General features: G+C 41.3%; 1 protein-coding gene, 1 long non-coding RNA gene and 1 other non-coding gene across 3 annotated transcripts; all 3 read left to right on the forward strand.

The window, feature by feature from the left end:
- The first annotated feature begins 10204 nt into the window (after nucleotides 1-10204).
- Nucleotides 10205-43423, forward strand: LOC127697848 (uncharacterized). The gene is made up of 3 exons (XR_007980544.1): nucleotides 10205-10515; nucleotides 12011-12124; nucleotides 43328-43423. It is a non-coding gene; the product is annotated as an uncharacterized LOC127697848 (long non-coding RNA).
- A 4036-nt stretch (nucleotides 43424-47459) lies between these two features.
- Nucleotides 47460-59312, forward strand: Eif4g2 (eukaryotic translation initiation factor 4 gamma 2). The gene is made up of 22 exons (XM_052176623.1): nucleotides 47460-47994; nucleotides 48576-48702; nucleotides 49040-49105; nucleotides 49694-49834; nucleotides 50592-50694; nucleotides 51277-51408; nucleotides 51494-51560; nucleotides 51725-51876; nucleotides 52181-52291; nucleotides 52441-52524; nucleotides 52756-52854; nucleotides 53023-53161; nucleotides 53242-53402; nucleotides 53707-53820; nucleotides 54380-54505; nucleotides 54647-54751; nucleotides 54843-55058; nucleotides 55148-55406; nucleotides 55520-55724; nucleotides 55819-56030; nucleotides 56121-56242; nucleotides 57301-59312. The coding sequence occupies exons 1-22, from the start codon at nucleotides 47460-47462 to the stop codon at nucleotides 57364-57366; spliced, it is 3342 nt and encodes a 1113-aa protein (XP_052032583.1). The 3' UTR covers nucleotides 57367-59312.
- LOC127676607 (small nucleolar RNA SNORD97) lies at nucleotides 53873-54041 on the forward strand. The gene has a single exon (XR_007976062.1). It is a non-coding gene; the product is annotated as a small nucleolar RNA SNORD97 (small nucleolar RNA).
- Nucleotides 59313-72089: the final 12777 nt, after the last annotated feature.

Raw genomic sequence — 72089 nt, forward strand, 5'->3', positions numbered from 1 at the left:
CTTGGTTCCCAGATGGTGGTTCTGTTCAGAGGAGACTGTGGATCTTTTAGGAAGTGGAATCTGTCTAGCTGGTGGGAATGGATTGCTAAAGGGTGGGCCATGGGGGCTATAGCATGGCCCCACACTGGACTGATAGCTCTTCCTGCTTCATGATCCACTGAGATATAAAAGGCTCCTCAAGGAGCTGTGGACAGAATCCCACTCTATGCCTTCTCTGCCATAATGTACTCTATCCTTTTGAAGTATGAACTAAAATAAATCCTTCCTTTCTTAACTTGTTAACTAAGATAGAAAATGGGCACTAGGAATGTGGCTGCAGCTCTAATAAACCTCTGTAGTTTATAGGCTTCAAAATTGCGAAAGGAATGCAGAGAAGTTTAGAGCTGTTGGCTAGAGAAAGAAGCCCCACAGTGCTACAGGCTGCACTGGCTAAACCATTCTACGAAGAGCTTGGAAGACCAACATGCCAACACAGACAGGGAAGACTGAACTTGTGAGGTTTCAGAGAAGAATAGCTTTACCAGGAACTAGATCCAAAGCCTTTGGCATTATATTCTGGAAAAGCATCTTGGCTATGTCCTGAAAACCTGAGTGAGGCTGAATTCAGAAGTAGTGGACTAATTTGTTTGGTAGAGGAAATGTCAAGCTAGCTTTGCTTTCAGGTTGTAGCATGGTTACTACTAACTGCTCTTAGTAGGTTAATGAGAATAGAGGGCAAAAAGTGATGTTATTTCTCTACCAGTGAAAAGCCAGATTAGATTATATTAAATGCAGGAAGCTGCTCTTGGGAGAGTTCACTGGCCCCAAGGACTGAAGCCAGGGAGGGAAGTTTCCAAAATGAGAGAGAAGGGTGTGTGGGGGGGGGGGTACATGCAGATAGAGAGGAGAAGGGGAGGGAAGGAGAGAGGAGGGGAGGAGAGGGAAGGGGAGGGGAAGGGAGAAGAGGGGAGGGAAGGGGAGAGGAGTGGGAGAGGAGAGGGGAGGAGAGAGGAGAGGAGGGGGGAGAGGAAGGGGAGGGGAGAGGGGAAGGGAGAGGAGAGAAGAGGGGAAGAGAGGAGGAAGGGGGAGAGAGAAGAGGGGAGGGGAGGGGAGAGAAGAGAGGAGGAGAGGGGAGAGAAGAGGGAAGGAGAGGAGGAGAGGGGAGGGGAGAGGAGGAGAGACCCTCTGGGGGAAGGATAGCCCAGCCCCTGGACTGGAAAGTTCAGGTTGGGGACAAGGTATGCCAGCTAAGGACTGAAGGATGCTGAGAGAACCTGGAGTCTAGGTCTGCTGTGGTATGTAAAATATTGTCCGAGGTCTGAAACCAAACACAAATTAGAGCAGAAAGACTTTTTTTTAAATATGCACTTTATCAAGGTAAAGCTAAGATATATATTCAAAATGGCCAAGAGGGCAGATAAGGCAGATGGATGCAAACCAAATGACCATAAAGAAAGCTTGGGACCATGAAGAAGAAACCTCAGATCATGCACTGAGACAAAAGGGAAGGTGCTTTGAGAGAAAGACTACAGTCATCCCAGGCTCCAGGGTATAAAGTGCATGTAAATATGAAATTCTTTCATTTAAAAAGAGAGTACCTGAGAAGTTGCAGCCTCTAAGGTAACCTGCTGAAGCAAGGCAACCTACCAAAATTATTTTCCATGTTCTGCCAGCTGCAGCTGTGGTTCAATGGGTCTGCCCCTCAAGCTGATGTCACCTGGCATCATACATACAATGCTGACTTTCCAGGCACACATAATGCAAGAGTTACAGCATCATGGAGATCTATGCCAAATTCCCCCAAAACCCAGTGGCCAGGCAATGTGTGGCAGGATCAGATTCCCCCAGAAGAGAGGCCTGAGAGTCTGATACATGAAGCTTTGAAAGTGAAGATGAATTGCAATAAAGACTACAGGATACTGGAGAGGCTAAGAACGTGGGATGAGAAAAGGCTTCAAAGCCCTAAGTGGAGCCAGCCCGAGAGAATGCACACGCAGGAACAACAGGAAGTAAGCCTGGAGGGCTGGGTCTATCTAAGCCTATTGTTCAAAAGACGTCACCATAAGTTCCAGGTGCCAGACATGGAGCTGCGGGAATTTATTTACCCTGCTGGGTTCTGCTCTTGCTTTGCTCTGGTCTTTCCTTGCTATACTCCAGCTTCTCCTTTTCGAATGGGAATGTTTACTCTGTGCCATCACACACTGCAAGTGTGTAAATAGTTTCCTTTTTACTTTGCAGGAGTTTACAGTCAAGACATTGTGAGTGCCAGAAACGATTTCAAACTTTTTAAGTGTTGGAACGGTTAAGGGTATAGGGACTTAGGGAAGTGGATTTCATTTTGTGTTATGAGATAGCCAAGAGTCTATGAGAGCCAGGGCCAGCATGTTATGGTTTAAATATGAAATTTCCCAGTGGGCCCATGTACTTGAACACTTGGTCTCTAGCTGGTGGCACTATTCTAGGAAGCTGTGGATCTTTAAGAGATATGAGAAAGCTAGGGTGACTCTGTGACAGGCTTCAGACTGGCAGTAAAGGGGACTGGGCCTAAATCTCTGTTTCCAAGAACTGGAAAATTCCAGGCAAGTCCAGACCTCGGAAGCTGCCCTGCCACCTGACCTGAGGCAAGGACAATGGGTCCGCAGCAGTTTCGAGACTTCCTCAGTTACTTCCTTAGCAACATTTTCCAGACCTCCCCAGCAAGTCTCCAGATCCCATGCCCCAATAATGGAATGTCCATAGAGATGGAGCCAACAGATTAACATAGAGGCCACCTATCCCGGAATTCCCCAATGTGCTTTAAATCAGGCCCGCAAGCTCACTTGGTTGTCTCTCTGTCTTGGTAATGGGAGACCCCAGCATGCTCAACTTCTGCAGAATAAAACACGTTTTACATACTATTTGAGTCTGGGGTGTCATGACCCTTACAGATGGGGCCCAGCTAGCAGGAGCGGGTCTCTATGAAGTGTGTCTCTATGGGCTTTGAAGGTTGTAGCCTGGCCCTGCTTCTGGTCCAAGGGTTCTGCTTCCTAATCCTTTGAGATATAACACATTGTACCACAAGGTTCCACTGCTATGCGCAAAGTCCCAGCATCCATAATTTCCATCTCTGACAGACTATATCCTCCTGAATTGGGAATCAAATAAATTGTTCCTTCTTAAAATTGGTCTGTCAGGTTTGGGCCACTGCAATAAAAGAAGTAACTAATCTATCTGCCAAACATGTTTGTATCTTGCCTCATTATGCAGAAGGTCTTGGTGAAATTCATCAGGTAGACTAAAACTAAAACCATAGAATTATTCATGGCTCAGGCTGTTGACAAGGAACCAGTGACCTAGTTAAAACCTGTTAGTTAATACGTTTCAAAAAACATGTTCAGTTCAGAAAAACTGCAAAAGAGGGCACTACAGAAAAGCGTGAAATACATGTCAGAATGTTTCAAAATACTTATACTGCGTAGGGATGTGTGTAATTTAACTGATGGAAAATTAGTTTTTTACTGCCCCCATGAAATATGTATAAACATGTATTTAAAATTTCTTAAAGATGTACCAGGATTCAATGGCATGTAAAACAGATTTCACTCTACCTAGTTAAATATAAAGGGATTTACAAGGAGGAATTGGGAGTTTATAAAAGTACCAGAAGAGTTGGAAGAACAGGGTTGAGGCTGGACTTTCAGAGACAACTTCCTGAACCCCTCTTCAGAACTAGCCCAACCTGGGCGCATACTTACAGGACTCAGAATTGGGAGTTTGGAAGCTCTGCCATGATCTGAAGCAGCAAAATGGGTGCCCTACTTCCTATCTCCTCTCATCATCCTTGGAATGGTGGAGCTTGATGCTGGGGTATCTGCCCGAACTGTCTCAGAAAAAAAAAAAATAGACAAAAACATTCCGGGAACCACAGATGTGGCAAAAGTACAGTCTTCACTTGAACACTCATATTCAACTTCCATACAGTCCTAAGGCACACCTGTTTTACAGAAACTAGGGTTATAATCCAACCCGTAAGGTATTCTGGCAAAAGAAATCTCTGTGTTTCTAGCTTCAAACAGTAAGACCTGCTATTAGAATTAAATTCTTCAATCTATGATGTAATCAACAATCAGATGCCAAACTATTAATCAGACTAGTGTACCCACCCATCTTGCTCCAGGCCTGACGTAACCATCCTGGCAGGAGTGAAGACAGCCAGCCGTGCCCCTCCCTTTGGCTATCTATCAGACAGTTGAAATGGTGCTCTCCAAAGAGTGCTGGGAAAAGAAGAGGGCCGTAGCCTGGCGCCAGTCTGAGGAAGAACATGGTTCCCAGGAAAATATTCCACACAGTTCTGAGAACTTGTCAGACCACCTTGCAAGGGAGACAGGAGCCAGGACAATGATAGGACATCTTCACCAGAAACTTCATGGTTATGCATACAACTAGTGACCACTAGCTAAAGAGAGGGCTCTAAACAGGCTCTCCTTATTGTCTTACTTCCTATCAGTCCTGCTGCTATAAACTTGAAGAACATTAAAAAGTATTTTGAGGAAGTTGGACATGATGATACAAATCTGTAATCCCAATGCTAGAAAAGTAAAGACAGGAGGATTAGGATTTCCTGTTCATCCTCAAGTCCATACTAACTGTGTCTAAGATCAGCTTGAGCTTTATGACACCCGGTCTCAAAAAAAAAAGAAAGTAAACAAAAAAATTCATTATTATTTCTGAAAACCCTAAATGCCAAAGGAGCTCACTACCCAACAACAGTGAATGAAAAAAAAAATGACTTTAATATCTGTATAACTTGGTGGTGGTGGTGGCACGCACCTTTAATCCCAGCACTTGGGAGGCAGAGACAGGTGAATTTCTGAGTTCGAGGCCAGCCTGGTCTACAGAGTGAGTTCCAGGACAGCCAGGGCTATATAGAGAAATCCTGTCTCGAAAAACCAAATATATACATATATATATGTGTGTGTGTGTGTGTGTGTGTGTGTGTGTGTGTGTACACATATGTTTAGGTATTTTACAGAAAGTATATTGTTCCATTGCTGTGATTAAATATCTGACCAAAGGACCAAAGTAACTTCAGGAAAGGTTTATTTTAGCTCATAGTTCAAGAGTACCATCTATCATGCTGGGGAGATTATAGTGGGAGGAGCTAAGGCACCTGGTCGCATTGTATCCAGTAGGGAAGCACAGAGGAATGAACATTGTTCTTCAGTGTGCTTTCTTTTTATGAAGCACAGACCCCATCCCATAGCTAGATGCCATTTCATTCAGATTAATGCCTCAATTAATCTTATCTAATAATCCCTCATAGGCTTGCCTAGAGGCTTGTCTCTTGGACAATACTAGGTTTTGTCAAGTTGACAGTATTAATCATCATAGTACACACACACACACACACACACACAGAGAGAGAGAGAGAGAGAGAGAGAGAGAGAGAGAGAGAGAGAGAGAGACAGAGAGAGAGAGAGAGAGAGAGAGAGAGAGATCGAAATTTGAGATTGCCTAGGAGATAGACTAGAATTAAAATGGTGACAGTGGGGCTAGAGAAAAGGATGGACAGAGTGATCTATTAATGGAGGGCTTTTTGCCTGGTAAAGTGTGAGGAGCAAAAGTAAGTTTAGTGTCTTCCACTGTTCTGTACATTCCCTCTGAGACTGAAACACTCCATCAAGGAAGCTTACCAGTAAACAACACAAAATAGCTTCAGGAAGTCCCCGAAACTGACTAAATCCATCAAGCAGCTCCCTGACAGAGTGTAAAATAAAAGCTGAGAGTTCCCCCTCCAACAGAAGGAAACTGAGCTGCCCAGAAGACTTCAGACTCTGAAACCAGACAAGCAGTCCAGAAGAAACGGAAACCAACTGAGCTGCCTGGAAGAAGTTAAGGCCAACTGAGGCACCTGGAAAGGACACTCTCCAAGCTGTTCGGGTTCCTGCAGGCTGTGCAGCATGCTCCAGGCCCCCAGTTTTGTGAACTATCACCCATCCTGCGGTGAACTTTGGTGATGCAACTGTCTTTGAGTCATTTCTGCACCTATAAGTAACCCTCAGCCATATTCCAGTAACACCATGGTGACACCAGTAGAACTCACTGGTTCACCAAATTGGACTTTGGTGGTCTCTATACTTTGGTCTGCCATGGGCTCCCTATCTGGAGTAAACAGATGTATGTGTGTTGCATCTCCCTCCCCCCAAAATGTTTTTTCACATAGCACTTACTTTTTCTTTCTACAATTACTTCCTTTTAGACACAGCCCCTCATCTATCCCATGGGATTTGAGTGTTGATGAGAATAAACCTGCCCTCAAAACAGGAGAAGGGTTTAAGAGATGGCTCAGCAGTTAACACTTGCTGCTCCTTCAGAAGATCCAATTTTGGTTCCTAGCACTCATGTCAGGCAGCTCATAATTGCCCAGAAAGTCCAGTTCCAGGGGTTCTGAAGCCCTCTCCTGGCCTCTGCAAGCACTTGTGCACACCCCTCACCTCCACCACCACCCCCATTTCCCACCTTAGAGGAAAGGGGAAAAGGGAAGGAGACAGAATATGAATGGATTAAAAATAAATCTTTAAACACACACACACATGGGGAGGCATGTTCTAAAGTGAACACTACAACTATTTAGTTGTCTTTATAAGAGTTGCTTTGGTCATGGTGGAAACCCTAACTAAGACAGAAGTTGGTACCAGGGACTGGGGTATTGCTGTCATGGGTCTGACCATGTTTTTTGTTTGGAGGAATGTAGATTGTGGGACTTTGGATTTGCAAAGCAATGGAATGCTTTAAGTGGGGGCATAATGAGAAATTCTAGTAGGAATATGGAAGACAGTTGTGCTGAAGGTAATTTGAGCTGTGGGGTCATGGCTCAAAAGGTTTCAGAGGAAAAGAATTTTACTATGTTGCCTGGAAATAATTCTTATGTTTTGATGAAGAATGTGGTTGCTTTTTGCCCTTTTCTTGAGAATCTGTCCAAGACTAGGGTGAAGCGATTCAGATTGGTTGCACTGAGGAAGAAGGTCTCAAAAAAAAAAAAAAAGCCTACCATGGACTCTGCCCTGTGGTTCACTCTTATAAAGTGTTTTGGTCAAGCATAGCAAACTGAAAAAGGAAAAATACAAAATGTATGGTTCAGATATTAAAGGGGCACCAAGAAGTAGGTAGATTAGAGCTAAATCCTGTGTTCAAAGATACTAAATGGAATTAAGGAAATGGTGACTTCAGAGCGAAACCACACCTAGCTAAGCTTATTGTTTATGTGTTTGCAGTTGAACAAGGGATAGTTAGGGTTAGGGTTAACAACTGAGCCATCTCTCCAGCCCCCAGTGTAGGGCTTTAAAAGAATATAAAATCCTAAAATAATTTAAAATTATATATTTTATATAACTCACTGCTTATGTATATGGGTAAATACACATAAATGAATATGAAAGAAATAGTGAAAGTTTCAGGAGTAAATATAAGCTATTTAAAAACCTGACAATTTGACATGATTTGCTTGGCTATTAAGATAATCAAAATGTTAAATTATACAACAGTTACTTCCCAGGCCTTTAAGCTTAATGAATATTGTATGTTTTTAAATTTTATAATCATAAAATGTGGATAATTCAACTTTGCTATGAGCTAATTCACAAGCTTAACTAAGTATTTCTTAAATATTTAATGTTATTTATATATTTAACTAATTAACTTTTCTTAGACACTTGAAACTATTATTACAGATATAATAATATCATAGGCAGTGAGACCTTTAGGAGCATTTATATGACTTTTCCAAATCTAATATCAATAAACCAATCTTATACATGAAGTCACTAAATAAGTGACCTTCACGTACAAGTTTCATAGACATCAAAAGCTGAGAAAACATATACTATGAATTCACAGAAATAATAGTTGTTAAATATTATAGTTTCTGATAAGAAATGGAGGTGTATCACTACAGTCTTCCTTTAAGAAAGGACTTGCTGCATTGTTTGGGAAAGATGGTATCTAGCTATCAACTCTTTCAGGGTCTGCCTGGTGGCAATCATGCCCTTCCAGGGCATCTAGCAACTGAGAAAGATAGGGTGGACTATAAATCCCAGAGCAGGACACTGACTCACAATACACCATGTGTGTGCCTCTCGGATCCCCTGGAACTGAGCCACAATATGGGTGCTAGCAATCAACTCTGGGTCCTCTGCCGGAACAAGTGACCTCTGAGCTATCTCTTCAGCCCTCCTGCCTTGTTTCTTAAGACACTGAGCCCTGGAGCTCTGAGATTACAAATGTGTCACCATACCTTCTTTTTTGCATTGGTGCTGGAAAGTAAACTCAGGGCTTCATGCTGGCTCTTCCCTGCAAGCACTTTACTGAATTGTCTTCCTATCTCTCCCTCTGTTTTTTGGAGACAATGCCTTGCGCTTTGTAACCCAGTGGTCTGACGCTTCTCAGTCTGTGTGGTAATCTTCTCTCCTTGACCTTCCCAGTGCTGGGATCGCACTGTGTGCCAACACACCCAGCTTTCAGTTCTTTTTTAAAAGTGAGCCCCCCTCCCCCTTCTTCACCCCCACCCCTCTGCCCAGCTAGGCCCCACCTTCTTAATAGATATAATATTGTGATCTTCTAATATAAATTAACTTTGTCCACAAGCAAATACACAATCTGTGGTTCCCACAACTAGAAAGGAAGCCAACATAGACTATCCCTTGGTCATTTTTGCAAAATTTACTTCTCTATGCTCTATGCCCTTGCCTATAAATAAGATCTGATCTTAGACTGTTGATGAGCAAATGAGTTAATACATTAAAAAGTACATAAAACAGCCAGGTGGTGATGGTGGATACCTTTAATTCCAGCACTTGGAAGGCAGAGTCAGATGGATCTCTGTGAGTTCAAGGCCAGCCTAGTCTATAGAGATAGTTCTAGGACAGCCAAGGCTACACAAAGAAACCCTGTCTCAAAATCGAAACAAAAAGTATATAAAATAGCCCCTGGCTCTTACAGTGCACTCAACAAACAGTGCTATTATCATTATTTGCTGAGTCCTACACTGCCTGTATGTTTCTCTGAACCAACATATAATTATATAAATAAAAATATATAATAAATTATAATTTGACACAGCAATTACAGAAAAAAATCTGTATGTTTCAAGAACATTATAGACTCGTCAGAGTACAGGGCCTAAGTTAAATCCTAGTCTTTATTAAATATTAATATATTTAATTAATTATCTTTCCCATTGTCTTATTTTTGAATTGTTTCCAATTTACAAAGACACAGACCAGGTATGTGAAGTTTACATTCGGAACACACACACCTATATATGTTTTACTATATATATACATGTGTGTGTGTGTGTGTGTGTGTGTGTGTGTGTGTGTGTGTGTGTATGAAATCTTATTCCAAAATTATACTGAAACTAGACAACTGTCATCAGTCCTGATAACTACTATTAAGAGTTAGGCTTCGCTGGTCGGGCAGTGGTGGCGCACGCCCGTAATCCCAGCACTTGGGAGGCAGAGGCAGGCAGATTTCTGAGTTGGAGACCAGCCTGGTCTACAGAGTGAGTTTCAGGACAGCCAGGGCTACACAGAGAAACCCTGTCTCGAAAAAACCAAATCCAAAAAAAAAAAAGAGTTAAGCTTCGCTGGGCATGGTGGCACATGCTTTTTAATCCCTACACACAGGACCTCAAGCCTGGTCATGCCCTTTTGGAAAAGAGGGAGAACGGAGATGACTTAAAACACCCAAATGTTGCCAGCCCACCCAACAGAACTCTAAGGTAAACCTCAGAAAAAGAAAGGAGTTGTAAGATTTTCCCTTTCGTCCTGGGCCACCTGGGAGGCCTAACCGCAGGCTTGACCTTGGCAGGGCCTAAACCCCTGTCTGGTTAAGACTACACACGCGGAGGAAGGTGAGGGCTTTTTTCTCCCCGCTTCCGAGCACTGAGTGACCGGGCCACGGGGCAGCGCCTCGGAGAAGAAAAGTCGCTAAGACCCGTGAGCTAGGCTCGCGCGCTCCGGATCCACAGCTGTCACGGCAGCCCTTGCAGGGCGCCAGAGCTGAGGGAAATGCCGACTGGGCGTCCATCAGTCTGACAGCATCAGCCACATGGAACTGGAGGAGCCCCGGAAGCTGCTCTCTAAACCAGCGCCAGCCCACGACGGACCGGGAACCCAGAAAGCAATCGCTCCGCCCGCCAGCCCGCTATTCCCGAGCGGGCTCAGCCGCTCGCAGGCCTCACCGCGCCTCAACCAAACCGGGCCCTTAGTCCCGCCTCGCTGCTCAGCGCGGATTGGTGGTGCGGACAATCTCTGTCGCTGATTGGACAGCGGCGAAGTCGCTCCCGCAGACCGTAGCCTCTGGCCGCAGTGGAGCACTAAGTGTGCCTTCAGACACGGGGCCGCGCCGTCCCAGAGTCGGAGCCCTTTGAGGTGGCTTAGGCGGTGTCCTTGAGTTGACAGCATCACCCCGCCCCGCATCTTCCTCCCCTCTGTTTTGTTTTTCATCTCTCCCTCCTCCCTCCAGTCCCCGTCGACTGGCCCTAGACCCTCGCTGAAGGTGAGGAGCTGAGCCGCCGGCGAGTGGGCCACTCCGAAATGGCCGCTGGCTGCCTAGAGCTGTCTAAAATGGCGGTCTCGTGCTCGGCTGGGGACCGCGACGCTGCTCTGCAGCCCCGCCGCGGCCGAGACGGTAGGCCGATGGAGATGGAGTGGCAAGGTGTTGGGTGTTGACGCGACTTCAAGTCGACCGCACAATCGACTTCCTGGAGCGAGAGGCAAGGGCCTCGGGGAAGCGTGCCTCCGGGGCGTGGTGCGCCGCGGGCAGTGCACACCTGTCCCCGAGGGAGAGCCGTCGCTGGCCGCAGGGCGAAGTGACCGCGTCGAAATACTTAGCCCGGTTGGAGCTGCTCAGCCCCTCCTGCTTCCTGACCTTTATGAGTCGCTGCGCACCCTCTGCGAGGGTATTGTTCACACCTAGGACCGCCTGGCAGCAAGGGGCCCCAAAGGGGAGACCCTAGAGTTCCCTTTCAGGAGTGAACTGGAAACTTAGGAGAACAGATTCTTTGTCCTCCAAAGCTGGTGGGCAGTACCTCTGAAGAGAAGGGAATAAGCTGCTCTTTTTAAGAAAACGAAGCTACTTTTTTTTTTTTTTTTTTTTTTTTGGTGCCCACTTGACAACAGTGAGGTAATCAGAATTTTATGGTGAACCAGTGGCTCCATGAAGCTTCCTTTTGCTAAATTAAATCGAGGCTGGAAGGAGAGTTCACAGCTAAGGAATAGGTTTTCTAACTGCTGCCTAGTTAAAGATTGCTGCCTTTGGCTGTTACAACACACCAGCAATCGTTTCTACACACACACCAACCTCTAGTACCAGATGCTTGTAGTGCTTGATGACGTAGAGAAAACTCACACGTAATGTTGGGGCACATGGGCTACACAGTCAAACTTTTGGGAGCTCTGTTCATTCTTCACTAACAAAATGTCACCTAGCAGGTGACAATTTCTCTGTATCTTTCTCTGAAATGAAGTCATTGATAATCTCAGGTTCTTTGACAATTAGATGAATTAACCTATATGAGGAATTGGGCACAGGTACTAACAGGCCACAGAAAATAAGAGAGTTACTCAGTAAGCATTAATTGTTAGATGGGGACAGATTGGTTACAGTAACCGCATATGTCATGCAACACTTGCATATCTAATTCCACTTTAGATTGAGTTTTTAGTTTTAGAGATACTGAAATGGGGCTGTACTTAAAAAAAAAACAAACAAACAAACAAAAAACCTCAATTTGTTCCCCCCTCCCCAAATGTTTCTATGATGTCAATGGGTAAAAAAGCATTTCAAAGCAGGGAAATTACCAGAACAGTAAGTGGAATGGAAAATATTAGTATGTTTACTACATACTAGGCATTCTCTGTTTACATCCCAAGAGCTGCATTATAGTGAAGAATCATTTGTGTTGACTATATTTAAAATATGATAAATTGTCATAGTAGAAGTTTATAGTTCTACTTATTGCTATGTCTGATTTTAACTTTTCTTATTCTAGGCTTCTGGTTACTCCCATTCCCACCCTATCTCTTAATTTTATTCTTTTGAAGAATCTGCTGTTCCAGCTATCAAGGTGGAGAGTGATTACAGAAAGAAGTGTTCATTCTTTCAGGTATTACCTCCTAGCTGTTAACCTGAGAGCCATTCTGACTGAAGATCTAAAAGAATAGGATAGAGCTTAGTCCTTAACCAAGGTGATATTTAAATCAGCAGGAACAATCTGTATACCTTTACAAATTTAATTTAATTTAAAACTTAGGAAACAGTATTCATTAGACTTAAGTTTGCATTACCCTTGTTTTACTTTTATTACATGAGAGAAAAATCTATTAAAGTGAGTTTATATTTTCTTAAGATTCTGACTTTTGGCACAACAGTAGGCAGAGTAACTAGCAACAATGTCCATTATTTTAAATATATCTTAATTAAAATAATGTAAGTATCTATTATATGTACTTTTAAGTCTGGAGAAGTAGTGTCTACTTTTTGGTCTATAGTTTATTTTATATAGTTTTTTTTGTTGTTAACACATAATGCTTAGACAACACTAGAGTTCTCTGTCTTGGACAGTGTGTATTTTTAATGCGTGTGTGTAATTTTAATTTATTAGAATTCTTGCAGCTCTGAAAGGAGACTTGTGATATATACTATCAACATTGAGTGCATCTAATAGCAATAGTTTTCAGAAAGATAAAAGAAATCTAAGATATTATACACTATGAGATAAGGTTGGTAAATTACAGCCCACAAAATCTGTTTTGGTACATAAAGGTTTTATTGGAACACCCACCCCTTCTTTCATCTGTTGTTATGCTACAACTACAGAGTTGAATAGTTGCAACAGAGCCTGTATGGTCAACAAAGCAAGCATTTTTACTGTATGGTCTTAAATATTTACCAACCCTTGCCATGGAAAGGTTTATTTATTTATTTATTTATTTATTTATTTATTTATTTATTTTTGGTTTTTTGGATTTAGTTTTTTCTAGACAGGGTTTCCCTGTATAGCCCTGGCTGTCCTGGAACTCACTCTGTAGACCAGGCTGGCCTCGAACTCAGAAATCCGCCTGCCTCTGCCTCCCAGAGTATTGGGATTACAGGTGTGTGCCACCACCACCCGGCCTTGGAAAGTTTCTTAAAGATGTTTCTAAAGATCCCTTCCTTAAAAATGTACATACAAACTCATTCTTACCCTATTAGTTCCCAGATAATTTTATAAAATGTTAATATTCTCTGAGTGTTTTAAGAAAAAATTGATACTAGCAATAATAGTTTTTCTTTATAGTTTTAATATAAGATGATTTGAATAAGTTTAAAACTACTAAACACATTTCTATAGTTTTTATTTTTATGTGATAATCTATCTTTAAGAAAGATCTGCATACCAGATAGCATCAGGAAGTTGCATGAGAGATCATCTGTTAAAAGAACAAGAGATAGTCTATATTCATGAGGATGCTTAGATAGCATTACAAATTAACTTATGTGCTGCTATAGATGTCTCTCATCTTTGTTTCTTGTTTTACAATTTCAAAACATTTGTGATACTCAGTGTTAAATCTAAATTGACCATGTTTTGTGCCACAAATTCATTACCCTTGGATCTTTTGCTGAAACAAGGAAATCTTAAATAAGAAGTAGACTCATTTGGTACCAACTCATATCTTTGTCAGAATGTCAAAAGGTTGGTAGAGTACAAGCTAAAGATGAACACTGCAATCTTCATTTTCTAAAACACCAGAAAGTGAGCTTTCTAGAGTCAAATTTGTGTCCAATTCCAATAAAATAGCAACATTTTGTATGATGATTATGATGATTATCATGATGAAGAAGAAGAAGAAGAAGAAGAAGAAGAAGAAGAAGAAGAAGAAGAAGAAGAAGAAATATACTGAAAGTTATTTGTCCTTTGTATTTATTTACTCTATATACTATGTAAGAAAATTTTATACAATAGCTATTTAGCCCCTAATTAAGCTTCAAAGACATTTAGAAACTAAACAGGCTGCATATAAGGACAAAGACATCAGCTTTTTCAAGCAGCATCTTGATTTACCTGAAAGCAAAACCTCCAACACCCTCAATTGTCCATTCAGAGAGTAAAAGTGCTACAGAAGCATCATACAATGTAAGTTACAACTAGCCCTGAGTGGAGAGGTTCATACTGTTGGAGAATTGCATATTAAACCTTGTGCAAAAGATGTAGTGATGCGGATGTTTGATGAACAGTATTGTAAAAAAAGAGATGCAGTACAACTCTTGAATAGTACTGTGGCCCGTCAAATTAAAGATCTAGCTGCTGATATTGAAGAACTTGTTTGTAGACTGAACTTTTGTGATGGGTTTTCACTGCAACTAGATGACTCAGCTGATGTTTCAGGACTTGCTGTGCTGCTTGTGTTTATTCATTATAGGTTTAATAAATCTATCAAGGAGGACCTACTCTTATGTGTATCTTGACAGAGTAACACAACTGGTGAAGAAATATTCAACTGTATCAACAATTTTATGCAGAGACATGAAATTGAATAGAAGAAATGTGTTGATGTTTGCAGTGATACTTCTAGGATAATGGATGGAAAATTTGCTGAGGCTGTCACCTTAAAACATGTAGCTCTGGAAAGAACCAGTAGTCACTGACTATTATATTGGCATGCATTAGCAGTTAAATTAATGCCTCCATCTGTAAAAAAAAAAGTGCTAGATCAAACAGTACACATTACCAGTTACATTAAAGCTCGATCACATCAATCCCAGTTACTAAAAGTTTTATGTGAAGAAATGGCTGCTCAGCACACAGCTCTTCTTCTGAGTAGAGAAGTAAGGTGGCTTTCTCAAGGTAAAGTTCTTATAAGACTTTCTGAGCTTCAGCACAAACTCTTGGTTTTTATGGATTCTGCTTTTTGACTGATTTCTTAACAAATTCATCTTGGTTGCTAAGACTTGCACAGCTTGCTGATATTTTTACTAAATTAAATGATGTTGCTATATCAATGCAAAGAAAGAATGTTACAATGTTTACAGTGTTTGATAAATGTCTTCATTGTTAAGAAAATTGGAGTTTTGGGCCTCATCTGTAGAAGAAGAAAACGTTTTCCTACACAGTGAATTTTTGACTGAAATTAATTCTACAGTTGATAGAGATATCTGTAGTGCTATCATGCAGCTTATGCTCTACTCTTTTAAAATATTTTTCTGTGACAAGTGATAATACTTGAGTTAGAAATCCATTTATGTAACTGTTAAATTAGCCTCATTAGTAGCTCAGAACCATGAGAGCCTGATTGATTTAACATCTGAATCGCAAGTGAATCTTAATATCAGTGAACTGACACTGAATGATCTTTGGAGTAGCCTAATTCAAGAATACCCAAACATTGCAAGACGTGCTGTTCACATACTTCTTCCTTTTACAGCAATGCACCTGTGTGACATAGGGTTTCATACTATGCTGCAACAAAAACAAAGTACAGGAAAAGACTTAATGCTGCACCTCATATGCACGGATCTGACTTAGCAACATTACACCTAATATTAAACCAATATGCAGTTTTTTTGTTTTTGTTTTTTTAGGTTTTTCGAGACAGGGTTTCTCTGTATAGCCCTGGCTGTCCTGGAACTCACTTTGTAGACCAGGCTGGCCTCGAACTCAAGAAATCCGCCTGTCTCTGCCTCCCAAGTGCTGGGATTAAAGGCGTGCGCCACCACGGCCCAGCTCAATATGTAGTTTTTTTTTTTTTGAAAAAGCCATAAAAACACTGTTTTCATCGAAATTGAAGGGATTTGCATGTCTATTGTTAATGTAAGATGAACAGAAAAGATGAATTCATCTCTAGTACTGAGATTTTAAATAACTGAGTCAAAAATTCAAACATGTTATTGCTATTATTTCTTACACTGTAAATTTCAAAGGGTTCCATAGTTACAACTAGGAAATGATGATTTGTAAAACAAAGTTCTGGTTCCTTACTTAGTGTAGCACTTTAGGATATGCTCTCTACCTTTTTTCTATCCATCCTTGCCCTACAAACACCTGCTTCTATGAAATGTCTTTCCATTCCATAAAAATAATCATTTTCATGCTTTCAGATCTCAAAAGCCTCAGTCGTCCACATAGTCTCTGGTGACTCCTACTTTTCAATACTATGAATTAATTGTCACAGTGCTTTTTCTAGATATTTTAGGTTTTTACCCTATTTTATTCTGGTGTGTGTGTGTGTATGTGTTATGATTTCAAATGTTACTAGGCTGAACTTTTAGAGGATCTTACCTAGCTCTCTACTTTCATTATCTGACAAAGCCTTTATTAAAGTTCAGTAAAAAGGAGGGGAATGGAATGGTGAAGGAGAACCAACAAAAAAAATGGAAATGGAGATTTCCTGCTTCAGTGGTTGGTATGGTGGGATATGGACACATGTTACACTTGGGGTTTTTTGCTTATGGCTTAGATATTCTGCCAGGTAGAATTCAGTGTGAACCTTCTACAGAAATCATTAAGGAATGTCCTAACATTTTGATAGAGGCTGAACTACAGAAGGAAAGGAGCAGAAGTATGAAACATATTTTAGATATTTTCTCAATTTCTTTTAGATTATTGCAAATTCCATTGTACCGTGGCCTAAAATAATAAGATTGTTTTTGTGTGTAAAATACTTGGTTGGCTTATTTGTTTAATTTATAATACTATTAATCGGCACTATCTTCTAATACTTTTTAAAAATTCCTGTTGATTTGCTGTCTCTGGACTACTTTTTCCATGTCACGTCATATAACCTTGGTAACCAATTTTGTTAGATATTTTCTGTTGCTCCTGTATTCAAGAGCTACTCCAGGTAGTCATTATTTAATCTCATTTATGAAATATTTATTCTCCTGCTTTGGCAAATTGTGGTAAATGTCTTAGACTCAAATGTCCATTCTACTACTTAGCTAGATGTTTGACTACAGTATTCTGAACTTTCTTAAACTTATTTAATTAATTGATTAATTTTTAAAATTAGGGTTTGTTTTTTTTGGGGGGGGTGTTGAGACAGGGTTTCTCTGTGTAGCCCGGGAACTCACTCTGTAGATCAGGCTGGCCTCGAACTCAGAAATTTGCCTGCCTCTGCCTCCCAGAGTGCTAGGATTACAGGAATGCACCACCACCACCTGGCTTAAAATTAGCTTTTCAAGATGATTTTGAAAATTAAGTAAGAATGCATTTAAAGATTGATAGGTGTATGGCATATGTCCTCTATCATATCTAGCATCCCAGATAAATTTGATTCAACAATTCACGAAAACATTCAATAGAACACATATTTTGATCTTAGGCAAAATGAAGCACTTCTATCCAGGTTTTCCCCCTACTCCTGCCTATGTCAGCTTAGTAAAAATATATTTATATGTCAGTTGCCTTAGTACATATATTATGATTAATGTTTATAGCAATACTGGGAGACTTGGGCTTGAGTGAGGTTGTACACTGAATAGCAAAATTTAGTCTTTCTCAAAGATGGTACTTTTCTCTGTCATTGTCTTTCAGACTTTTCAAAGAAAAGACAGTGACTTTATAAGTTCAGCAAAACATTCCCTCCTAAAATCCGAATTTTTCTTTGAAATCTGTGTTTTCTTCTAAATTCATCCAAAGTGGATCATCTACTTTGTATCTTTATTTTTCTGTAAAAAAAAATATATATAAATTTCTATAATATAAAGTTAAATATTCAAAAATGCATCAGTTTCCTCTACATGTAATACATTTTATGTACAAATCCTGCTATTAAACATGCCCCAGTTTAAAAAGTATGCGCAGAGCTATTTTTGAATCTGTCTTACACTGAATTCTGACAACTAAAAGATTATTATGTGATTGAGCTTGATTAAATCTCTCTCCAGGATGTCTCACTCTTCAAGTGTATTATTTCCCTATCTTTCTGAACCGAATTTTTAGCCAGCCACTCTGTTCTATTTAAATCCAGTCATGTTTACTGGGAGCCTGTTACCTGCTATTAGACCTCTTGTCCACCTTGACACCAACTCAAGTGTTCTGAAACCTATCTGGCCTATTCTTTTATAAAGTACTACATAACTGGGGATCATGGACTTTGCATGTAAAGGTGGGTCTGATGCCTGCTGGATAATAGACTAATTCCATACCACACTTCTAAGTCGTTCTCATCTGTTAGTTACAGCTGAATCCCAAAAGAGAAGACTCTTTTCTGTGTTTAAAACACTTCTTGTCCTTCACAATTGGCTATTCTGTAAAACCCAAAGTTAGCAGTGCTGCCCGGCTCCCTTTCATGACTGTTTACAAGCCCTTTGCTTATTGTGCCAGACAGCATTTTTAAAAACAGAATAGGAACCTTTCTCTCCAGAGGAAAGCTTCTCTCTCTTCTATCTGATATATCTTACACACACACACACACACACACACACACACACACACAGGCACGCAAAAGAAATGTTAAAAAGGAGAAATAAGGCCGGGCAGTGGTGGCGCACGCCTGTAATCCCAGCACTTGGGAAGCAGAGGCAGGTGGATTTCTGAGTTCGAGGCCAGCCTGGTCTACAGAGTGAGTTCCAGGACAGCCAGAACTACACAGTGAAACCCTGACTCAAAAAAACCAAAAAAAAAAAAAGGAGAAATAAATATAATTTCACATAATAAAATAGCTATTTGGGGTCTAAATGATATTTTCAAGTTACCAGCAACGACAGCTACCTGACCTGACTATCTATAAAGCAGTGCCACTCTGATGTGTTCAACCCCAAAGGACTTTCTTATCTTTCATCTCAAATAGTTCAAATTGCTTAGATTTCTTAATGAGGATTTTTCCATTTTAGTGTTGATTTACATATGCATATAAACATAGTGATAGTCCAAGTCTGTTTCTTATTCTTCCTCTTCCTCCTCCTTTTTTTTTTTTAAAAAGACCTTGTTTCTCTATAGTCCTGGCTCTATAGAACAAGCTGTTACAAGGTAGCCTCAAATTCAGTATCTGCCTGCCTCTGTCTCCCAAGTGTTGAGATTAAGACATGTGTCAGCCAGCCTGGTCTACAGACCAAGTTCCAGGACAGCCAGGCCTATACAGAGAAAAACCTGTCTCAATACCACCCCCAACCCCAACCCTTGCAAAAGGCATGTGCTACTATCACCCAGCAAGATTTCTAATAGAAAAGTGCATTGAATTTTCTAGTTAAAAAGTAAAAGATAATTCATGAGTGAGTAGCTTTATGAAGCCTTCCTTAAACAGGATTTAAAATGAGCCTGTATTTCAAGGGCTTCAAAAGCAGCTTTTCTCTAGGGAAATTCCTTATTGCCTTAAGATTGTTTTATTCCCCAAAATGTAATTTACCTGTAATTTATAAAATGGTCTCTCAGCTTTGGAAATTTATCTGTGGAACTGCTGCATGTTTCATTTTAAGTTACTATAACTGACTACTGTTAATTAGCACAATGGAAAGAATTCTGGAGTATCAAGAGACTTGTGTTCTGTAACTAATTAACTGTCTTAAAGTTCATCCCTCTCTAGACTTTAGTTAATTTTTTAAATGAAAGGTATTGAACTAAAGTGAGCTCTAAAATTCTTACCAGATAAGATCAACTTTTGAATTCAAATAAGGATTAGGGTATAACTTTAATTTTTTTTTCAAAACCTACTTTTTTTTTATTTTATTATTATTTTTTTTTTTTTTTTGGTTTTTCGAGACAGGTTTTCTCTGTGTAGCCCTGGCTGTCCTGGAACTCACTCTGGAGACCAGGCTGGCCTCGAACTCAGAAATCCGCCTGCCTCTGCCTCCCAAGTGCTGGCGGCAGCAGCCTTTAATCCGACGCCGCCCGGCTCAAAACCTACTTTTAATGATGGTTCTTAAATGCTTTAATCTCCCTTTTAACTGACCATTCATCAGAGGTAGTAGGAAAGTAAGGATATGGGGGAAAGTGGACCTGTTTAGAAAGGTTCTTTGGAGCAACTCCCTTGTGTGTTGTCGGGAAATTAGCAATTCAGTTCACAAGCTAGCAGGAAGCAGTAGCATTATCTTGCAAACACCTCATGGATACAATAGCAGTCCAATTTGGTAGAGTCGGGTTAGCAACAGTGGTGACACTATCTAGCAGAAACAGCCAGGCCTCAGCCTCAACTCAAGTCAGCAAGTAGGACCAGGAGGAATGCCAGGAAAAGTTCTTGACTGTGCCTCTCTCAGTAAAGCCAAAGATCAGCGAAGACATGAGACCCACAAGCATTGCACACCTAGCTCTATAGGCAAGCCAAGCTCTGTCTCCTGCCCTGTTCAAAGAGTCCTATTTATACTCCCTCCAAACATTACATGTCCTCCATGGGTCTTACCTCAGCACGTGAGTCTGTATCAGCTGACATCACTCGGCTAATCAGCCCTCCATAGAAGCAGCAAGAAACTGCACCTGCAGAAGTTTTTTGGCTAGTTTCTCTCTATGGAGTTTCAACAATTGCAGCTCAACTACACAATGTAAAGCCAATACATGTGTGTCATTAGCAAAGAATCCTTTATCATGTGTCCTTTCACGTGCTTGTTTTAACAAAACATCCTTTCTTCTGTGTCTGCTTCAGCAAAATGTTTCTTCATGAGGCCACTTTAACGAAACGTTCCTTCACATGTTTGCCCCAGCAAAGCACTATCCAAACAACTTTCCAAAGAACCCTTGGTTTTTATTTCATTAGGGACTCAGTTATTTGAAATTTAAATTTGGGATATTTGTGGAAATATGGCTCAGTTGTTCAGAACACTTGTTGTTCCTGCTGAGAAGCCAGTTTGGTTGTCAGCACCCATATTGCAGCTCACAACTATCTGAAACTCTAGTTCCAGGGGATCCAACATTTTGGATCTCTGTGTACACCAGGCACATTCTTCAGGCAAAATGCCCAAACACATTAAAAAATATATTAAAAATTAAAAAATATTTTTAGAAGCTAACCTTTTTCAATTACTCTTTTACCATTTTACTTTCTATCAGTCAAATGAAAATTAACAAACTGCCCTTTCATGGATACTGACTGTAAAGAATGAAGTGTTTTGGAGAGGGGGAGACATGTTTTGGCATTTGGAAAACATGAAAGGCTAAAGTGTGAGGAGTTAGGTCCAGTTATCTTTTCTATTTTATAGATGAGGAGCTCAATCAGAACATGTGATGGTGATCAATATCATCAAATGGCTTTTCTCTCAGTGGAATAACTTAATAATTCATAGTTTTTAGGGTTTTTTTAAGCTTAGGCTAGGCTAATCCTGAATTGGCTATATAATTGAAATTAGAGATTAGGGCCTGTTCAATTTTCTTTAATTTGCTGACGATTAGTAAGATGATGAAATTTTAAAAACTAACAAACTAAAACACAAAGTCATGATTTGTAGAGGAAGTACCAGGCAGAAGTAGTTTGAATAGTTTTTTACCTTAAAATTTGTTTTCTGTCAAAAGCTTTAAATAAGCTTTTTAAAGGAGCCATTAATATAAGCTTAGTACCCATACACAAGATACTCTTGAAAAACTGAGTTTATATGGTAGCTGTACTTTGAAAGATTTCTGAGATCTTTCACTTTAAAGACCATGTTGAGAAATGTGCATAGTAGTTGAAAGAGACTCAATCTTGTGTAATCATTTCGAGAGATAGGAACTCTGTAACCCAGGATAGTACAAAATCATCCTTGTAGCTCAAGCTAGCCTAGAACTCTGTCTTACATCCACCCCTTCAAGTACTAAGAGTGCAGATAAACAACACTATTCCTGTCTTAAGACTCCATTTTTCAAAGAGTAGGGACTATACTTTGGGCTTCTTTTCATTCTATATAGAACCTTGTATACCAGGCTCTTTGTGTAACTTGAACAATTATTCTCATAGAATTAATTTTATCTTAGAGAAATAGAGTATACTAGTCAGGCCTGTAATCTATAAAAATCCCCAAATTTGCTGTCTTGGTTAGGGTTTCTATTGCTGTGATGAAACACCATGATCAAAAAGCAGTGTTCATCATGGAAGGAAGTCAGGTCAGGAATTCAAAATAGGGCAGGAACCTGGAGGCAGGCCAGGAGTGGCACCACCCACAGTGGACTGAGTCCTCCCATTGATCCCTAATTAAGAAAATGCCATACAGCCAGATCTTACCAGGCCATTTTCTCAACTAAGGCTGTCTCCTTGCAGATGACTCTAGCTTGTGTCAAGTTGACATAAAACTCACCAGTACATTTGCTTTTGATTTTATCAAGTGAAAGGGATGATTACCACATGAAGGTCCTTGGCTAGGACCCTTCAACTACACAGCTGCTGGGCCTTTGCTACTGTGCCTCTTCCCCACTATTCCTCTCAGTCAGGAATGAAATCTTGTTGGGTAGATTTCATTGTTGGAATTTTTAAGCTTAGTTTTTAAATTCTGTTCTCCTTGAATCATAATTTTTAAGACTTATATAAAGAAGTATCCTGGGCTGGAAGAGATGGCTCAGTGGTTAAGAGCACTGACTGCTCTTCCGAAGGTCCTGAGTTCAAATCCCAGCAACCACATGGTGACTCACAACCATCTGTAATGAGATCTGATACTCTCTTCTGGTGTGTCTGAAGACAGCTGGAGTGTACTTACATATAATAATAAATAAATCCTTTTAAAAAAAAAAGTATCCTGCCAGGCAGTGGTGACACACTCCTTTAATACCAGCACTTAGGAGACAGAGGCAGGTGGATTTCTGAGTTCAAGTCCAGCCTGGTCTATAGAGTAAGCTCCAGGACAGCTAGGGCTACACAGAGAAACCCTGTCTCAAAACAACAACAAAAAAATGTATCCTTTCCTCCCTGCCCAAAGTGTGTAAAGGAGGATGGTGATCCAAATAATAAAGTATGGAATAAGCTTGGACAACAGGACTTTATCCCAAGGCTTTCCTCTGCTGCCTGAAATAATGTTTAGAAATTAGTCCATCTTATCCAGAGTACTTCATAGGTGCTCATTCTTCATAAGCTATATAACCAAATCATATCTGTGTAAGAAGTCATTGTTTAACACTTAGGAAATACTTTTTTTACAGGAATCTTTAAAAGGCAAATGTTAGTTTTAACTATTCCAGGTGATAATGAAAAGACACTAGTTAGGCTAGTGAAAGGAAGTGCTGTAGTATTTTCAAAAATGCAAATGCTCTCTGGGAGTGCTTGAAGAAGCTTACCAATTTCACTTAGCAACTCTCATTCACCATTTCTTTTTTCAATGAAACCTCTGTTTCAAGAGATACAGGTGAATACTTCTTTCTGCCTAACAGCAACTCACTTGTGAATTGCATATCATTTAAATGTACACATATGATCTATCAAAACACCATAGTTTAATCAGACAGTTGCCATCATGAATTAAACCATCTTTTTCAGAAAATTGTGAGTGTGTGTGTGTGTGTGTGTTGGAAGAGTGTGTTCCAACAGGAAATTATATTTATTCTAGAAAACAGGTTACTCTAAAACTTGCAGTATCTAGACAAGTACAGTAAGACATTTTCATATTGTTCTTAGTTTCATCATCAGTCCAACACTAAATTCTGTAATACTACTAAGCAAGCTGTTGTACTTTTGATTGTTTTTATACTCAAGAGAAAAGACATTCTTATCAGCTAAACTGTGTGCCAAGACATGAGCTTATGAAGTAAAAGATCTGAAGTTGAGAACTCAAATTATGTTATTGCAATCATTGAATAATTGTTCACTGTATAGATGAAGCTCTATCTGGAATTTAGTCAGTGAAATAAACCAAGCCACTGCTCATTAAATAGCCTTAGAGAGGTCATGACAAAGCTAATGATAAACATTGCGTTTCCAAGTCAAAATATTTTAAAACACAAGCTTAACTATGCCTTAATAACAACCTAAATTGCCTTTTCCAATTTATTATAGTATGTAAAAAGAAATATAAGCTTCAAAAAAACACCAAATTCTTTGACTTTATCTTTGTGTTCTAAGCCTAAAATAATACCTGATGCTTAATAGTTAAAGATTAAATGTTACATAGTAGTGATGAAAAGAAATTAAGTGGGACTGTCAGGTCTAATAACTTTCTAATTGTAGAACCATGAACAAGTCTTCTGGCCCTAAAGTTCTTTATTTCTTAAAGGGAAATAATAATTGGCCAGGCATCATCATAATCATCATCATCATCATCATCATAATAACAATGTGCTACATTATTAATATTAATAGAGAAAACTCCTATAATTATACCATTTGAGAGGTAAGGACATGAAGTCAATACTGACTCTAGCTACGTGAGACCCCAGCTCAAAACAAAGAATGATATTCTGATCTATGCAAAGTCAAGTGATTAGATTATGTAAAACCACCATGAAAAATGCTGTAGCCTTAATTAAAGACAATATTTCTATCCCAACAGTTTTATAACACAATGTAGCCTGTGAGAGTAGACTTGAATTCATAGTAACATTTTCTTTTCAATAATATATTAGGTGTCAGTTGCTTTATGTAATCTTTTTTTGTTTTTGTTTTTTTGTTTTTTTGTTTTTTCCGAGACAGGGTTTCTCTGTGTTGTCCTGGCTGTCCTGGAACTCACTCTGTAGACCAGGTTGGCCTCAAACTCAGAAATCCGCCTGCCTCTGCCTCCCAAGTGCTGGGATTACAGGCGTGTGCCACCACACCCGGCATGTAATCTTATTTATTACACATGTGAAGTAGACTATTAACCCTGTTTTAAAGATAAGGAAACTAAATTTGAGGCATTAAAAAAACCTCAAAACTTACTAGTTTTCAGACATCAACTTTTATGCTTATATATTTATATACTAAAATGTTGAACCAAGGGCCTTTTCCATACTAGAAGCACTCTGCCACTGAACCACATCTCTGGCCACAGTGGTGTTCCTTAATTCAGTTCTTAACATGTCAGGAATTAGTTACAGCCTAGCTTCAAACTCTGCTTAAGAATCTCTCACAAGCTGGTAGTGCAAGTGTTGGCCAGGACTGTAGTCATTTTGAGACTCCACTAGAGAAAAATGCACTTCCAAGATTATTTGTGTCAGCAGGATGTGGTTTATCTCAATCTATTTGAAGTTCTTCGATACATGAACTTCTTCAGGGCAAATCACAGCACACCAGAGCTGGCTCTATTAATGAATTAGTGAAAGTGCCAGGAATACTAAAGTCAGTCTTTTTGTTGCTGTTATTTGGGAGACAGAGCCTTGTGCATGCTAGATAAATCCTACACTATCAAGCAACATCTTCCAGTCTGAAGTCCATCTATTATAATCTAGTTGTATTAGAATTGATACCCCTGGATTTCTGCTGTGTTTTACCATTCAAAACAAGTCACATGGATCCTGTTCCTATTCAAGGTGTAAGAGTATTACAGGAGGCACAGATGATTGTCAGCCATTTTAGGAGGCATCTCCCACAGCCTGGGAGAGTTGAACTTGCTTTTCCAGTTTCCCAGAGGGAATGGGTAGCAAACCTGAGACTCCAAATCCCATCTGCCTGGGAACAAGGCCAGTGCACCCAGTACCAGTGTACTCTTCTCCCAGTGAATGCATAATGATATTGGGCTAGCATTTATCCTGCTAGAAATTAATCATTCTTCACTTTTTAAAAATATATTTGTTCTCTAAGATAGAATAAGCTGCTTCCATTCTAATCGTCTTTCCTAGGAATGTTCATCTTAAACATTTTCTTCATAGATATAAAGAGGTAAACATTTTAATTTTGGTTTGAGACTTCCAAATTTTAGAAATAAAAAAGTATAAAAAGATACTTTCAGCAAGGTTAAAGAAAATAACTTAGTAAATATGCTGGTACAACACATAGACTTTTGGAGAACATATATTTTGGTTTTGATTTTTGGGTTTTTTTTTTTTGGTTTTGTTGTTTTTTTTTGTTTTGTTTTGTTTTGTTTTTGTTTTTGTTTTTTTGAGACAGGGTTTCTCTGTATAGCCCTGGCTGTCCTGGAACTCACTCTGTAGACCAGGCTGGCCTCGAACTCAGAAATCTGCCTCCCAGAATGCCAGGGTTACAGGCGTGTGCCACCACCACCCGGCAGAGACATATTTTTTATTTATTAATTTACTCGCAGTGTAGTCAGGGAAGGGCATAGACATTTGTAAATAAATAAAAGTATCTACAAGAAACAATGTAAGTCCAGACAAGAAATATAACCAAAGTTATATGAATCAAAGAACTTATACAAAGAAAAACAAACTTTGAGCCTTGCCACAAATCTGAGTTTTCCAGGTAAGTAATGATGACACTGAGTTTTGTTGTTGTTGTTGTAATTATTATTATTGTTATTGTTATTGTTGTTGTCGTTGTCATCATCATCATCATTATCATTATTATTATTATTAATTCCCAAGATTAGATAATGAGTGGATTTATAATTTTTTTTTTTTTTGGTTTTTTGAGACAGGGTTTCTCTGTGTAGCCCTGGCTGTCCTAGAACTCACTCTGTAGACCAGGCTGGCCTTGAACTCAGAAATCTGCCTGCCTCTGCCTCCCAAGTGCTGAGATTAAAAGTGTGCGACACCACTGCGTGGCAGATTTATAATTTTAAGGGCATTCTGAACCAGTTCTCAAAGCAACAACAACAACAACAACAACAACAAAAACTAGATCTTTGCTCTGGGACAAAGTTAAAAGCATTTGTTTCACATTCATTAAAAAAAAAAAAAAAAAAAAAAGGACAACATGTGTTCCAGAAGAGTTAACAAAACTGGAAGAGTAAGTTTCAGTAACATGTTTTGAAAAATTACTCCAAAGGAATAATTGAGGATTGAGGGTGTGGTTCAGTTGGTAAAGTGACTCAAGTCCATGGGTTCAATTCCTAACACTGTATAAAACTGGGTGTGATGGTACACACCTTTAGCCCAAGCACTTGGGAGGCAGACACTATGAGTTTGAGGCCAGCCTGATCTACATAGTGAGTTTCCTACTGAGCAAGCTATATAGCAAGACATTGTCTCAAAAAAAAACTTAACAAAAGCTATTATGAAATATATACCCATGTATACATGCCTATATACATAAATATACATATGTAAACATACACAGTCACTTTATTATGAAGTAAATTTAGACACAGAAATCTCAAAAATAACTCACAAAGAGTCCCCTAAAGTGAACATGGAATAATGATTAAAATCAATTTTAAAAGAACAAAGCCATTTAAAAAATTAGGAATAATTTTTTTATATATTAGGACAAAAAACCAAAATGAGAATGATTAACCTGTATAGATGAGTGTTAAATAAAAGATTGATAGTTATTCCATCCTTATTTCTATACCTGTTTACTATGTTGTATTACCTTCAGTGTTCATTCTGCTGATTTGAGTTTTCACATGAATTGGTAACCCTCAGTTTTAAAACTTTTGAGTCCTTAATGTTTCCACTTGAATGGATTGCTGTGCCTTCTTGTACTGCTTATCACCGTACATGGCAACACAAGATGAATGGACATGTCCCTTTCAAACCACTGTCATTGTTTCTTGTTATGCAGTACCAACCATATTTCCCCTGATCTCAAGGCTAAATGGAACTCTGTATTCTTGCATTGTTCCAGTAGCATAAAAAGCCCAAAATAGGGCCTGGTGTGGTGGTGCAAACAGCCAGGGCTAAGTAGAGAGACTCTGTCTCAGAAAAGAAAAAAGCAAAACCCACTAAAACTATAGCATAAATTTCCAGTTAAGTGAAGGTTAGGCTATTCTTGGGATTTCTGGGGAAAATATTATTACTTCCATGGATACTAAGATCTCTAGGCAAGGGCTGGAGAGATGGCTCAGCAGTTAAGAATCCTGACTGCTCTTCCAAAGGTTGTGAGTTCAAATCCCTTCAACCACATGGTGGCTCACAACCATCCGTAATGAGGTCTGATACCTTTTTCTGGTGTGTCTGAAGACAGCTACAGTGTACTTATTTATGATAATAAATAAAATAAATAAATCTTATTTTTTAAAAAACAAGATCTCTAGGCAAAACAAAACAAACCCATAAAAGTTGTAGGACTAGAAAGCAACACAATTTATGAGTTGGATCATCAGGCATAACAGATGAGAGGGACAGCACTTGCTGTTCGCTGCTGGCTCCCTGAGGATAATGCTGTAGACACAGATTACAGTCTAGAATGAGGAAGATGTAAAGGCTGCACAGCAGGTCTCTAGGATTAAGGCCGTAGTCTTTGATTTTGTTTATAGCCTGTTAAGGTGTAAGAATATTCTCTTTGTTTTGTTTTTCAAGACTGGGTTTCTCTATGTAGTCCTGGCTATCTTGTAACTCATAACTCATTCTACAGATAAGGGTGGCCTTGAACCCAGAAATCCATCTGCCTCTGCCTACTGAGTGCTGGGTCTAAAGGCATGAGCCACTATCTCTCAGCATAAAAACATTTTATTTTGGTTTTGGTTTTTTGAGACGGTCTTTCTGTGTAGTCCTGGCTGTCCTGGAACTCACTCTGTAGACCAGGCTGGCCTCGAACTCAGAAATCCACCTACCTCTGCCGCCTCCCAAGTGTTGGGATTAAAGGTGTGTCCACCACCGCCCAGCATAATGGGATTATTTTAGTCAGGGTTTCTATTCCTGCACAAAACATCATGACCAAGAAGCAAGTTGGGGAGGAAAGGGTTTATTCAGCTTACACTTCCACATTACTTCACCAAAGGAAGTCAGGAAAGGAACTCCCACAGGGCAGGAACTTGGAGGCAGGAGCTGATGCAGAGTCCATGGAGGGTTGCTGCTTACTGGTTTGTTTCCCCTGGCTTGCTCAGCTTGCTTTCTTATAGAACCCAGGACTACCAACCCAGGGGTGGCACCACCCACAATGGGCCCTCCCACCCTTAATCACTAATTGAGAAAATGCATTATAGCTCATGGAGGCATTTCCTCAAGGGAGGCTCCTTTCTCTGTGATAACTCCAGTTTGTGTCACGTTGACACACAAAACCAGCCAGTACAAGGATGTAGTATACAGTAAAACCAGTGAATCTTGTGAGTTTAGCATTCTGGGTCACCAGGAATTAACACTGCTGTCTAATAATCCCTTTAAAGATGTGATGTATCCTTATCCCTGTGCCCATGCGTATTTACTTTTATGTCCCTTTTAGGGAAGAGTGAGAGAAAGATTTATGTGTGATACTTTAGATATCCTTGGTTTGCAGGATCTTTTCTCAGAGGTACATAGTGTACTCTACACAACAAGGCCTTCTGTCTCTTAGTTTCCCAAGACTAAAATTAGTGATAGCTGTTCCCTTGCACTGTGCATGGTGTCCTGGGTAGGGAGGCCTAGGTTGTATGTGAAAGGTAGCTTAAGGGAGAGCAAGGAAGGAAGCAAGCTAGTGTGTAGCTTTCCTTTTCTCTTCCTGCTCCATTCCCTACTTCAAGTCCCTTAATGATGGGCTGTGATAAGACATGTAAATGAAATAAACTCTTTCCTCCCCAAGTTGATTCTGGTTAACAAAACCCAAACTAATATGCACACTTTTGGTTGGTTGGTTTTGGTTTGAGGGTTGGGAGGAATAGGCTGTCAAACTGTAACTGAAAACTCACTGTGTAGTCTCGGCTGGCTATGATTTGATTGAACTCAGAAATCCGCCTGCCTCTGCCTCCCAAGTGCTGGGATTAAAGGAGTGTGCCACCACCGCCCGGCTGTTACTGCATTTATAGGTTCAGTTACATAAGAGAAAATCAAGGATAGTTTAGGCAAAAATAAGAAAAGAAAGGATTTAATGCAATAGGCTGAATGACAGCCCACGGAGAAGTCTAAAGGAGCAAGCTGTAGGTCCAACTATTTGGAATCGTCTTCAATTCTCATAATAACTCTTATTTCTGCTGTAATTAGAAAAGCTCTCAGTCTATGGCTATAGTTGCTACCAGTGCTGTCACAATACAATCATATTATCAATGTTGTTACTGTTTGAAAAGGCTGAGGAGTCACATATATTGCCTCTAACAAGTTCACATAGCACATTATCCAGGCATCTTTTCTCATATTTTAATTGTGAATTTCTCTTAATGAAGTTAATTGGAGTGAATTAGAATCCTAAGTGAAATTGAAGTCCAAGAAATGTCGCTTGTTAACTTTCTAGGTTTTTCATATCAGAAAGGAGTTGAACTTCCATGATATACTCATAGCATCAATTCACAGCTCTTGACATTGATGAAGACTCACTGTTATAAGACTGGGGAGATAGATCAGCTGATTAAATGCAGGAGGACATGAGTTCTATTCCCAACATACATGTGAAACAGCCAAGTGCAGCAGTGCAAATGAATAATTCCAGTACTGAGGGGGTAGAGACAGAGGATCACGGGAGCTCACTGAAAGGCATGTATACCCACAAAGAATTGCCATTATACTATAGATTTGCTAGTTATATTGGCTATATTTTATAGAGTTCTTTAAAATAAGAATTTTTTCAGATCTAGGTTCCTTGCTTTTATTAGCACCTCCCTAAAACATAATACTATAATTAAACACTTTACTATTTTTATAATTCTTTGAGATTATAGTAATTCTATGAACCTTCCTGTGTATGAGTAGAGAAAATTCAAGGATTTGGGGGTCAAACAAATTTGGGTTTGAATGATAGCTTCTTTGCTTTGTAACCATGAAACCTTGAGCAAGTTTTTTTTTTCCTTTTATTTTTCTTTTTCTTTTTTCTTTTTTTTTGATTTTGATTTTTGTTTTGTTTTTTTGTTTGTTTGTTTGTTTTTGTTTTTCCAAGACAGGATTTCTCTCTGTAGCCCTGGCTGTCCTGGAACTCACTCTGTAGACCAGGCTGGCCTCGAACTCAGAGATCTGCCTGCCTCTGCCTCCCAGAGTGCTGGGATTACAGGTGTGAGCCACCACCGCCCGGCTCTTGAGCAAGTTTTTAAACCTTTTTAAACCTTAACTGTACTGTGAGGCTTATACTTTCCTCAGTGAGATGTGCAAATAGAATAATACAGGAAAGAGCCTGAAGTGAGCACGCAGGCTTATATAATGTTAAAGTGTCTTTCCGAGCTCATGGAATTCAGGAGTTGGAAAGAACATGAAAGATAACCTAGGCAAACCCCACAATACTAATAAACCCAAAGCCAAAGGAAACAGACTTCTCCATGTGTTTCTCCTGCCAGCTCTTCGATGACTCATCCGTGTAGTGAATGACATGATGTCTTCTGTATGGGGACACAGTTACCCTCAGATCCATGGCTGATACTTATTGGGAAGATTTTAAAAATATTTCCTTGGAGTCTTAGTATGCGTTTTGACTCCAAAATAGCTGGCTTGTCTTTTTTTTTTTTTTTAAGATTTCTTTATTTATTTTATGTATATGAGTTCACTGTATCTTCAGACAGAAGAGGGCATTGCATCCCTTTACAAATGGTTGTGAGCCACCATGTGGTTGCTGGGAATTGAACTGAGGACCTCTGGAAGAGCAGTCACTGCTCTTAACCGCTGAGCCATCTCTCCAGCCCCTGGCTTGTCTTAAACACTGTTTTGTTTGTTTGTTTGGTTGGTTGGTTGGTTTTTCGAGACAGGGTTTTTCTGTGTAGTCCTGGCTGTCCTAGAACTCACTCTGTAGACCAGGCTGGCCTCAAACTCATAAATCTGCCTGCCTCTGCCTCCTAAGTGCTGGGAATAAAGGCATGCGCCACCACTGCCCAACCATTGTTTTTTCATTCTTAAAGGCAAAAATGCTCTGATTCTTTCAGTCTAAAAGGAAAGTTTTTTCCCTGACCTCTGAAATCTGAAAACCCCTTTCTGGATACCAGAACATATAATCTTGATGCCAATTTATTTCATCATAACTATAGATTGGCTATTGACCCTTAACTATCCCCTCTATTTCTAAACCGCCCTCTACCATCATCCAAGCCAAACATGCTGGCAGTATCTAAGCAGGGATAATCAACTGAGAGATAATTTTTGTCTTCCAACGGGACATTTGGTAATTCTGGAAAGACATCTTACATTGTCACAGGTGGAAGAAATGTTCTAGTAGATAGAGGCTAAGTATGATAAACTTCTCACAGTATATTCCTCAAAACAGACTCCCACAGCAAAGGTCATTTGACCCTTATATATCAATAGCATTGGAGTTGAGAATCCTGACTTAGTTTTAGGCCCGAATCCTTTTTTTCCCCCCAGACTAGACTTCATTACATAGCCCTAGCTGGCTTGTTATTCAGATATGTTGACTACTCTCTGACTTGTTTGTGATTTTGTGATTCCTCCTCCTCTGCCTCCTGAGTGCTAGGACTATAGGAGCATGCCCAATAGTCCTTAAATTGTCAACTTAGTAATTGTATAAGATTATGCTATCTCTTATCATTCCTGCCAATAACTTCCTCTGTCTTCATTAAGGTGTAGTTAATCTTTTATAGTCTAATAGGCTTATTTAATTTTGTGTTTATATACTATTTCTCCCAGAAGACTTAAGAACAATTTGGGGAACAAAAATCTAGACGTCTCACATTCTATTTTTCCTTATTGTTGTATGAGTGCAGGTACTCATCTTCTACAACCAGCTCTCAGGAGTCAGTTCTCTTCTACCATGGGTGCTGGGGAATGGAACTCAGGTTCTTTCTGCTTGCATAACAAGTACTTTTAGCCAATGAGCCATCATGCTAGCTCATGTGTCACAAAATTAATCTATAAAGATAATAAGGAAATGGATTCAGACCAACGCCTTCGGAATGTCCCTCTTCTCTAGACAAAAGGCCCAGAAAGAAAAATAGAACCCTTAACTATTCAACTTAGTCAAGCAAATCAGATTTTGGTTTCATGGGTCACTATCTGTTATGACTCATTCTTGACCCCCCAGCTTCTTATGTTGGCTTTGATTTCTTTGCAAGTTTCTCACTTATTTGTCTTTAGTTGTTCACTCTTCTAATGGCTAGAGCACCAGTTCCCATTTCTCTAATGTTTCTAGCCACTAATTACCACAGTACCCTGGACTTCCTGTTTTATAACACATCACAAGTCAATTTCCTTGTCAGTGTCTTTCTTCCAAAGAGCTTTTAGTTAACATGAAAGCCGAAAGAATTTCCGCTTCCCTTCATTATTCTATCACCTCACCAGCATCTTGCATGGTTCCCAGCACATGGCAGGCATTCAGTAGATAGTTACTAGATACATACAGTACTGTTTCAAGTTTCTGACACATACTAGTGAATAACAAATTTTATTTATCCCATTTTTAGTGCAATTAAACTTTTTTTTTTTTTTGCACAAAATGTGTTGTTAAAACATAATGGACTCCTAGCTGGGTGGTGGGGGTGCACGCCTCCTTTAATCCCAGCACGTGGGAAGCATAGGCAAGCAAATTTCTATAAGTTAGAGGTCAGCTTGCTCTACATAGTAAGTTCAAGGACAGCCAGAACTGAGACAGAAACCCTATCTCAAAAAAAGTTAAAAAATAAAAAATAAAAAAAAATAAAAAAACCTCCAGGGAAAGTACAAATGAGAAATTTTAAATCTTGATAATGTATCTTATAACTTCCTGTTTTAGCATATGACAATGTTTAGGGCCACTAGATCTGCTCTATAGACCTCCTGACCACCCCACACTATCACTTCCTACCCTTGTTCTCAGAGGGCCCAGGTTTAATTCCCAGCAACCACATAGCAGCTCACAACTATCTGAAACTCCAGTTCTAGGGGATCCAATACCCACATACAGACATATATGCAAGCAAAACATCAATGTACATAAAATAAAAATAAATACATGATACATAAAAAGAGAAGACTCTCTTTCTTTGAATTTCTCTATAGTGGATGAACTAAGAGAACTGATAAGTCTATTCAATTAATGAGAAAGAAAAAAAAGTCACTTAACCAAGACCATTTCTTCTTCTTGACTGCCTCCATTATAGATACTTAAGCCAACAAAAATTTAAACTTCATTAAATTAAACTACATTTCATATATCACTTCTAATTTTTTTTTTTTTTTTTGGTTTTTTCAAGACAGGGTTTCTCTGTCTAGCCCTGGCTGTCCTGGAACTCACTCTGTAGACCAGGCTAGCCTCGAACTCAGAGATCCGCCTGCCTCTGCCTCCCAAGTGCTGAAATTAAAGGCGTGCACCACCACCGCCCGGCACTTCTAATATTTTTTAAATTATTTTATGTGCATTGGCATTCTGTCTTCATGTAGGTCTGTTTGAGGGTGTCAGATCTTGGATTTACAGTTGTGAGCTGCCATCTGAGTGCTGGGATTTGAACCCAGGTCCTCCAGAAGAACAGCCAGTGCTCTTAACCCCTGAGCTATCTCTCTAGCTCCCACTTCTAATATTTTTGTTAGAGAATATTTATTCAAAAGTATATTAGTCCACTCAGGTGGCTATAACATTTCCATTCACTGGGCAATTTTTCGTCTGGATGTTGGGAAATCAAAACAAAGGTCCTAGCAGATCCAGTGTTAAATAAGAACCCTGCTTCTGATTCATAGGTGGTTCACCTCTTATCTGTATCCTCATATGATGAAGAAGCAAAATAAGCTTGCTTGGTACTCCTTTATCTCAGGGTATTTACTGTATTAATAAGGAATCTCCCCTCTTCATCTAATCACCTCCCAAAGGCCTGACTACTTAAACTATCACCTGGGGAGTTAAGAGTTCAGCATAAATTGGCCCAGGGGAGTACATTTCTCACCCCATAGCAGACAGTTTTTCAAGCCATGATCATTACTACTTGTCAGATTTTTAGAGATAGGGAGAAATATTAAAATTCCAAGTTTAAGTACACTGCCACCACAAACAAGTCAACTTCCGAGCTTGAGCCTCTGGCTCCATCTGTTACCCCCATCCCCCTTGCCAGGTTTTGTTCCTGACTTTACTTTTTCTGTTTTCCTCTGTCTTTTTCCTCCTTCCACCTCTTCTTCATTTTTCTCCTCATTGTTTCTCTCACTCTGGCTCTCTGCAGTCTCCTTCTAGCATGCCAGGGATTGATGATCTTCTGAAATCCACTGCTTTATTATCCACCACCCAAATCATATGAGGGACTCAGTCACTCCACTCTATAGCTCGCAAGCATCCTTGGTTCTTGGGTCAAACAGGTATTCAGCTCTTGTTTAATATAGCGAGTTATCTCTGGTTTGGTTTTTTTCCTAATTTACCTGAGATAGTACACATGTTAGTATAGTTTACACTTCCTGAAGCTATGCTTCCTAGACTCAAATCCCAGTACTATTTATGTATTTTGTGTGTCTCACTCTCCTTGTCTATTTAAAGAAATAATATCTATGCATATATGAAATGTTTAGAACATAAACTGAAACATGGTGAACATTTGTTTTATTATTATGTATTATTCATCCATGCTTGAATGGACCTTGTTTGAGAAAGACTCGGGGTACTTATATCACAGCAGCAAGTTAGCAAGTGTTTATTAACCATGGGTGCCAGAGTATGCTGAACAGATCATGAAGATAAAAAACAAAAAACAAAAAAAACGCTCATTTCCATGAGCAGCATTTATTCTGTTGATAGTCCTAATGGCAAGGAATAACTGTTTTTCTAGATGATCCTTTATTATTATCTCTATTGCTTTGTTGGTTTTTTCTGACACAGGGTGTTGCTAAGAAGCATTGGCTGGCTGGGCAGTGATGGCACATGCCTGTAATCCCAGCACTCTGGGAGGCAGAGGCAGGTTGATTTCTGAGTTCGAGGCCAGCCTGGTCTATAGAGTGAGTTCCAGGACAGCCAGGGCTATAAAGAGAAACCCTGTCTCAAAAAAAACAAAACCAAATCCAAACAAACAAACAAAAAAGAAGAAGAAGAAGTAGTATTGGCTGGCTTGCCTCGTGGCACCAGCTGTTCTCAAACTTACAGCAACCCTTCTGCATTTCCTGAGTGCTGGAATTACAGAATTGTGCCAACATTCGTGTGTGTGTGTGTGTGTGTGTGTGTGTGTGTGTGTGTGTGTGTGTGTGTGTGTCACATTTCTGGTATGCAAAATAAAAAATTGAGTAAGTTTTCAAACAAGTTGTTGGTTGAGCTAGAATTGTACTGTGATATAGCATTATAAACCCATCCCTAGAGCTCGTTCTCAACCTTACTAATGCTGTGACCCTTTAATACACTTCTTCATGTGGTGACCCCCTAGCCATAAAATTATGCCGTTGCTACTTCAAAACTGTAATTTTGTAACTGGTATGAATCATAATGTAATAGCTGTGTTTTCTGATGATCTTAGGCAACTCCTGTGAAAAGGTGGTTTGATACCCAAAGGGATTGTGACCCACAAGTTGAGAACTACTGCCCTAGTGACTGAGTACTTAAAAGCCTTACCTAACTGAATTTACACTTTAAAAAGTATCACAACCAGACATTTCATTTTATTTTTACCCCTGGCTTCTGGGAGCAGCTTTATACATCCATAGAGTACCTCCACTCAAATTAGTAGTAGTTAGTAGTAGTAGTAGTAGTAGTAGTAGTAGTAGTAGTAGTAGTACTTGTTTTGTGTTTTTTGTTTGTTTGTTTTATTTGTCTTGTGACAGAGTCTGGCTTCAGAGCCTAGCTGTCCTGAAACTCACTATATAGACCAGGCTGGCTTTGGACTTGCAAAGATCTGCCTGCCTCTTCTTCCCAAAGGCTGGGATTAAAGGCTGTGCTAGCATGCTTGGGCCTGCTTTTCTTTCTTTCTTTCTCTCTTTCTCTCTCTCTCTCTTTCTTTCTTTCTTCCTTCCTTCCTTTCTCTCTCTCTCTATTCCTTCCTTCCTTCCCCCCCCTCTCTTTTTGGTTTTTTGGATTTGGTTTTTTGGAGACACAGTTTCTTTGTATAGCCCTGGCTGTCCTGGAACTCACTCTGTAGACCAGGCTGGCCTCGAACTCAGAAATCCTCTCAGAGTGCTGGGATTACAGGCTTGCAACACCACCGCCCGACTTTCTCTTTCTCTTAATTTATGAAATAATAGGTTTCCTTATGGATGCTTTTAAAACATTCTAAGTATTGGTTGAATCTCCTCTCCCCCATCTCCCTGCTTAATTTTTTCTTTTTATTCCCAGCATTCACCCCCATCTGCTTCCTTAGGACATCTCTTCTGTTCTACCTCGTCCTTAAAGCTTTCCCCTCTTCCGTGGCATTCTTCCAGCTTCTTCAGCATCCACAGATATATTGTGTAGGTATTCTGTTTTCCAACACTTATTTATTGAAATGACTATTTATTGGGTATTCTTGGCTACTTTGGAAAATCAGTTGGCTATCAATGTCCAAATTTATATCTAGGTTCCGTGTTCTGTCCCATTGGTCTGTCTGTTTATATGTTGGGGGGCATGCTGCTTTGGTAAAAATAGCTTTGAATTCCTGTAGTATGGATTGGCTATTCAGGGTCTTTTCTATTTCCACATAGATGTTAGAATTTTTTCTATTTGTATAAAGAATGTTATTGATATATTGATAGGATTGCCTTGATTCTATAGATTAATATATGTAGAATGGACATTTTAACAGTATTTTTCCAATCTCTGAACATGTAATATCTTTCTATTTCTTTTATCTGATTCCTGCCAAATTTCTCTGGTTCCAACTTTTATTACAATGCAGCTATTAAAATAAAAGCTTTCATCATTTTTCTGTTGAGTATGATTTTTAACTGTGGATTGTCCTGGTTTTATTATGCTGAGGTGCCCTGCTTCTATACCAAATTTGCTGAGGGTTTTAGGGAAGAATGAATGTTAAATTTTTTAAAATCCCTTTACTGTGTCTATTAAAGTGGTCATACAATGGTTTACTTTATTCTGTTAATGTGATATATTTCATTTATAGATGTCTGGACATTGAAAGAAATTTGCATCTCTAGGATTAATACCACCAACCATAGCAAATCACCTTTACAAAATTTATCACATTTTATGCGTGTGTGTACTTGTGTATGGGTGTGGGTGTGGGCACACACACACACACAACTTGTTAGGTTTGATGGCAAGCACCTTTACCCACTGAGTCATCTCACAGGCCCCAAATCATCTGATTATGCTAACTATGTGCTCTACTACTGAGCCATATTCACAGCCCACAAGAAGTATTAGTTTCATTTTATATAAAAAAAAAAAAGGTTAAAAACTTAAATCTATATCTGTTACCTTAAACTTTTATTCCAGTGGTCTTTCATTAACTTTATATCCAAAGAATGAATATATCTGAAATCTTATTTTGATTTTAAAATCAGTAAAGAACACTACTGAAACAAAACAAAAATGAAAAAATAGAAAATCTGAAAAGACCAATGCGTAAGGGATTTGAGACAGTAATAGAATCTCTCCCATAATGGAAATCCCAGAACCTAATATTTGAGGCCTTGAATTCAACCCTTAGCAGCAAAAGATTTCTTTCCTTTGTACACAAAAGCATTCTTCAGGGCCCATAAGATGGCTTAGCAGGTAGAAGTGCTTGCTGCCAACCCTCCAGTGAGTTCTGTCTCTAGGATACACACTGTGAAGAGAGAGAACTAACTTCCTAATCTGTGTGAACAACATGTACTTTCCTCCTGATAAAAAATTGGCTTATTGCAGTTAAATTTTTTTATTGCAATTCAGTAACTTCTATTTTCTAAGACAATGTTCTTTAACTGCATTGTTTTAGCAAAGTTTGATTACATTTGATTATAAAATGGACTATTAATAGTGTTGCAAATAAAACATAAAATATTTCAATATGTAAATGGTTTTGCCGGGTGGTGGTGGTGCATGCCTGTAATCCCGGCACTCTGGGAGGCAGAGACAGGCGGATTTCTGAGTTCCAGGCCAGCCTGGTCTACAGAGTGAGTTCCAGGACAGCCAGGGCTACACAGAGAAACCCTGTCTCAACAAAAACCAAATCCAAAAAAAAAAAAAAAAAAAAAAAGGTTTTATTGAGATATGGTCTGTAGCCCAGGCTGATTTAAAATTTACAGCAATACTCCTTCCTCAACCTCCCAAGTGCTGTAATTATAGACATGAGCCACCAAACTAAGCTGCAACTCCCCTTTTTAATAAATAAAAAAGGATCTGGTAGTACAGAGATGCAGATTAGTGCATCTCTCAACCTCTATCACAGAAACTTCTATTTGCAGTAGACAGTAATTAACTCAAAGACCCACAAATGGCCAAAGAGGTACACAGAATAAGATACTGCAGAACACTCAACCCTAAATGAAATATCTATACTGAACATCCTCCCTCCTCCCCAAACTCAGGGATTTCTATGGAAGAGGGAATAGAAAGACTATAAATACAAACAAACAGTAGCTTCCAGACACACAGGACAGCTACACATATAAACTCATAGCAGTCATTAACATATACAAGCCCTGAGCAAGCTCAAGCCAGACCAAATCCCAGAATGAAGAAGGAAGGTAGACATGAAGTCTCACCTCAGCTGAGGATCTACTGGCAAATGACAGCTGCTGGGAAGGAGAATCTGCTTTGAAAGAGTTGCCCCTGTTAGGTTGCCCCTGTTAGGTTCCATACTCCAGTGGAAAATTACACATCCATAAATACATATACTGAACGAGGAGGGGGAAAACACACACACACACACAAAAGTAGGTAGTCAGGAAAGAAGGGTGATCTGGAGGTAGTTATGGACAGAGTGAGTATGTCAGAATTCTTGTATGAAATTCTCAAAGAATTAAAAGATAGGAAAAATGGAGAAAGGATTTGGTGTTTCTATAATAATATTCTCAGTAACCTATATTCATATATCTTTTACTACATTGGAGAGATGAGGAAAGGAATTATACACAACTTGAAGCAGATTTCCTTTAACTCACTGCCAGTTAATCTTAATCAACTTCCAGGAATGCTTCTTGTAATCAGTATCATCCATTCTCCAACTTTATTTTTTTCTAAAGGAAATATATTATAAATCACAGTAAGCTAAAAAGCAACAGCTGTCCTCTTTAGAAGGGTCATTTGTGTCTCCTATCTAGTATAGAAAATTTTGCCTGTTTTTACCCAGAAACCATTTTTTAAAACTCCTAGTGATATAACATGACAAGGTTCCTACTGTCATTGAGCTTACATGCTAATGCAATGAGCAGACAACCCATAAGAATGACATTTATTTCAGAAAAGAAGGACTTTCAAGTGAGGGGAATGTAACAGAGTACTTAGAAAGGGAATATCTACTCCAGCCCCTGAAGCTCTAGGGATTAATCCCAAGGTCTTGTGCATGCTAGGCAGTCACTGAACTACATCTGTAACCGGGTGAAGGCTTCTTCAAAGGCATCTGCCCAGGTTGAACCCTTAACTATGGGGTGAAAAAACAGATATGTAGGAAACTGGGGTGAAAGCTTTCGTAGTAATGGTTAGTTTCCATAAAACCATCCACCCATCAAGGAAAAGTTATTAGCTTAAACAAAACTGAGAAGAGTTCAAATATGTTCCATAACTTTGTCTGTAGAGTCAAACTTCAAAGCATTTTTCCATAATGGATAGAGTTTCACAGATTTATCTCCTAACCTTCCTTTTATAAAATCTTACAGAATTTTCTTCTTGGTTGTCCAATATAGCACTGGTACAACCCTTCTCGGCCCTTAATTTATGACTGGCATATTTTTTCCTTCCTTCTAGCCTTTCTTTTTTTGTTTTTGTTTTTGTTTTTTGGGTTTTGGGTTGTTGTTGTTGTTGTTGTTTTGTGTGGGTTTTTTTTTTTTTTTTTTTTTTTTTTTTGTATTTTTGCAACAGGGTTTCACTTTGTAACTCTAGCTGCCCTGGAACTTTCTGTGTAGACCAGGCTGGCCTCAAACTCACAGAGATCTGCCAGCCTCCACCTCCCAAGTGTTAGATCGGCATAATTATTTTTTGTGTCTACTATGAAACCCCTTGAAAATAATTATACTTAAACTCCATGCATAATCATTATTATATTAATTCATTAACTTCTTTCCCAAATTGGACAAAAGTACTGAATTTTAATCATAGAACAGTGTTCTCAATGTATGGGTTGCAGCTTGAGGGGTATGCACTGAACAACCCTTTCACAGGGCTCACCCTATGATCACTAGAAAAGTTATTTGCATTAGGATTCATAACAGTAACAAAACTGTAGTTAATGAAGTAGCAACAAAAGTAATTTTATGGTTTGGATGCACCACAACATAAGGAACTGTATCAAAGGGTCACAACATTAGGAGAGTTGAGAAACATTGATAATAGAACATGGTATAATGAAGCAAAACATGAGTGCCATAGAACTAGATTAGGGTTAACTATAGGAATGCAGAAAGGGTGTAAAGGAATAGGGGAATAGTCTGAAACAAGCAAAAGTCCTTTAATGCCAAACTAAGGAAAAGAATTGAGTTATTCTGTTAGAGGAAAGTAGTGTGATGGTTTGAGCTGCCCTTATAGGTTCATAGATTTAAATGTCTAGTCACTAGTGAATGACACTATTTGAGAGGATTAAAAGGATTAGGAGTTATGGTCTTCTTAGAGGAAGTGTGTCACTAGGGGTGGTCTTTGAGGTTTTCAAAGTCATGTCAGCACATACACTTTCTGCTTACAGATCAAGGTGTAGCTCTGCCTACCACCATGTTCTCTGCCATGATGATAATTTAATTGAGCCTCTGAAACTGTAATCAGTCCCCTAACTGAATGCTTTTTGAGAGTTACCTTGGTCATGGTGTCTCTTCACAGCAATAGAACAGTGACTAAGATAGAGGATGGTCCCAGGAGTGGGATATTGTCATGACAAGCTTGGCCATGCAGCTTGTTAGTGGAATGTGAGCTTTTGGACTTTGGATTAGGAAAGCAGTTGAATACTTAAAGCAGGGCTTAATGGGCCATACTAGTAAGTGCATGGATGACAATGGAGCTAAGAGCAATGCAAATTATTATGGTCTGGCTCAAGAAGCTTCAGAAGGGAAGAATATTAGTAACTGTCCTAAAGACTATTCTTATGATAGTTTGGCAAAAAATGTGGCTGCTTTTTGCCTAAGGCTAAAATGAAGAGTTTTTGTACAAATGGCTAGCATTGGCAGGAAGAGATTTCAATATAGCCTAATATTAGGCAATATCTGTCATGTGGTTATTAGTAGTCACTCCTATGCATATCTATAATGAAAAGGAGCAAGCTGGACAAAGAGAAATATAAAATGTGTAGTGTGAAGAGGTACCTGGAAGTACAATGGAGCTCAGTTTGGTGCTCAAAGCAATAAGAAGTTTTGTTTTTTTTTAAGCCTGATACTAAACGGGAAAAATAGAGTAGTGATTTGAGGGCAAGATCTTAACCTGCTAAGCTTCTAACTTGTAAAACGGAATTAATGGGAAGCTTAAGCAACAAAAGGGAACCATTAGCAACAGAAAGGTGTTATGAATGTAATTGGATGGGGTTCCATGACAGTCCCGCTTAACTGCACAACTTGGCAGGTTTTGTTGTTTGTTTGGGTTTTTTGTTTTGTTTTGTTTTTGTTTTTGTTTTTTCCAAGACAGGGTTTCTCTGTGTAGCCCTGGCTGTCCTGGAACTCACTCTGTAGTCCAGGCTGGCCTGGAACTCAGAAATTTGCCTGGCTCTGCCTCCCAAGTGCTGGGATTACAGGCATGCATCACCACTGACCAGCTCAACTTGGCAGTTTTGACTGTGATTTTGGTATAAGAGGGAATTCAAGGAAGAGATTATGGAATCTCCCTCCGCATCTAATGGAATGTACCACGATCAGGCTTGTGTCAGAGTATACACTTGCACTGAGATCCAGGGAGGCCATTCTATAAGAAGCTGTGAAAGTGAAACCTAGATTTTGTTGGAGACCCCAATATGTTAGAGATGCCAGAGTTATGAGATACCGGTCAAGAAAAGTTGCAGCCTTGGTGTGGAACTAGCCAAAGAGAGAGAAGTATGTTGTAGTCAGCAAAGCTGAAGACTTGGAGATCTGAAGAGTATTTTGACATCAGACATAGAGATACAGCATTTGGAGTTTGTCCTACTAGTTTTTGGGTTTTGCTTTGGTCCAGTATTTTCTCACTATACCTCTTTCCTCCCTTTTGGAATGGTAAAGTATATTCTGTGCCACTGTGTTTTAGAAGTATGAGATGTGCTTTTGATTTTGGTTTTACAGGGATTAAAGAGAAGGGATTGCCTTGAGTCTCAGAAGAGACTTTGAACTTTGGACTTTTAAATGTGATAAACTATGAGGACTTTTGAAATTGAAATTAATGTCTTTTTGCATTATGATATAACTACAAGAGTATGGGAGCCAGGGGAGTGGAATGTAGTGGTTTGAATAAGAATGGCCCTAATAGGCTCATATGTTTAAATGATTAGCAATCAGGAAGTGGCACTATTTAAAGGGATTAGAAGGTGTGGCCTTGTTAGAGGAAGTATGTCACTAATAATGAGCTTCGAGGTTTCAAAAGCCTATGCCAAGCCCAGACTTTCTTTCTGCTTATAGATCAAGATGTAGCTCTCAGCTCCACCTCCAGGACCATGCCTGCCTGCTGCCATGCTCTCTACTATGATGGATGGAACTGTAAGCAAGCCCACAATTAAATGTGTTCTTTTATAAGAATTGCCTTGGTCGTGGTGTCTCTTCATAGCAATAGGACAGTAAGGGTTTTTGATATTTAATATCTGTTACTTCCGAAAGGAGATGGCAGAGGAAATAAATGTATGCAGCAGAGTATTAGGTATGAATGCTTTTTTAATATTACTTTTTATTTTATTTTGTATGTGTGGGGTGAATGGGTCATATGTGCCTACCATAGTGCACCTGTTCAGGTCAGAGGACAACTTACAGGCATGGGTCCTTGGGATCAAACTCACTGTCAAGCTCAAGGGCAAGCACCTTTACTCACTGGGCCACCTCACCTGCCCAGGAGTTGGTTTTTAAGGGCAGCAATACCTGTCTAACTGGCTCCCCGAGAGATGGGAGTGGTGAAAAATAAGGCCAACAGAAAGGTAGGCTTAGCAGAATATAAAGGACTTAAAAGCTGAGATTCCTATTTTTAATGTCTGTTACCCTGCTTTGAAAAAGACAATTTCCATTTTCTAGTTCCCTTTCCTATAGCTGCAAATGTAATCTTTGCAATGCTCTTTTCTTTGGTAGTGGTTGTAAAACTTGTTTGTACCTGGAAATAAAATGAGAACTTTAAATACTATTGATGTCAGGGTTCCAACACCAAATATTCAAAATTATCTGGTCTAGAATCAATAGCTGGGACAAGTGTTCAAATACAAGAGCCTGGGGATGACATGTCACTTTCAAGCCATAAGCAGCCCCCAATAGGCTCATGGACATCTGTGTTGATTTTCTTATTGTTGTAACAGTAACAACTAAAGGGAAGAAATATTTTGGTCACACTTTCAGAGATTTCAGTCCATCAGTGCAAGGAGAACACAGCAGCAGGAGTGGCCTTGTTCAAGGTAATGAGTGTATAAGGCGAAGCTACCAGATCAGGAAGCAGAGAAGAGACAGACAGCACCAGGAGTAAGTGTAGCTAACAAACAGGTAGCCTCTGTTACCTATTTCACTAGTCATGATCAGCTTCCAAAAGGCTCCACAACCTTCAAAAAATGCCACTAACCAGAGAACAAATGCTCAAAAAACATGCCTGAGAGGGACAATTAAGACTCATTATATCTCAGTGACTATACTATGTCCCTTCTATATATAATCTCATTCAATCATTACAACTCTATAAATGTCATTATTCCATTTACCAGAAAAGAACAAATTGCTTCCAAGATCAAGTACTGATGTACTGAATCTGTTGAAGACTTCAAAACAACAAACTGGCTATAAAGGCTAGAGAATATCACAAAAGATGTAAATCTTTTCCTTGTATATAATCTCTTAATATTTCAGTGTCAAATTGCTTAAAACTACTATGTGGCTCAAACCAAATAAAACTACAGGTTTGCTTCTCTGATCAAGAAGATGCTCTGGTCTTCAGTTAAACATTTAGGGAATCCTTAAGCAGAAATGACAGTAGACATATCACTGTGTGCTTACAGGAATCCCAGGTATAGGTAACACTAACACTTAGGAAGCTGAGGCAGGAAGATACTAAAGTTGAGGCCATCCTGAACTCCATGGTGAGATGCTCAAAAAACTGTCAGGATTAAAACAATGTGAAAATATATTAACAAGTCAAGACTCTTGGTAGTTTTCTGGACTTATTAGAAATGAATAAAATAGACATATAAAGCTGTTTGGTTGCATTTCAAATATAATTATTTGAAATTTTACACATCTAAAATATGATGGAAACCTTTAATTTGTGAATGTTTATTTCTATGACTGAAAAGTAGATTTTTAAATCTGTGTTTATTTCTGTTTTTATTTGTTCTACTTGATTTACTCCCTGACAGCTCAGCACCTCACATACCTGCATATAAAACTCTTAGCGCCAGGCGGTGGTAATCCCAGCACTCTGGGAGGCAGAGGCAGGCGGATTTCTGAGTTCGAGGCCAGCCTGGTCTACAGAGTGAGTTCAAGGACAGCCAGGGCTACACAGAGAAACCCTGTCTCGGAAAAAAACAAATCCAAAAAACAAAACAAAACAAAACAAACAAACAAACAAAACTCATAGCAGAGTTGTGCAATTAACAAAGCTTAAAAAGACCTTTTTAAAATGTGTGTGCGCATGCGTGCCTTCTTTCTTTAGTCCATGTGGGACCTGGAGATTGAGCTAAGTCATGAGGCCTGGCAGCAAGTGGTACCTTTACCAGCAGTACCACCTTGCTGTCCCTTTAAAAAAATGTTTAATTAAATTCAAGATCCTATTTTAGGACTTTATATTTTAGTTTTTATGTTTTATTTCTATTATATATGTATAATATAAATATATTAAGATATATTTACATTTTAGTTCTTATATTTAGGACATCCATGTGACTATTCTTTGACATATACACTAGTATAGTGAGTGTGGTGGTTTTGACCCTGTGTTTCTACCACAGATGTCTTTAGTGTATTGTAAGGAATGTATATCACTTGTGAAAAACTAAAATATCACATTATATATTTCTACTAGTTATAAAGCCTTACAGAAGTTATACAAAGTAAAATCTTTTATTTCAAAAATTGCCCCTCTACCAAAAATGTTTTTCTTTTTTGCATGTAAATAACCCACCAAATAAAAATAATTTTTACAGTTTTTAGTTTAAGTGAAAGTTTATTTAATAGCAATAAGTCTAAGGCAAAGATCTAAGTTTGCTTGAATTATAAACCCTCAAAGCCACACTTAATACTTAATTAAGGACTAGGTCTTTCAACACCAAGACATGTCAAATTATGTTTGGGTCTTTGAAAACCCAGCTCTTGGGAATGAATTTCAAATCATGACTGTTGAAAACACACGTGCTTTAGTTTAGTAACCCATTTTATTTAATTTTTTAAAAAAAACCATGCTTAGTAGAGATGGGCCATTTCTCGTTTATATACCTTCATTTTTGGAAAGCTAAAATATCGCAAATAGTGGCATACAAATATAACCTCTCTTTTAAAACACCACCTGGATGTATAATTTGAAATGCTTCATTTTCCTATATAGCCCTTAAGTAAAATGAAAACATTGCGCTGTCCCTCTTTAACGTTTGCTTAAAATGAAGGAAAAAACTTAAATGAGTTTGCAATCTTAAATCTTCCAAATGCCCGCGCTCTGCAAACACTTCTCAAGCAACCTAGCATATTCTGTCTGGGTCAAGCTCAGTGACAGTAGGCCGAGCATTCAGAGGAAAAGCTGCCTCTAGCCTGGGGTACAAAGCCCTTCCTTTGATCCTTTTCTCGTTCGTTACTCTGCAGATGGAAGACCAACAAACAGAACGCTCTCCTATGGATGGGCACACGTCCCTGTCTTCAACAAAGCTCTTAGACGCCAGACCGAGGCTAGGCCGCGAGGCCATGCCGAGCTCTCGGGGCGCTAGGCCCGGGCGGGTCAGGGAGGAGAGGCGAGGAAAAGGTTCTTCTAGGCAAGCATGAGGACTCCGGAACAAAGCGCCGGCCCAGGAAGACCAGGAGGCCGGGCGAGGCACACTCACTGGGCTCCCGGCCGGCGCTACGCAAGAGTCCCGCAGCACGCCGGCCCGCCGCCCTTACGCCACTGGCTTGGCCCCAGAGCCTTCGCGAATATGGCTTTGCGCACTGCGGCGGGACTACGCCGCAACCGAGCTTGCCCGCTGGCTCCTCCCCGCCGCCCGGCGCGGATTGGTAGCGGACGGAAGCCCGGCTGCTGATTGGATAGCGAAGGAGCCACTCGGGGAGGCTCTGGTGGGTCGGCCGCCGCAGAGTGATAAGTTCGGCTTCAGACACGCCTCAGCGCCAGCAGCGAGCCGGAGCTCTATGGAGGTGGCGGCGGGTACCAGGTGGTGGCTGCAGCAGCAACTCCTCTGAGCTGAGAGTTTCAAGCCGGGCCCGTCTCCTTCCTCCCCCTTCCCTCCCCCTTTTTTGTTTTCCGTTCCCCTTCCCCCACCCTTCCCCGTCCCCGACGACCGGATCCAGAGGAGGCAGCTGCAGTGGCAGCTGCTGAGTTCTCGGTGAAGGTGAGTGGAGTCGCCGCCGCCGCCGAGCGGAGCCCTCTAAGATGGCCGCCGCCCCTGGCCGCTTCTCGTCGAGTGGAACAAAATGGCGGCCGCAGGCGGAGCCGGGCGGGGCGGCCTTTCCTTTGCCTCTGGGCTACTTAGAAATCTATGGTTTCTGCGCTCCTTCCTGTGTGGACCAAAGAGCTAGGCTGACGTGTGGTCGAGTGGCGGGCGCAGCCGGGATCCTGACGTGGGATCCGGGAACAGCGTGCGAGCGTGGCAGGCCTCGCGCCTCGGCGGGAGGGACGCGGCCCGCGGCAGGGCCCGGCCGTTGGCGCGGGACCAGCGAGGCGGACGAGTCCGGAGCCCGGCCTCCCGGCGGGGAGGAGGTGTGTAGGCCCTATTGCGGGATGCCCCACTCGGGTGAAGCGGAGAGCGAGTCTCTCTCTTTGTGGGCCATGGCAGCCGAGGCGCTGTCAGCCGGGGGATTTATGGTGGAGGCGGCGGGTGGGCAGGAGGCCGCCTTCCTGCGGGAGAACAAAGGGCCGGCCCGGAGGGGGCGCCTCCCGCCCAGTCCTGGGCCCTCGCTAGTCGCCGGTCGGAAGCTGAGCCAGACTACTGGGCCTGGGTGAGGAACTCGCTGCTCTTTTGTTCGCGCAGAGTGGGGCGGAGGTGCCTGCTGCCATGTTGTGGCCCCGGTCTTCCGGCGGCTTTCCACACGCTCCCCTGTGTAAAAAGAAGGGGTTATAAGGACGAGCGGAGGAAAAAGCTGCCCAACGCCGGGTAATGAGGCTCTGGCCGGCCTGTCACCACCCCGGCCACCCATATTAGTATAGCAGACATTTCTCTTGTAGCACCGCCGGTGTTGATAGCATTTCTGTTAAATGTTAAAGGCCCCATAATATGGCTGCTTTCTAGGCAGTATCCAGATTTTTTTCGGTTTTTTTTCCTCCTACAAAAGCTGTTGTATGCATCCTTGAATACTAAGGGAATCCACGTGGCTAAACAAGATTTTACTGTGCATTTGTGGCTTTTGACTGCTTTCTATTTTAGTTTTCTGAGGGCTGCAATGCAGTGAAAGTTCAGTCAGCTGCAGTGCAGGGTGCTGAGATAAATTGTAATTGAAAGTTTATAGCTCTGTATGGCAGTACCTAATTTTGGTATTTTCTCTCTTTCAGGCTTTTCATTTCTACCATCCCCTCCCCTCCCCACCCCATCCATTAATATTATTCTTTTGAAGATTCTTCGTTGTCAAGCCGCCAAAGTGGAGAGTGCGATTGCAGAAGGGGGTGCTTCTCGTTTCAGGTATGGTTTTGGGGTGTGGGTAGATATATGGGAGGGGTGGTAGGCCAGTCGGTAAGAGTCATTACCAAATCCCACTGATTTGGGGGGGGTGTATTTTGCCCCAATGTATGTCTTCCCCTTTGTGTACAGTGTCAGAAGAGGGCATCAGATCCCTTGGGACTGGAGTTAAAGTTGTGAGCTACCATGCAGATGTTAGGAACTGAACTTGCTTTCAATGTCTGAGCTTCTAGTTCTGTTTCTTATAGGACAAAGTTCACTTGGTTCAATTTCTAAAATATAAATAGGTTCCCTTTCAAGTGAGGCATAATTGGTATAGTAAAAATTTTCTTTTAACTAGTGCTTCTTCGGGCGGAGGAGGAAGTAGGGGTGCACCTCAGCACTATCCCAAGACTGCTGGCAACAGGTATGGTAAAACTTGTACAGACAGTTAACTTTTAAAAACTGTCATTTTGATTAATTAAAGACTTCTCCATGCCTAACAGGATAATTCTTGGGAAGTCATCAGTAATCTTGATGTGGATTCATAATTTCAAACTGCTTTTCATCCTCTTGGTCTATGTTTGCTGGTATTCCAAAATTACTATCCCTACTATAGGGTATTTGTGAAGTAGTCTGTGGAATTTGCTTGTTAAGCATTTTAGTATTAAGTCTCGAGGTTTAGTGCCTGGGCCAGCAGTTTTGGCATTGCCTGGGACTATATATATTCAGAAATGGAAATTTTCAGGTACTACCCCAACCTTACTAGAACAGAAATTGGGAATGAGCCTGCCAGTCTGTTTTAAGAAGCCATCTGGACGATTCTGATGGCTGTTTGAAAAAGTTTTTAGGATTGTTTTGTTATGCCAAAAAGGTTAAGCCTAAGGTTTTGGTTTAGTGGCTCTTTTCCCCTCTGTTTAGCAGTTTTAGGGTGTTATGGCATTTGTTGTGAGTGGATGCTGTGTTAAGCTGTTTCCTAATTGTAAGCCACTTCATTGATGTTTTATTAAACTAGCGAGTTCCTGGGGAAAACCCCAGGGCAAAACGCTCAGAAATGGATTCCTGCACGAAGCACTAGACGAGATGACAACTCCGCAGCAAACAACTCCGCAAATGAAAAAGAACGACATGATGCAATCTTCAGGAAAGTAAGAGGGTAAGTGCCAAGATCTGTTCTGAGGGAAGTTGAGGTGACCTGTATTCTACAATGTGTGCTGAAAAATTCACCGGGTATGATTTTGGCAGGATTCATTAGGCATCCATTACATTGTAGTGGATTCAGATGTCAACAATATTTTTAAAAATCTTAGTAGAGATTTAGCATTGGTATTTAATAGCAAGGGTTATTTGTTTACAACCTACAAGCTTATATTGGCATTTCCATGTTAGTCTAGTGTGTGACTTGGTGATGTGGTAGTACAACCATCTTAACTCATGGTCTAGTTTTTAGAGCTGTTTCTTATGAAACAGCAGGAAAAAAAAGACCAAATAAAATTCAGATGTCATAACTGAGAAGTGATTCCAGCATCTCTGGATGAGCACGTGTATAATACCATGCACAAGATTTGCATATGCTCAAGTCAGACAAAAGCCCTACTCCTAGCCAAGAAACTACTAACAAATCCGTTCCACTGGGAGAGAAATTTTTCTTTTTCTGCCATGAAGTATCGGTTGATATATCAGCCACACTCCAAAGCAAGACACTCCAAGGTCTTCTGCTCAGGAATAAATTATAGAACAGTTAGGGCATCAGAGAAGAGTAGGATTTAAAAGATATACTGTGGAATTCTCAGAAGCCGGGGAAAAGGAACATTTTTTGTTTAGGGACCTAGTAAAGGGAAAGTCAATTTGATTGCTACTTTTTAGCTCAAAAGTTTTTTTGTTAAGTCACACTTTTGTGTTTTCCCCCCCAGCATACTAAATAAGCTTACTCCTGAAAAGTTTGACAAGCTATGCCTTGAGCTCCTCAATGTGGGTGTAGAGTCTAAACTCATCCTTAAAGGGGTCATACTGCTGGTAAGTTTAAAAGAAGGGGAGAAATTTTAACAGACCCAAGCTTAACTGAGTTATTGCATTAATATATAGTTCATAGATATATCTATATACAGACATGTATATATATCTGTGCATGATAGATAGATAATATGATTGAGTAATGATGTTATCTAATAAAAACCTTTAATCTTGATACCTTTAATGGTATCAAGAGTCAAGGAGTGAACCATTTGTTTTGGTTTACCATGTTATCCAGAAATAGCTGTTGTTTTCCACTTGTGAAAGTGGTTTTAAAATTTTTATGATAATTGATACTGAATTCTGGCATCTTGTTTTGCATGACTACCACAGAGTTAGATTCCAAATCCAGCATCTCTGTGATTTAAGATTTATATGGTTCATTGCTAACTGGGGAGGAGGTATATAACAGATCTATTAGATTGTACCAGACATGTTAAATTTTAAAAACTTAAAACTTTTTTTCTGAGGTGTCCAAATTAATTGAGATTGTAATTTGTTGTGAAATGTAAGAGTAAGACTGTTTAAAGGAGAGCTCTTTCCGCTTCCAGTTCATGGTGGTTTGTTTTTTAATGACTTATGCAGATTGTGGACAAAGCCCTAGAAGAGCCAAAGTATAGCTCGCTGTATGCTCAGCTATGTCTGCGATTGGCAGAAGATGCACCAAACTTTGATGGCCCAGCAGCAGAGGGTCAACCAGGACAGAAGCAAAGCACAGTGGGTGTCAGTTTTTGTTTTGAAATCAGTTTGAATTTTTTTTTTTTTTTTACAAAGCCAGTAAATACCTTTTGTTTTCAAATAGACATTCAGACGCCTCTTGATTTCCAAATTGCAAGATGAATTTGAAAACCGAACCAGAAATGTTGATGGTAAGAATTTTTAAATTTGCTATTAACTAGTACTACTGGGTGTTATTACATTTGTGTGTGTGTGCACATTGCGTGCTTGTGTTCCATGGCCTAAGTGTAAAGGTCAGAACACTTAAACAGTGGTTCTAAGTGTTAATTTATTTTGTTTGCCTCCCTTCCCTCAGTCTATGATAAGCGTGAAAATCCCCTCCTCCCTGAGGAGGAGGAACAGAGAGCCATTGCTAAGATCAAGATGTTGGGGAACATCAAATTCATTGGAGAACTTGGCAAGCTTGATCTTATTCATGAATCTATCCTTCATAAGTGCATCAAAACAGTAAGTATGACTCTGAGGTATAGAGGCTTAGGGGTGAGGCAGTCAATGAGAACATCCTTATTTGGGGAAAATTAGGCAATTACTCACATTTTGATAACCAGAGATAACTTAGGGGATTTATTAAGTAGAGATAGAACAGATTTGCCTGTGTTAAAATTCTTAGAGGGTTTCTTCAGCACAGACCAGTAGGAAAGCATTGTCTCACACACATGCTTTAGGAATTACAAATGAGTCAGTCCAAATCTAAGAAGGGAAAACAACATAGACAAGAATAAAAATGGTTGTAAATATGTTCTTTTGATAGCTTTTGGAAAAGAAGAAGAGAGTCCAACTCAAAGATATGGGAGAGGATTTGGAGTGCCTCTGTCAGATAATGAGGACAGTGGGACCTCGATTAGACCATGAACGAGCCAAGGTATGTTTTTGTTGAGAACAGTCTAAAGGGTAGTGTCTTGTGATGTGCTAATATTTGCTCTAGTTATTGACTTTTATAGCATAATAATCCAAACATCTTAAGTAATTCATATTTACCTTATCTGATTGTGTATTTTTTCTCTTTTTCAGTCCTTAATGGATCAGTACTTTGCCAGAATGTGTTCCTTAATGTTAAGTAAGGAATTGCCAGCCAGGATTCGTTTCCTACTGCAGGTAAGATAGTTCTTTTGTTTTGTTTTTTTCGAGACCGGGTTTCTCTGTGTAACCCTGGATGTCCTGGAACTCAATCTGTAGACACAGAAATCCACTTGCCTCTACCTCCCAAGTGCTGGGAATAAAGGCGTGTGCCACCACTGCCCAAGATGGTTTTTAATAATGTTCAAAGATTGGATTTTTTTTTTCATTTGGAATGGTAAAATTTATATATTTTTTTTAATATTACAGGATACTGTAGAGTTGCGAGAGCACCATTGGGTTCCTCGCAAGGCTTTTCTTGACAATGGACCAAAGACGATCAATCAAATCCGTCAAGATGCAGTAAAAGTAAGATTTTTTATTTCTTTATTGTTTAATCTAGGCTCGGTCCTTTCTTTGTTAACTCTTAGATTAGAATTGGTATTGCTTTATAGTGTGTCCTTCATTCCATTTAGGAAAATGGTAGCATTACATTTTAGTAATAAGGACAGTACTTACCCACTTTTCTTCTCAAAGGATCTAGGAGTATTTATTCCTGCTCCTATGGCTCAAGGGAGGAATGACTTCTTCCTGGAGGGACCGTTCATGCCGCCAAGGATGAAAATGGATAGGGACCCACTTGGGGGACTTGCTGATATGTTTGGACAAATGCCAGGTAATTTTAAACACAGCAATGTTTGGTTAAACTAAAAGTTAATGTTTTAATGAATTTCTAAGAATTGCCTGTATTTGAAGGTAGTGGAATTGGTACTGGTCCAGGAGTTATCCAGGATAGATTTTCACCCACAATGGGACGTCATCGTTCAAATCAGCTCTTCAATGGCCATGGGGGACACATCATGCCTCCCACGCAATCGCAGTTTGGAGAGATGGGGGGCAAGTTTATGAAAAGCCAGGTAAGACATTGATAGTGTTAGGGCTAGCCTTAGGTCTAAAACCTTTTGCCCTTTATTGTATTTTAAATGAAGCTGAGTTTTGATACCTTTTTTTTCCTTAGCATATTTCCATATGACAGTTGTTTCAAACTGAGTAAGATGCTTATCCTTAAGATTAGTAAAATCACATCACTTTATTCAACAGATAGGTTAGATATTCTTCCCTGTTTCACCTTTTCTGGGCAAAGCAATGGCTTGGCTCATCCCTTTGGTACTTGATTACCATAATTTTTATCTAGACTTTCTTTCTCCCTTTCTGAAATAGGGGCTAAGCCAGCTCTACCATAACCAGAGTCAGGGACTCTTATCCCAGCTACAAGGACAGTCGAAGGATATGCCACCTCGGTTTTCTAAGAAAGGACAGCTTAATGCAGATGAGGTACATTTGCCTACATTACTTCTATGCAGTAGTTTGTCAGTGCAGAAGTCTCTTGCCCGATGATTATAAAAAGACGCGAAAGAGGACTTAAAGCTGGAATTCTCTTCCTTTTATTCTCTCTTCTACTCTTTGTCTTTAACTTCTCTTCTACTTTCCTTTTCTCTGCTTTTTCTCTGGATGTCCAGCGTCCTATGAGCGAAGATTATGAGATATGAGGGCAAGTTTCTAAGTTACTTATATAGTTATCATGAGAAAATGGTAAAGATATTAAGTAGAATAAAGGGTTTGTCTGCATTGCTGATATTGGGAGACTTGAACAGTACAAACATAAGGTTTGTGAACAGTTTTTTTGTTTTTTAAATTTCAGTATCTTACTCTTTAAATCAGGTATTTTTCCCATAAGTAAAATTTACTATGTGACATGAAATAGCTTTTGGAGAATTATATCTCTGCCATAATAGATTTGTATAGAATTAGTTGTGGGGTATTGAACGTGTTAATCGTTGCGTTCATTAACTATGTTAACATGGTTGTTATGTTGATTTGTTTCAAATTTTAGATTAGTTTGAGGCCTGCTCAGTCGTTTCTAATGAATAAAAATCAGGTGCCAAAGCTTCAGCCCCAGATAACTATGATTCCTCCCAGTGCACAGCCACCACGCACTCAAACACCACCTCTGGGACAGGTATGGACTCCCAAAGTATAGTACACTTCTCAGTGTCCCTGAAGGTGGGTGAGGACTCAAATGTTTCCTTCCATCTACTTCATGGTAATGTTATTTTTTGTTTCATTTTGATTGAACATGTGTTGTATTTCTTATCTTTAGACACCTCAACTTGGTCTCAAAACTAATCCACCACTTATCCAGGAAAAGCCTGCCAAGACAAGCAAAAAGCCACCACCATCAAAGGAAGAACTACTTAAACTGACTGTAAGTTTCAGAAAGCCTCATAAATCATCTCTGGTGCTTGGAAAACATTTGAGGGTAGGGAATTCTAATGGGAATTGAATTGTGTTCTTAGGAAGCTGTTGTGACTGAATATCTGAACAGTGGAAATGCCAACGACGCTGTCAGTGGTGTAAGAGAAATGAGAGCTCCAAAACACTTTCTTCCTGAGATGTTAAGCAAAGTGATCATCTTGTCACTTGATAGAAGTGATGAAGATAAAGAAAAAGCAAGCTCTTTGATCAGTTTACTCAAACAGGAAGGGATAGCCACAAGCGACAACTTCATGCAGGTAGAACATTCTGCTGATAGTATGGTAAGGTAACTTCTTTCCATTTAAGATTGGAAATTAATTAAACTGTTTTGGATATTCTTCGCAAGGCTTTCCTGAATGTATTGGAGCAGTGCCCCAAACTGGAGGTTGACATCCCCTTGGTGAAATCTTACTTGGCACAGTTTGCGGCTCGTGCTATAATTTCAGAGTTGGTGAGCATTTCAGAACTAGCTCAACCACTGGAGAGTGGCACCCACTTCCCTCTCTTCTTACTTTGTCTTCAACAATTAGCTAAATTACAAGACCGAGAATGGTTAACTGAACTTTTTCAACAAAGCAAGGTCAATATGCAGAAAATGCTACCAGGTAAGAGCCAGCTGACTTAACACTAAGTGGATTTCTATTTACTAAGAAATCGTTTGTAAAGCTCTGTCTTAACATAAGGCCAACCTTGTAAAATGAGAACTTTGTGTTTACAGAAATTGATCAGAATAAGGATCGAATGTTGGAGATTTTGGAAGGAAAGGGACTGAGTTTCTTATTCCCACTCCTTAAATTGGAGAAGGAACTATTGAAGCAAATTAAGCTGGATCCATCCCCTCAAACTATATATAAATGGATTAAAGATAACATCTCTCCCAAACTTCATGTAGATAAAGGATTTGTGAACATCTTAATGACCAGGTAAGATGAGTAGATCATTTGCCAGAAAGAAGTCTAATAACAATTTGTGTTGAGCTAGGCAACTGTTGGGTTTCTAACAAAACTTGCTGTTTAGCTTCTTACAGTACATTTCTAGTGAAGTAAGCCCACCCAGCGATGAAACAGATTCTTCCTCTGCTCCTTCCAAAGAACAGTTAGAGCAGGAAAAACAGCTGCTGCTCTCTTTCAAGCCAGTGATGCAGAAATTTCTTCATGATCATGTGGATCTACAGGTCAGTGCCCTGTATGCTTTACAGGTGCACTGTTACAACAGCAGCTTCCCAAAAGGTGAGGTGATTGGTGTTCAGGTGTTGGGTATTGGGGGCAGTTGAATAGCATGTTGAATAATGAATTATATACTGCTTTTTTTTTTTTAAGGCATGTTACTTCGATTTTTTGTTCATTTCTATGACATGGAAATTATTGAAGAGGAAGCTTTCTTAGCTTGGAAGGAAGACATAACACAGGAGTTTCCAGGAAAAGGCAAGGCTTTGTTCCAGGTAAGTTTTGTTGTTGTTTTTGTTTTTTGTGCTATCTGCTTGGCTGGCTTGAGTTTTTCTTTGTTAGCATTTTAAATGGCCCTCTTTCTAACTTGAATGTGTTCAAAAGTATGCCAGTCGGCACTGATAGATGCTATATAGTTAAGTAGGCAGTTAGCAAAATGAGATAAAAGTTATAGGTGACAGTTTTGGTGGTAAAGCTATTTGTTTGCATGGTTAAAGGATTAATTAAACCTTAGGTGGTGAAAAAAGCTATTTTTGTACTCTAGAAACTTTGGTTTTCTGTTATCAGTGGAACCTGACATCAAAAGTATTCCATAATCCATAATGTATATAAGTGAAATTAATGGTAGTATCCCAGTTCTTATCTAGCACAATTCAGATCATTCTCTACTAGCTTTTCTAGGCTTCAGATTTAAGGAAGCCCTGGTTTATGGTTTCTAAGGTTTGTAGGCTACTTCGTGAAGCTCATTAAGGATTAGTCCCTACTCTGATAAGTAATTCTGGTTTGCATCTTGGCATGCGTCCTTCCCTGTCTATATGCTGATAAAATTTGGTTTGGAAGAGTTGCTATCTTAGACTAGATAAGAAACTTCCAACGGTGTCCTGAAATGAATTGTAGAATTGTCAAGACTAGTTAATTGAAGGTAGGTGGTGCATGCCTTGAAGTCTAGTACTTTGGGATTAGGAGAACAGGAAGTAGGTTCAGAGTTGTCCTCAGTTACACATGAACTCAAGGAAAGCCTGGACTCTGGACTGTGTGAGATCTTGTTGTCTGGTAGGCAACTGGAGAGACATTTTAGCAATTCAAAGTGCTTGTAGTCCTCGGTTTCCAAAGGTCCAGTGGCCCTTTCTGGCTACTATGGGCCCTGCACACACGGTGTACAGGCATATCATACAGGTAGGTGCAAAACACTTGGACAGTCTTTTTTAGAAGGCTATGGAAAAGACTCAGTAGAAAAAGACCAAAGTTCTGATCCCAGAATAGATCCACTTTTGATATATATCCTGAACCAAAACTCAATTAAGTTTTACTAAATCATAAACTTAATTTACAGGTGAATCAGTGGCTAACCTGGCTAGAAACTGCTGAAGAAGAAGAATCAGAGGAAGAAGCTGACTAAAGAACCAGCCAAAGCCTTAAATTGTGCAAAACATACTGTTGCTATGATGTAACTGCATTTGACCTAACCACTGCGAAAATTCATTCCGCTGTAACGTTTTTCACAATATTTAAAGCAGAAGCACGTCAGTAAGGTTTCCTTCTGCATAAGGTTTTTGTAGTGTGATGTCTTAATCATAGTCTACCATCAAATACTTTAGGAGTATCCTTAATGTTTAGATAGAATATTAGCAGCATGCAATAATTACATCCTAAGTTCTCAAGCAGAGGCAGTCTATTGCAAGGACCTTCTTTGCTGCCAGTTACCATAGGCTGTTTTAAGTTAGAAAACTGAATAGCAACACTGAATACTGTAGAGATGCACTTTGCTCAGTAATACTTGAGTTGTTGCAATATTTGATTATCCATTTGGTTGTTACAGAAAAATTCTTAACTGTAATTGATGGTTGTTGCCGTAATAGTATATTGCCTGTATTTCTACCTCTAGTAATGGGCTTTATGTGCTAGATTTTAAAATCCTTGAGCCTGGGCAAGTGCACAAGTCTTTTTAAAAGAAACATGGTTTACTTGCACAAACTGATTCAGTTTGAGAGATCATTAATGCCCTTGAAGTGGTTTTTGTGGGTGTGAAACAAATGGTGAGAATTTGAATTGGTCCCTCTTATTATAGTATTGAAATTAAGTCTACTTAATTTATCAAGTCATGTTCATGCCCTGATTTTATATACTTGTATCTATCAATAAACATTGTGATACTTGATGTAGTTGTACATGACTTCAAATAGTATCTGCAAAGTTATGGAGAATTGTTCATTTTGTTTTGAGTTATGGATTTATCTCAGTTTAAGAATCTGGGAAATTTTTTTTTAATTTCATATGTCTTAATCATTAATGATTGAGCCTGTAAAGTAACAACCCTTATAATTCAAGCATTAAGTTTTTCACCTTAGGACTGTTCCTGATCAGTCTCTTCTAATGCAAACTGTTAACTTAATCTGACCTTTACTACTACAGACCTTGTGTCAACACTGGCTCTGCTTTCTAAGCACCTAAGGAATAAGCTTGTCTCATCCACCAACCTCTCTGCTGAAGTACCTGCTTAACCCTTAATCTCCATTTATTCTTCACAACAAAACAACCAGAACAAGAAACTGAAAAGCAAAATTGCTACATGGTTTAGAACACAGCAAACTTAAGTCATCCTAAACTTGGCTCTCGATGCTTTTCATTTTTCTTGTCCTGGAATATTCACTTGCCCTGGAATTTTCAATGGTCCCATCACCCGTTAACCTTCAGGTATGGTATAAATGTCAAATAACTAGCTTTTCTCTGCTGGGACAGTGAAATGTTTATCAAAGTCTGCTATTAAAAAAAAAAAGTGTTGTGGCATGGAAGCCAGAGAACAGTAGACCACAGAAATAGACTGGGTGGTCAAGTCCTGTGTCCCCTATCAAATATCTTTTCTCAGGTGTCCCCAGCTCTTATTGGTGACCAGAGTCTACTATAGGCAGAGTAGGAACAGATGAACCCTTGTTGCCGCCTAGCAGAACCATGGTCTGCTTTGGTGGCTCTTAGAAAGATTTGCAGGAGAGGGGAAAAAAACTGGGAAGAGTTGAAGTGGACAGCTGAGGAGGCCCATCCCACATGGTCCACTCATTCACCCCTGGTGAACACAGCTCCAAGGGGAGAGTGTAGATGTGTCTTCAGTCATTGAGTGGGATGAAGTTTTGTGAGCTTCAATCTTAAGAGAATTGCAGTAACTAGAAATTAAGAGCAATTCAAAATTAGGTTTAGGATCTAAAATGTTTTGGATAAAAGATTGTCTTTGAATCCGAAGCTTGATTGACTGCATGATAACTGAGTTAGGGCTAACAGAACTAATTGAAATGATCTGTGTATACCCCACTCACTAGAAAAACTAGTAATGAATAAATGCTTGGATAGTGACCTGGGTTTTTCTTCATTTGTTTGCACCACTTGATTCTAACATTGTACAATGTCTCCAACCCATTATTGACCTTCACAGTGCGGTGGTTACATTATTTTGTATGATATACATGTATATATATATACACACACACACACTGTCTTCTATATTAAATAATTACCCAAAATGAATATCCTCCAAATCCTTGAGGTGGGTGTTGTGGATTCTGCTGTAGCTCTCAATGTTAAGGTAAACCAGGAAACATATACAAAGCTCTTCCCCACCTTGTCTCAATGTGAAGACAACCTGACAAAAGAGTCCTGGTCTAGGAAGACAGAATAGCAGAGACCGGACTTGGAGTCATATGGGCTCTTACCCCTGCCCATCACTTGGAACTGGGTCAGGAAAACAGGACAAAAAGCCATCCACCCAAGAGTACTTCAATCCCTCTACCAGACCCCAGGAGGGGACATTGGTCCTGCATCCAAAAAGACCCAGTAGACAACTGAAGGAGTGTTAAATTTTGCCCAACTGAATACGATACTGCTCAAGTAGTAACACCTTGTATCCCAAAATAAACCCTTCCCTCCTTAAATGGCTTATCAGCTATTTTGATTTCATTAACAAAAGTTACTGGTGGTTTGAATGGGCAATATCCCCTGTATGTGTACATGTATCTGCACACTTGGTCTAAGTTGATTGTACAATTTGGAGAGATTAGAAAGTCTTTAGGGAGTGGATCCTTGTTGGGGGGAATTATGTCACTGGGGGCTGGACTTGAAGGTTTATAGGCTCCCCCACTGTTTGTTCTGTGCTGCAGAAATGACTTAAGTCAGCTCCCTGCTCTGGTCACTGCTGCCTTTCCTTCCTCACCATATGGACTCCTCTGCAACCATAAGCCAAAATAAACTCTTGAACATTGGCATGTATTGGTCATATTTTTTCACAGCAACAGAAAAGAAAGTAACTTATGCAGTGGACTTGTGTGACGAGCTGTAGTCACCTCAGGGCTGGACCCTGAGGCCTGGAGTACTGCATACTCAACCTCCTAATGCCCCTATGATGGGTTGGATTGTATCCCCAACTCAAAAGGCCTGAATGTGGCCAAAATGAAGTCCTGAGGATGGCCTGTAGTCCTGTGTGATGATTTCCTTACAAAAAGAGAAGAAACACAATGTCACTTGATGACAGAAGCAGAGATAGGGATGTCACTAGACATGTAGAGATACCCAAGATCGCAAGCAACACTAGAAGAAAAGTGCCTCTTCCTCTAGAGAAAACTTTGCTTTTAAGACACCTGCTTGCTGCAGCCCTGGGAGCCTGTTACACCTGCTCTTGCCCAGCACCGGCTACGCTTTCTAGCTCACTTCCTTGCTCTCCCTTCCTAGAATTCCAAAGCTGCTTTGCCCAATTGGATGCAAAGGTTAAGAAAAGCAGAGACCGGTGGTAATGCTGGGACCTTTAATACGGTTAGTTCCTCGTGATGACCCAACCATAAAAATATTTTTGCTATTTCACAATGGTAATTTTACTATTGTTATGAATCATAATGTAAATCTTCTTGGAGATAGAGGCTTACCAAAAGGGGTCCTGACCCACAATTGAGAAACACTGGCATAGACAAACCAAAAGTAATGATGTGAGCAAATGGGCAATGCCACTCTATTCTCAGAATCTCTGAAGAGATTTACAGGAGTCATCCATTTTAGCAATGAAAAGTTAGAAAATAGCCAGGCACGCTATTTTAAAGGCAGTGGTGGTGCACGCCTTTAATCTTAGCACTTGGGAGGCAGAGGCAGGCAGATTTCTGAATTAGAGGCCAGCCTGGTTTACAGAGTGAGTTCCAAGACAGCCAGGGCTACACAGAGAAACCCTGTCTCCAAAAAAAAAAAAAAAAAAAAAAAAAAGATTTCCAAATACATTGGAGGAACCCCAAATACGGCCACCTATGCCAACCACTTTGTGGTATTTTGTTTGTCTCCAATACTGGAGAGGAAACTTAGGGCCGCTTCATGCTAGGCAAGACTTACTGCTAAGCTGCAATCCCTTCCTCGGCCTTACAGTTTTTACTCTCCAAATTACTCTTCAGAAAAGAATGGAAATCCAGCTCTCCCCATTTCTTTCCAGCCATACAAGGCCCTTCAGTTACTTGTTTTGGACAACAGTGTTGTTTGGGAATGACACATTCTTCTGAAATTATTCCAACCACTACTGGTCTGTGATGTTCACAAAGGCCCTTGAAAGAGTTGTTTTTTAAAGAAATTGAAAGACTTAAGCACTGTTCTGGGATCTTGACTGTACACGATCTCAAGAGTCATCAGAAGCCAAAACAAGCATTTTAAAGGACTACTATTAAAATACCTATGTATTTACTTAATTGTGTGTCTGTGTTTGTATGTGTGAATTTATGTGCACCATTTGCTTTCAGTATTTCTGGGGACCAGAAGAGGACATTTCCTGGACCAAAGTTACATGTGACTATGAGCTGTTTACATGGTGCCAAGAATTGAATTCACATCCTCTTTACCGCTGAGCCATCTCTCCTGCACTTCAACGCAGAGATTTACTTGTTTCTGCCTCCTGAGTGCTGGGATTAAAGCATGCACATCACCACTGCCTGGCTTTTTTTATTACTTTTAATTGTGTTTATATTTTCTGTGTGGGATTGTGCACATGGGTAAGGTGCTCATGGAGACAAGAGGTATCAGGTCTCCCTAGAGCTGGAAGTACAGGAGATTGTGAGCTTCCCAGCACAGGTGCTGGGAACTGAACTTGAGTCCTCTGGAAGAACAAGCTGAATGAATGAGCTCTTACCCACTGCGCCACCGCTCCAGCTTCAAGTACTTTTAAAGCAATCCATGAATGATGATAGTACCCACCTACTGGGTAAATGGGAGGGCCAGCCATCCTAATGTGAGGCCTAGAGCTCAGTATAATGTTCACAGATGTTCAGGGACAAAGATTCCCAAGGCCTAGACTTTAAGCAACACAATGATGGTCTCTCAAAAACCATGAGGGTAATCTGCTGGTCAAAAATTCTATGTAGAGCTTGAATGAAATTATTTTTATGAAATGTGGGCAGAAAGTACCAGTTATATATTAGTGTAATATGTGCTTTTAGATGTGCATTTTAAATCAACAATGATATTAGCTGAACTATTTCACATACCTCCACTAAAGACTTTAAAGTGTGCATGCGTGGACATAGGTATGGGCCCTGCAAGCTATGGTTTGCATGTGGAGACCAGAAGACAACTTGAGGGCTCTATTCTTCCACCATGTGAGACCTGAGGGGGTTGGGCAGCACCTTCACCTGCTAAGCCATCTTTCTGGCCCTCAAACAACTTTTGAGCAGAGGAGGACCTTCTGTACTGCCGCATGCCACATGGCTGCTGTTGTACAGTTCATGTGCCAACACAGCTCCGAACAACTGAGCAAACTTGGTAAAGTAATTCACAGTGGGAGGGAGGGGATGAAAGTACTTCAAAGACCTCAATACAAGAGCCAAGAGTCAAATTCCTGCCCAGAGATTCCATCTTTAGGTAAACGTGTTTGTGTTGTTTGAGACTTAGTCTCATCAACGTTTTGATCTTTCTGCCTTCTGCTGATAATCCTAGGTGGCTGGGATTAGCTGCCATTCCTGTCAAGAAATGTAAGGAACAACAGCAGCAACAACAAAATAAATGAACACTTTTTTGCTAAGTCTTAATGATGGGGGACCTTGAAAAATAGATATAAAAGATATTAAGAAAAAAATAAAAAATAAAAGATATTAGGTGTATTCTTTGTGTGGCTGGGGCATGGAAACCTGACTGGAACAACAGCTGCTCAAGGAAAACAGACTCAAGTAAAAGCTGAGATGAGGTGGGCTGTGATCAGATGGAGGTGAGCTAGAAGCCTGCATTCGTCTGCATTCTCAGCGTGGATGAGGAGAGAGTAAGCTGTCTCATGAGGGCATCTCTGTAGGGGAGCAGTCTCGGTGGAATCTCCTCAGTTTGAACACATGGATGATAAACTCAGAGTCACCATAAATACATTGATGGGTGCTGCATCGAGGCACTTGGGCGTGGTGTCATTTAACCAAGAGTGACCCCAGACTTGCATTCTCTACTCTGCTCTCCCTGTCTGTTGTATTAAAGCTGAATCTATGCCTGCTTAGATTCTGTCTTTTGTACCTGCCTATTCTAGTCTGTGTGTCTGAATGTCTGCCCTAACAAAGGGCTCTGCTCTCTTTTAAAATTGAAATACACAGAAAGTGTCATAGGGGGGAAGGAATGAGCATACGTTATAGAAATCCTTAACAGTTTTACAAGGAATTAAGCCCCTGATCCAGCTGACCCAGACAACACACGAGCAACCCTATCAAGCAATGTCCAAATGCTGCACTCAGTATTTATGGTGGCTATTCATTTTATACAAGCACTTTCAGCCTACTTTCAACAAGTGATTAACATAACACACATAAGTGCATTTGCATCATTCTTGGGTCAGGGGCGCGGAAGGCACATATCTTAAGACTGCAGCTCAGGGCCAGGCGGTGGTGGCGCACGCCTGTAATCCCAGCACTTGGGAGGCAGAAGCAGGCGGATTTCTGAGTTCGAGGCCAGCCTGGTCTCCAGAGTGAGTTCCAGGACAGTCAGGGAGGGGCTACACAGAGAAACCCTGTCTCAAAAAAACCAAAAAAGATTGCAGCTCAGCATTAGTTTCTATATAAAAACTGATTACATGGGAAATCCAAAGCAAGCAAAGTTGGTTGTTACATCGATCTCTTAAGACAGATTAAGCCGAGCAGTGGTGGCACATGCCTTTGATTCCAGCACTTGGGAGGCAGAGGCAGGGGGATTTCTGAGTTCGATGCCAGCCTAGTTTATAGCGTGAGTTCCAGGACAGCTAGGGCTACACAGAGTAATCTCATATTATCAACTCTGGCTGTGGGGTCTGGCAAAAGTTTCAGTATTTTAGACGTAAGAGATATTTTCAGAATAACTCATCACACAAGTGTGAGTGTGAGCAAGGTCGTCCAGGACGGGGAGACTGCAGTTGGTACTTTTTGACTGACCGTTTCCAGTGAAAGTTCATCCTTCTGTCAATATCCATACTCAGTCCAGAGGCAAGCCTGGTTGTCACCCTGAGCCTGACCCAGGGAAGGTCTGGCCATCCCCGTGGGTCTGAGTTATTGGTGGCCTTGACATGACTCGAATGCTCATTCATGCAGGGGTACACACACCTCTCAGAGTTTTTGAATTCTCTATCTTCTGGAGAGTTACCAACAGACCATTTCCATTAGCACTGTGAGGATCTATAAGGTCACACCAGAGAGCCCCACATACCACAGATTTTTAAGTATCACATGACAAATGACCAATGTCCAAGTTATAACCTTGCACGAGCCCAGGAGAGTCAGTTTAAGTTTATATACTGATCACAGAAGTGTGCTGTGGGAGGGTGGGTGAGATAGTAAAGGTGCTTGTCACCAAGATGACCTAAGTCTCAGCTTAGGGACTCACGGGGTGGGGGCAGAAAACCAGATCCTGCAAGTTGTCCTCTGACCTGTACATGTGTTCTGTGGCACACAGGTAACCTTCACCTCCAATCCTGTGAGAAATGAGAACAGTGCAATTAAGGGAACGTGTGTGTGTGTGTGTGTGTGTGTGTGTGTGTGTGCGTATGTGTGTGTATGTGTGTGTCTGTCGGTGTGTTTGTGTGTCTGTGTGAGTGTTCCTTTCTGTGTGATGGTCCAATAGGGCAGGACATCTACCATCCAGCCTGGTGATGGGAATTCAATCCAGGCCTCACGTGGTGGATAAAGAACCCCCTCCCACAGGTTTTCCTCTGTCCTCCACATGTGTACCCTCCTTCCCAGCAAATGGATGATATAAAGCACCTTTTGAAGAGAGTACAGGATCTGAAAACATGGTTCAGTGATTAAGAGTGATTGCTGTTTTTCCAGAGGACCTGAGTTTGGTTCCCAGCACCCCCCTGTGTTGGGTGGCTTGCAGCAGCTTGTAACTCTAGTTCCAGGGTATCGGACGTCTCTGGCCCCTATGGGCATTTGCACTAATGTGTTCCACAAACCTCACAAAGATACAGGCACATGCACAGGATTAGAATAAAATGTATCTTAACAGCAATGAGGACACCTCCAGAGCAGGGCAGTTGGAGCTGCATTGGATTTTATATCATACATTCAGCCCTAGGCCTTATTTGTACAGGACAGCTCCACTCCCTGGACAATCCAGTCAAGGCCTTGTTAAACACCAAAAGTTTTGCTAATTGTCACAGGACTATAGAATCCAGCATTTTCACAACCTGCCTACTGATCTTTCTTTCTTTTTTTTTTTTTTGGTTGTTTTTGTTTCTTATTTTTCATGACAAGGTGTGTGTGTGTGTGTGTGTGTGTGTGTGTGTTTGTGTGTGTGTGTATGTAGCATGACTGTCCTGGAACAAGCTCAGTAGACCAGGCTGGCTTCGAACTCACAGAGCTCCTACCGGTCTCTGCCTCTGGAGTGCTGGGATCAAAGGCATTCATTGCTACCACCCAGCAGTCTGTGGGCTTCTTAAAGCAGGCTTTGTGTGCCATGAAAAGGCCTCATCGGTTTAAAGATCTGTATGAAACATAAGTTGCATGAGAAGGTGAGGTTTCTGGAAGCCTCGAGCCTACTCAGTGTTCAGTCATTAGTTAATTGTGGCTTTCATGACCAAATACAGATTAGTCCCTGGAGAGACAACAGCAGTGACATTGGACCAGCTTCAGTACACACGAGCACGCAAAATAGGCACATAATTAAGATTAAAGATTTTTTGGTTACCTCCAAGTTCAAGTCTTCCCAAGAATTATTTAAAAATGGAAAATAGTAGCCAGAAACAGTTTTTCTACAAAGCAGAAGAAAATCAGAAACAGGTATTTATCTATATCTATGAAACTTTAGAACTGAAATAGTAAATACCATTTCCAATTATTTCAAAACATCTCAAGCAATTCAACTGCATTAGATTACAAATATTTTCCTCAAAAAACACTGGTGTTCCCTGGAGAGTGAACAACATCTATGCAGTCCTCCTCAGGTCCTAAGATCAAAGTTCACCTTGGGAAGGTACCCAATTCATTGGGCTTACAAAGCAAGGGGGAGGTGCTAATGGCAGGAGCATGGTGTCCTCAAAGCCGTCTTTTTTTTCCTTTTTTTTTTTTTTTAAAAAAGACCTATTTATTATATGTAATTCAGACACTCCAGAAGAGGGCGTCAGATCTCATTATGGATGGTTGTGAGCCACGATGTGGTTGCTGGGATCTGAACTCAGGACCTTTGGAAGAGCAGTCAGCACTCTTAACCACTGAGCCATCTCTCCAGGCCTGACCGAAGCAGTCTTACCCAAAAGTCTTTACTGGGCTTGGATTGATGGTTTCAGCTGGCCTTCCACAACCTATTTACTCCAGCAGCCCCTAGGCCCAGAGGCCATGTGCAATTAGGTCAGAACTGCCTCCAGGTGACTGACAGGAGCAGTGGGAATCTCTGAGGAGGGTCTGATGATCCTCTCCATTGCCTCCCTCTATGAAGCACGTTAACAATTTACAGGCCCAATGGTGACAGGCTAGTGCAAACAGACACAGATAATCTGAGGAAGATGGCAGCTGTTTTGCTCAGAGGACTGAATGGCACGAAGAGAGGGTGGAAGGAAGATGTTTCAAAAGAGCAATCTCTGAAGGGGGGCCTGACAATCTCTGAAGGGGGGCCTGACAATCCCTGAAGGGGGGCCTGACAACCTCTGAAGGGGGGCCTGACAACCTCTGAAGGGGGCCTGACAATCTCTGAAGGGGGCCTGACAACCTCTGAAGGGGGTCTGACAATCTCTGAAGGGGGGCCTGACAATCTCTGAAGGGGGCCTAACAGTCTCTGAAGGGGGCCTGACAGTCTCTGAAGGGGGGCCTGACAATCTATGAAGGGGGGCCTGACAATCTATGAAGGGGGGCCTGACAGTCTCTGAAGGGGGGCCTGACAATCTCTGAAGGGGGCCTGACAGTCTCTGAAGGGGGCCTGACAATCTATGAAGGGGGGGCCTGACAATCTCTGAAGGGGGGCCTGACAGTCTCTGAAGGGGGGCCTGACAATCTCTGAAGGGGGCCTGACAGTCTCTGAAGGGGGCCTGACAATCTATGAAGGGGGGCCCTGACAATCTCTGAAGGGGGCCTGACAATCTCTGAAGGGATGCCTGACAATCTCTGAAGGGGGCCTGACAGTCTCTGAAGGGGGGCCTGACAATCTATGAAGGGGGGCCTGACAGTCTCTGAAGGGGGGCCTGACAGTCTCTGAAGGGGGCCTGACAATCTATGAAGGGGGGCCTGACAGTCTCTGAAGGGGGGCCTGACAGTCTCTGAAGGGCGGCCTGACAATCTATGAAGGGGGGGCCTGACAATCTCTGAAGGGGGGCCTGACAATCTCTGAAGGGGGCCTGACAATCTCTGAAGGGGGGCCTGACAATCTCTGAAGGGGGGCCTGACAATCTCTGAAGGGATGCCTGACAATCTCTGAAGGGGGGCCTGACAGTCTCTGAAGGGGGGCCTGACAATCTCTGAAGGGGGCCTGACAATCTCTGAAGGGGGGCCTGACAATCTCTGAAGGGGGGCCTGACAATCTCTGAAGGGGGGGCCTGACAGTCTCTGAAGGGGGGCCTGACAATCTATGAAGGGGGGCCTGACAATCTCTGAAGGGGGCCTGACAATCTCTGAAGGGGGGCCTGACAGTCTCTGAAGGGGGGCCTGACAGTCTCTGAAGGGGGGCCTGACAATCTCTGAAGGGGAGCCTGACAGTCTCTGAAGGGGGGCCTGACAGTCTCTGAAGGGGGGCCTGACAATCTCTGAAGGGGAGCCTGACAGTCTCTGAAGGGGGGCCTGACAATCTCTGAAGGGGGGCCTGACAGTCTCTGAAGGGGGGCCTGACAATCTATGAAGGGGGGCCTGACAATCTCTGAAGGGGGCCTGACAATCTCTGAAGGGGGGCCTGACAGTCTCTGAAGGGGGGCCTGACAATCTCTGAAGGGGGGCCTGACAATCTCTGAAGGGGGGCCTGACAGTCTCTGAAGGGGGGCCTGAGAATCTCTGAAGGGGAGCCTGACAATCTCTGAAGGGGGGCCTGACAGTCTCTGAAGGGGGCCTGACAATCTATGAAGGGGGGCCTGACAGTCTCTGAAGGGGGGCCTGACAGTCTCTGAAGGGGGGCCTGACAATCTCTGAAGGGGGGCCTGACAGTCTCTGAAGGGCGGCCTGACAATCTCTGAAGGGGGGCCTGACAGTCTCTGAAGGGCGGCCTGACAATCTCTGAAGGGGGGCCTGACAGTCTCTGAAGGGGGCCTGACAATCTCTGAAGGGGGGCCTGACAGTCTCTGAAGGGGGGCCTGACAATCTCTGAAGGGGGGCCTGACAGTCTCTGAAGGGGGGCCTGACAATCTCTGAAGGGGGGCCTGACAGTCTCTGAAGGGCGGCCTGACAATCTCTGAAGGGGGGCCTGACAGTCTCTGAAGGGCGGCCTGACAATCTCTGAAGGGGGGCCTGACAGTCTCTGAAGGGGGCCTGACAATCTCTGAAGGGGGGCCTGACAGTCTCTGAAGGGGGGCCTGACAATCTCTGAAGGGGGGCCTGACAGTCTCTGAAGGGGGGCCTGACAATCTCTGAAGGGGGGCCTGACAGTCTCTGAAGGGGGGCCTGACAGTCTCTGAAGGGGGGCCTGACAGTCTCTGAAGGGGGCCTGACAATCTATGAAGGGGGGCCTGAAAATCTCTGAAGGGGGCCTGACAATCTCTGAAGGGGGGCCTGACAATCTCTGAAGGGGGGGCCTGACAGTCTCTGAAGGGGGGCCTGACAATCTATGAAGGGGGGCCTGACAATCTCTGAAGGGGGCCTGACAATCTCTGAAGGGGGGCCTGACAGTCTCTGAAGGGGGGCCTGACAGTCTCTGAAGGGGGGCCTGACAATCTCTGAAGGGGAGCCTGACAGTCTCTGAAGGGGGGCCTGACAGTCTCTGAAGGGGGGCCTGACAATCTCTGAAGGGGAGCCTGACAGTCTCTGAAGGGGGGCCTGACAATCTCTGAAGGGGGGCCTGACAGTCTCTGAAGGGGGGCCTGACAATCTATGAAGGGGGGCCTGACAATCTCTGAAGGGGGCCTGACAATCTCTGAAGGGGGGCCTGACAGTCTCTGAAGGGGGGCCTGACAATCTCTGAAGGGGGGCCTGACAATCTCTGAAGGGGGGCCTGACAGTCTCTGAAGGGGGGCCTGAGAATCTCTGAAGGGGAGCCTGACAATCTCTGAAGGGGGGCCTGACAGTCTCTGAAGGGGGCCTGACAATCTATGAAGGGGGGCCTGACAGTCTCTGAAGGGGAGCCTGACAGTCTCTGAAGGGGGGCCTGACAGTCTCTGAAGGGGGGCCTGACAATCTCTGAAGGGGGGCCTGACAGTCTCTGAAGGGCGGCCTGACAATCTCTGAAGGGGGGCCTGACAGTCTCTGAAGGGCGGCCTGACAATCTCTGAAGGGGGGCCTGACAGTCTCTGAAGGGGGCCTGACAATCTCTGAAGGGGGGCCTGACAGTCTCTGAAGGGGGGCCTGACAATCTCTGAAGGGGGGCCTGACAGTCTCTGAAGGGGGCCTGACAATCTATGAAGGGGGGCCTGAAAATCTCTGAAGGGGAGCCTGACAGTCTCTGAAGGGGGGCCTGACAGTCTCTGAAGGGGGGCCTGACAATCTCTGAAGGGGGGCCTGACAGTCTCTGAAGGGGGGCCTGACAGTCTCTGAAGGGGGGCCTGACAATCTCTGAAGGGGGGCCTGACAATCTCTGAAGGGGGCCTGACAATCTCTGAAGGGGGCCTGACAATCTCTGAAGGGGGGCCTGACAGTCTCTGAAGGGGGGGGGCCTGACAATCTCTGAAGGGGGGCCTGACAGTCTCTGAAGGGGGGCCTGACAGTCTCTGAAGTGGGGCCTGAGCTCACCCTCGTGGCCCGACAAGCTGGGCGCAGGAAATAGGAGCATGCATTCACATGAGTTTTCTGGAGATTTACATCTTCACCACTTAATCTGCTTAGCCTAGTCCCAAGCATCCTCAGTGCATTCCTTTGATGATATGAAAGAGCTGTCTGCTTCCTACATTTGACAATAGTAACTTGGGGAGGTAGTTAAGGTTTTGAGTTTAGGATAAAATGTTTTTTCCTTGCATAAATGGCAACAAAATGTATTTTCCAGTCCCAGCAGTTCTAGTTTTATGGCTGTGGCTGGTCTAATTCTGACAGACCAACAAAGACAAAGAAAATAATTTCCTCAAATGAGGATTTCTCAGATCCCACTGTTCGAGAAATGGTTTGTTTCAGTTGGACCAAGAAGCCAGCTGGACATGCCTGAAGTCACACAGCTATTGAGCACTGGGGACCAAGACTGGACTCCAGGGTCTCATGTAACCCAGACAAACAGACACCAAACCAATAGAGGTACATCCTTAGCCCCCAGGTCTGGGCTCCTCCCTGACTGGATCTTCTCCACAGCCTTCTGGCGACACTGGTCCTACAGGAAGTGGAGCTGGTGCTCCTGAGAAGCAGGATCCCAGCCCAGGGCAATGGAGAGCGGCCTCTGTGAGTCCCAGAGGGGAGCCGGAGTCAAACAGGACCAGGTGAGTCAGTCATGGGTCCTTTGTCAGAGGGCTTTCCCACTCTCAGTCACTCCTGCAGTGACTGTCCAAGGCTCTGAAGGAAGCTGTGCTTGAGGAAACCTCACAGCATCTTCGGAGGCAGGCAGTGTGGCCAGCGTTATGAGAGGAGAGCATTGCTGTTCTGGTAGTCTGGGGACACAGAAACAGACTGATTCAACAAAGCCGATGTGGTGTTACTCACAGGCACCTCTGAGGCCAAATCACCACAGAAACAGGAGTACAGTATGCTAGACACATAGGAACACAATGTCAGAATGTATCATGTGACAATAAGTTCACAAGGTTAGTGTTTTAAGTGACAGCAATATAATTTGTCTGCTTGGTAGCCTGGCTGAGGCAAATGCAGCTTCTTTTACTTCATATCTGTATATTGTCTTTGTTTCTTTTCTATTGATATGATAAGACTTTATGAGTTAGTCTATTTATAGAAGAAAACATTTAATTTGGGGGCTCACAGTTCCAGAGAACAAGTCTATGACTGTCATGGTGTGGCAGTAGGCAGGCAAACATGGTACTGGAGCAGTAGCTGAGAGCTTACATCTGATTCACAAGCACAAGGGCTGGAGAGGGATGGAGGGTGAGGACACACACACACACACACACAGAGAGAGAGAGAGAGAGAGAGAGAGAGAAACAGACAGAGACACACAGACACAGAACTGAGAATGGTGTGGGCTTTCAAAACTCAAAACCCACCCCCAGTGATATACCTCCCTCAACAATCAATGTCACGCCTAATGCTTCCCAAAGAGTTCTAGCAACTGTGGATCACACATTCAGATATAAGAACCTATGGGGGCCATTCTTTTTTTTTTTTAAGATTTATTTATTTATTTTATGTATATGAGTCTACTGTAGCTGTACAAATGGTTGTGAGCTATCATTTGGTTGCTGGGAATTGAACTCAGAACCTCTGCTCGCTCTGGCCCCGCTCGCTCCAGCCCAAAGATTTGTTTATTATATCTAAGAACACTGTAGCTATCTTCCGATGCACCAGAAGATGTCAGATCTCATTACAGACAGTTGTGAGCCCCCATGTGGTTTCTGGGAATTGAACTCAGAACCTTCGGAGATCAGTCAGCGCTCTTAACTGCTGAGCCATCTCTCCA

The sequence above is a fragment of the Apodemus sylvaticus genome, chromosome 1 (assembly GCF_947179515.1).
Source record: "Apodemus sylvaticus chromosome 1, mApoSyl1.1, whole genome shotgun sequence".
NCBI lineage: Eukaryota > Metazoa > Chordata > Mammalia > Rodentia > Muridae > Apodemus > Apodemus sylvaticus.

What these genes read in the sequence shown, in the direction of transcription:
- Eif4g2 (XM_052176623.1), top strand. Translation starts at nt 47,460, where the DNA reads ATGGCCGCCGCCCCTGGCCGCTTCTCGTCGAGTGGAACAAAATGGCGG. An exon ending in ATCTTCAGGAAAGTAAGAGG is followed by an intron (nt 49,835 to 50,591) that starts GTAAGTGCCAAG and finishes TTTCCCCCCCAG; the next exon opens with CATACTAAATAAGCTTACTC. An exon ending in GCAAGTTTATGAAAAGCCAG is followed by an intron (nt 53,403 to 53,706) that starts GTAAGACATTGA and finishes TTTCTGAAATAG; the next exon opens with GGGCTAAGCCAGCTCTACCA.